At 45.3% G+C, this 71,798-nt stretch overlaps 5 protein-coding genes and 1 pseudogene across 5 annotated transcripts; 5 read left to right on the top strand and 1 right to left on the bottom strand.

Moving 5' to 3' along the window:
• The first annotated feature begins 25,397 nt into the window (after positions 1 to 25,397).
• On the top strand, positions 25,398 to 26,716 carry LOC125515224 (BTB/POZ and MATH domain-containing protein 1-like). The gene has a single exon (XM_048680664.1). The coding sequence runs from the start codon at positions 25,498 to 25,500 to the stop codon at positions 26,569 to 26,571; it is 1,074 nt and encodes a 357-aa protein (XP_048536621.1). The 5' UTR covers positions 25,398 to 25,497; the 3' UTR covers positions 26,572 to 26,716.
• A 272-nt stretch (positions 26,717 to 26,988) lies between these two features.
• Positions 26,989 to 29,746, top strand: LOC125516992 (annotated as a pseudogene).
• Positions 29,747 to 30,666: 920 nt separating this feature from the next.
• On the top strand, positions 30,667 to 31,743 carry LOC125512876 (BTB/POZ and MATH domain-containing protein 1-like). Its single transcript, XM_048677946.1, has one exon. It carries the CDS (start codon positions 30,667 to 30,669, stop codon positions 31,741 to 31,743), a length of 1,077 nt encoding a protein of 358 aa, XP_048533903.1.
• Positions 31,744 to 34,051: 2,308 nt separating this feature from the next.
• On the top strand, positions 34,052 to 35,107 carry LOC125512996 (BTB/POZ and MATH domain-containing protein 1-like). Its single transcript, XM_048678043.1, has one exon. It carries the CDS (start codon positions 34,052 to 34,054, stop codon positions 35,105 to 35,107), a length of 1,056 nt encoding a protein of 351 aa, XP_048534000.1.
• A 6,318-nt stretch (positions 35,108 to 41,425) lies between these two features.
• Positions 41,426 to 44,447, top strand: LOC125515223 (BTB/POZ and MATH domain-containing protein 2-like). The gene has a single exon (XM_048680663.1). The coding sequence runs from the start codon at positions 43,127 to 43,129 to the stop codon at positions 44,180 to 44,182; it is 1,056 nt and encodes a 351-aa protein (XP_048536620.1). The 5' UTR covers positions 41,426 to 43,126; the 3' UTR covers positions 44,183 to 44,447.
• Positions 44,448 to 45,640: 1,193 nt separating this feature from the next.
• On the bottom strand, positions 45,641 to 49,907 carry LOC125515222 (heparanase-like protein 3). Its single transcript, XM_048680662.1, has 9 exons — positions 49,453 to 49,907; positions 48,370 to 48,406; positions 48,066 to 48,249; positions 47,793 to 47,941; positions 47,164 to 47,391; positions 46,885 to 47,074; positions 46,672 to 46,797; positions 46,319 to 46,418; positions 45,641 to 46,218 (listed from the first exon to the last, which is right to left on the bottom strand). Exons 1-9 carry the CDS (start codon positions 49,705 to 49,707, stop codon positions 45,859 to 45,861), a joined length of 1,629 nt encoding a protein of 542 aa, XP_048536619.1. The 5' UTR covers positions 49,708 to 49,907; the 3' UTR covers positions 45,641 to 45,858.
• Positions 49,908 to 71,798: the final 21,891 nt, after the last annotated feature.

Raw genomic sequence — 71,798 nt, 5'->3', positions numbered from 1 at the left:
GAATCCGTCGGAGATCAAATCCCCGCGGATGTCAGCCGCGTAGTTTAAGCTTCGAAACCTGACCTGGTGGCCAGGCGCGTAGCTTTCGATCTGCTCCAGGTGGCCAAGCGAATTGGCCCGCAGTGCGAAGCCGCCGAAGACGAAGATCTGTCCGGGGTGAAAAGTCTCGCCATGGACTTCATCATTATAGTTGATCGGAGGAGCCATCGAGCCCAAAAAGTGACGACACAGAGGAACTCTGAATGAAAGCACCAATGTCTGTGTCAAAACCGGCGGATCTCGGGTAGGGGGTCCCGAACTGTGCGTCTAGGCCGGATGGTAACAGGAGACAAGGGACACGATGTTTTTACCCAAGTTCGGGCCCTCTCGATGGAGGTAAAAACCCTACTCCTGCTTGATTAATATTGATGATATGGGTAGTGCAAGAGTAGATCTACCACGAGATCAAGGAGGCTAAACCCTAGAAGCTAGCCTACGGTATGATTGTTGTATGATGATGTTGTCCTACGGACTAAAACCCTCCGGTTTATATAGACACCGGATAGGGTTAGGGTTACACAGAGTCGGTTACAATGGTAGGAGATCTTGAATATCCGCATCGCCAAGCTTGCCTTCCACGCCAAGGAAAGTCCCATACGGACACGGGACGAAGTCATCAATCTTGTATCTTCATAGTCCTGGAGTCCGGCTGAAGGTATAGTCCGGCTACCCGAACACCCCCTAATCCAGGACTCCCTCAGTAGTAATGATCCTTCTTGACATTCACCATGAGGGACTCTCGTTTGGATATCTTGGTAATGTTCATGTACCATTGATGCAATTCATACATTCTCGTTGGGAGCTTCTTGACCTCGTCTGGCTCGACCAAAGGTTGGCCCCGAACATATTTCCGTTTTATTTCCTCCTCTCTAAGCGGAGACATGGGCTCCATCTCGAGGAGTTGTCCAACAGTGACCTTGAGGATTTCAGCCTGCCTTATATGCTCCTCGGTTATTACCACATCGCCCAGCTGGGGAACGTTAACGGTTTGCCCACAATAATATTGGGCGCATGTACTCTTATGTGTTGTTGGCACAACAAGCGGGGGATTGATTGCACCGCCTGTTCTCCCAGCTGGGGAACGGTTTTACCGCATTTTTGCCAGCTGATTTGCTCGAGCTCAAGCTCGCCTCTTTCTGTAGACGTGCTCGATTTAACTTCCTGAGGTGGCGCTCATAGTCTGTGTCAACAGGCTTGGGAGCTGGTGGTCTAGCCATACGAATGAAGTGGTCAATCTTTTCCTCAGGCACTTTCTCCCTTGGTGGCGGTGGCGGTTTCGGTGCAAAATGGGCTTCCACCTCGGCCTTCTATATGGGTGCGTTTTCCTCCTCGGACTTGTCATAAGGCCTCTGCGGAAGAGGCGCGAGGCTGCTTGGACCATATTAAAATCGCTTGCCTCCGCCTGTACCTCCCGTACTACCTCAACTTGTACTGCTACGCACCATAGCTGCGGCGGCTCTCTTCCTTGATTGCTGAGGCGGCGGAGATGGCTGACGTGGCTGAGTTGGACGAGGAGGAGTGGCCTGAAGCTGTGCTGGACTTGGAGGAGGAGTGGCCTGAAGTTGTGCCGGACTTGGAGGAGGAGTGGTCTGACACTGTGTCGGACTTGGAGTAGGAGTGGCCTAACGCTTTGCCGGACTTGGAGGAGGAGGAGTGGCCTCACGCGTTGGTGGACTTGGAGGAGCGGGAGTCTGCTGACTCGGTGGCGGACTTCGACGAGGAGTCAGGTGACGCGGTGTCGGTGGCCCTCGAAAGACGATGCAATCCTTTCTCCATAGGATGATACGATGTATGGCCTCTCCCAATGTGTGCTCGTCGTCACCTCCAGGAATGTCAAGCTATAGCCCCGAATATGGGTCCACCACCTCATCAACCAAGACACGAGCATAGCCCGCTGGAATCGAGTTGCAATGGAAGGTTGCCTCGGGGGGATTTGTAAAAGCAACGGCGTCCGCCACCTTCATGGATATGTTCTTCATTTTGAAGTGTAGCTCGCAGTTAGTGTTCTCCATGATGTCATCCACGGGGTATCTATCCAACATTGCGTCGCCCGGGGCGGAACCCACGCTGCTTCTCGGCATGGATGGGGCGGTGCTATCCAATGCTGGATCATCCGCTAGCTGCTGCAGCTGCTGAGACCCCCTTTGCTGGCTAAGTGAGTCGATCTGCTCCTGCTGCCGCTGGAATTTGACTACCAAGTCCGCGTGCGCCGATTCTAGGCCTTGAGGGCATTCATAGTCCAGCTTCCTCTGCTCCTCCTCCATCTTCCTCTTCTTCTCCTCCGCAATCTTCTTTCTCGCACGGGTTCTGTAGTCGGCGTTCCAGTCCAAAAACCCCTCATACCACGAAATAGCGCCCTTGCCTCATGTTCTTCCCGGGTGTTCAGGATTTCCCAGGGCAAGTGTAAGCTCGTCGTTCTCTCTGTTGAGCTGGAACACCCCCGATCGAGCCTCTTCTATTGCAACAAGTAGCTTATCTTCGGCTCCGTTCAGACATGCCTTCTTCGAAACTTTGCCTGTCTTCGGGTCCAACTCCCCCCCATGCGCATAGAACCAAGTCCTGCACCTGGGGGGCTAGCTCCTAGTAACCGGAGTGACACCTGCATCCTCCATCTCTTTCTCAGACTTATCCCACTTAGGCATTGCCACCGCATAGCCACCTGGCCCCAGCTTATGGAACTTATCCTTTTTTCGGCATTTTTCTTGTTTATTCTCGACCATTCCTTAGCTAATTCCGAATCCTTGAATTTCACGAAATCGTCCCAATGAGCACTTTACTTATCTAGTGTTCCCTCGAATACTGGAGTCTTCCTTCCTCCCTTGACATACTTGTCCCATACACGATTCTTGTGGTTGTTGAATGCAACCGCCATCTTCCTAAGAGCAGCGTCCTTGACTTTCTCCACATCTGCATCTGTGAAATGATCTGGTAGGGTGAAATGTTCCATGAGAGTTTCCCAAAGCAGACCTTTATGTCTGTCGTTGACAAAAGTAACATCTGGACGTGGCTTTGCTGGCTCTCTCCATGCTTGAAGGGAGATCGGGAGTTGGTCCTTCACAAGAACACCGCACTGACGAATGAACTTGTCCGCAATCTTCTTAAGCGCTAATGGTTCGCCATTAGGTTTGATGGCCTCAATATTGTACTTTACGCCCTCCTTCAACTTTTTGTTCGGGCCTCGTTTCCTGTTGCCTGAAGATTTGCTCGATCCGGATGGCTGAAAGAAGAAAGATCGATTCGTTAATATATCTTCAAGTCATTTAAAACATGTGATGATCACCAGATGCCTGCTTATATAAATATATATACCTCATCGGTCTTTGTTGTTTCAAGATCAACATTTTCTTCGTCATCATCATAATCATAGTTCATGACTTCATCAATTCGGTCGTCGCGATCGAATATCATATCACCCTCCCCGGTGTTGTTTAGAAATTCGGATTCGTCATAATCTTCTTCATTCTGATCATCATCTGGCCCGCGAGGATGGCGTATGATATCGAACAGGGTCTCTTCTCCCTCTCTGCCGGTATTGTCCGCCATAACTTTTATTTAACTAATCCAAAAGAAATATAAAACAATTTAGTATTGAAATTACAATGCGTGGATGCAATCAATTAATAAGGAAAAACTGAATCAATCATAGTACATAATAAGCATAATCGAATATAATCTCGAATACATCGTCTCGAATAATAGATATAATCTTGAATACATCGTCTCGAATAATATATATAATCTCGAATAAGTCATCTATTATATACCGAATATCACTAGCTAGCTAGCTATCTAGCAGCTAATAAAGATCGAATACTAAAGAGTAATCTAGGCCACTCGCGGTTCCTGAGGCGCGGGCGGTGGACAACCAAAGTGAAGGAACCATCACTGGATCATAGCTCGGGTGATCTCCCCAAAGAACCTGCCAGGTATTGGAGAACATGACGTCCATAGCACCCATGTAGCGATGGACATGCTCGTCCTCCTCCCTGACACGACGACGTACCACCTCCGGCGGGGCCGGCTCCCTCCGCACCAAAAGTGGCCCACGCAAACGCCACCAAAGGAGATGAGGGTCGACGACAGGACCCGGGGCTGGGTTCCTCACCAAGCGTCGTGCCCCTGAAGGTAGCACCTCCCAGTGCCAGCCCGATGGAGCCCAGTTCCGGACATGGGTCCTCTGAAGCAGGACGTCGTCGCGAACGGGTCGACGGCGAGGATGCGGGCCGGGCATCGTCGACAACAAATACTATATGCAAATGTAACACTAATTATTCTATCATTGCATATGTCAAAATTCTATATGCTATTTCATACTAATTAAGCATCTAACACTAAAAACAGAAAAAACAACTTCTATACATCCATTAAAAAACAGAAAAACAACATTATATAAAAAAATTCCATACTAATTAAACACTAATTATATCCATCTAACATGCATTCATACATATATACTAGTGAAAAAATAATAATCTAAAAAATCTAAACTAATTAAACATACAAAATACGTATATACTAATTAACTTAAGGAAATGTGTGTGTGTGTGTGTTCATCATGCTTGTGTGTGTGTATGGGCTCGTGGAGGGGCGGCGCCCATGGTGGCCGCCGGGGGCGAGGGAGAGGGGTTAGAGGGGGAGAGCTCACAGCGGGGCGACGGCGATGGTGAGGCGACGGCCGGGGGCGGCGACGGGCCGGAGCGTGACGGGGGCGGTGACGCGGGGACGGCGCGATGGGGACGGGCCCGGGGCGGCGAGGAGACGAGGGCGGCGACGCGGGGACGGCGCGACGGGGACGGGCCCGGGGCGGCGACGGGGACGGGGGCGGCGACCGGGACGGGGGCGGCAACGGGGACGAGGGCGGCGACGTGGATGGGGGTGGCGACGGCAACGGCGCGCGACGGGGACGGGGGCGGCGACGGCGTCGATCGATTGGGGCGGGCGGTGCTTCAATGGGGAAACAGAGGAAGAAACAAAGGGAGAATGAAATTTTTCGAAGTGTTGTATATATAGAAGGCACCTTTAGTATCGGTTGGAGCCACCACCCGGTACTAAAGGCCTGCCCTTCCCGCCGCTTGGCCTGGCCAAAACAGGCCTTTAGTACCGGGTGGTGGCTCCAACCGGTACTAAAGACCCCCCCCCCTTTAGTACCGGTTGATGCCACGACCGGTACTAAAGGGGGTGCGCTGCCAGGCGAGGGGCGCAGAAGTTTAGTCCCACCTCGCTAGCCGAAGGGCGCTCGCACCTGCTTATAAGCCCCGCCGCCGCTGCTATCTCGAGCTCCTCTCTAAAGCAGGCCTTCTGGGCCTACCTCTGCTACTCTGCCCTGTGCGGCCTATTGGGCTTGCGGGCCTGCATCCTAGCCCAACAACAGGTTGGGTTTCTAGTCGTATGCAGGCCGATGTGGTCCTGTAGGTCGGCTTTTTTCATTTAGTTTTTTTTTCTTTTCTGCTTTGTTTATTTTTAGTTGTTTTTTGCTGTATTTAGAGTTTCTTTGTAAATATTTATGATAGTTTTTAGAAACTTTCAGTTAGTGCCGGTAGTTTTTAAATTTGAATAGTTTAAATTTTGAATTATTTGAAATTTGTGTTAATCACTAGTTTGTGAATAACTTAACTTTAAAAATACATTTTCAGTGATTCTTTTTTATTATGTTTAATATTAGTGTGTTTTATCATTATATTCAATTTGGTAATGCTTAGGTTATTTAAAAAATGAAATGCCTTTTTAGCTGAAAAAATTAGTAAAAGCATGAAAGAATTTGTTTGCACATAAAATTTCTTCGCGTTTCAAATGCCAAAACACATAACTACCCTAACTATTACAGAGATTCCCTCCTAGGTGTGAAACACAGAAGAAAGTGATGATAGTGAAGCCGATCACATCCCAGATCTTTGGGTGTGAAACTTTTTCTTCGTGTGTGTTCCTTTGCGCCGTAACCATGGAAAATCTTCATCATTTAACGGGATGCTCGGGTCAATATTCACTGCGAATGGAGCAATTTCATCAAACTTTTCATAATCTCCTGACATGTCTGTCTTGTCATCCACTCCCACGATGTTTCTCTTCCCAGAAAGAACTATGTGCCGCTTTGGCTCATCGTACGATGCATTCGCTTCCTTATCTTTTCTTTTTCTCAGCTTGGTAGACATGTCCTTCACATAGAAAACCTGTGCCACATCATTGGCTAGGACGAATGGTTTGTCTGCATCGCAAGATTGTTGAGATCCACTGTTGTCATTCTGTACTGCGGGTCTTCCGTTACCCCGCCTCGTGTCATATTGACCCATTTGCACCGAAACAAAGGGACCTTCAAACCACGTCGATAGTCAAGTTCCCATATGTCCTGTATATAACCATAATATGTTTCCTTTCCCGTCTTGGTTTCTGCATCAAAGCGGACACCACTGTTTTGGTTGGTGCTCTTCTTATCTTGGGCGATCGTGTAAAATGTATTACCATTTATCTCGTACCCTTTGAAAGTCATTATATTCGAAGATGGTAACTGGGACAGCAAGTACATGTCATCTTCAATAGAGGCGTCATGCATGGTACGTGTCTGCAACCAGCTGGCAAAACTCCTGGTTTGTTCACGTGTAATCCAGTCATCAGACCGCTCCGGATGTTTGGAGCGTAGCAAATTCTTGTGTTCATCCATATACGGAGCCACCAAGGCGGAATTCTGTAGAACTGTGTAGTGTGCTTCAGTGAGAGAATGTCCGTCCATACATATTATGTGTTCCCCTCCTAGCGTGCCTTTTCCATCCAGTCTGCCCTTATGCCGTGATTCAGGAACACCAATCGGCTTAAGGTCAGGAATAAAGTCAATACAAAACTCAATGACCTCCTCATTTTCATGGCCCTTGGAGATGCTTCCTTCTGGCCTAGCACGGTTATGAACATATTTCTTTAAGACTCCCATGAACCTCTCAAAGGGGAACATATTGTGTAGAAATACAGGACCCAAAACATTAATCTCTTCGCATAGGTGAACTAGGACGTGCGTCATGATGTTGAAGAAGGATGGTGGGAACACCAACCCGAAACTAACAAGACATTGCACCAAATCATTCTCTAACCTTGGTATGATTTCTGGATCGATTACCTTCTGAGAGATTGCATTGAGGAATGCACATAGCTTCACAATGGCTAATCGAACGTTTTCCGGTAGAAGCCCCCTCAATGCAACCAGAAGTAGTTGCGTCATAATCACGTGGCAGTCATGAGACTTTAGTTCTGGAACTTTTTCTCTGCCATGTTTATTATTCCCTTTATATTCGACGAGAAGCCAGACGGCACCTTAATACTGAGCAGGCATTCAAAGAAGATTTCCTTCTCTTCTTTGGTAAGAGCGTAGCTTGCATGACCCTGATGTATGTCGTCTTTTCCATGCATACGTTGCTGGTCCTCCCGTGCCTCAGGTGTATCTTTTGTCTTCCCATACACGCCCAAGAAGCCAAGCAGGGTCACACAAAGATTCTTCATCACGTGCATCACGTTGATTGCGGAGCGGACCTCTAGGTCTTTCCAATAGGACAGGTCTCAAAATATAGATTTCTTCTTCCACATGGGTGCGCGTCTGTCAGCGTCATTCGGAACAGGTTGTCCACCAGGACCCTTTCCAAAGACCACCTTCAAATCCTTGACCATATCATGTACATCAGCACCAGTACGGTGGCGAGGCTTCGTCCGGTGATTCGCCTCACCTTTGAAATGCTTGCTTTTCTTTCTTACGGGATGCTTGCTCGGAAGAAATCGACGATGTCCCAGGTACACATTCTTCTTACAATTAGCCAAATATATACTGTCGGTATCGTCCAAACAGTGCGTGCATGCGCGGTATCCCTTGTTTGTCTGTCCTGAAAGGTTACTGAGAGCACGCCAATCATTGATGGTCACGAACAGCAACGCCTTTAGGTCAAATTCTTCCCCCATGTGCTCATCCCATGTACGTACACCTGTTCCATTCCACAGTTGTAAGAGTTCTTCAACTAATGGCCTTAGGTACACATCAATGTCGTTGCCGGGTTGCTTAGGGCCTTGGATGAGCACTGGCATCATAATGAACTTCCACTTCATGCACAACCAAGGAGGAAGGTTATACAAACATAGAGTCACAGGCCAGGTGCTATGGTTGCTGCTCTGCTCCCCAAAAGGATTAATGCCATCTGCGCTTAGACCAAACCATACGTTCCTTGCGTCATCTGCAAACTCCTTCCTGTACTTTCTTTCGATTTTTCTCCACTGCGACCCGTCAGCGGGTACTCTCAACTTTCCGTCTTTCTTACGGTCTTCTCTGTGCCATCGCATCGCCTTGGCATGCTCTTTGTTTTGGAACAAACGTTTCAACTGTGGTATTATAGGAGCATACCACATCACCTTGGCAGGAATCTTCTTCCTGGGGCGCTCGCCCTCGACATCACCAGGGTCATCGCGGCTGATCTTATAGCGCAATGCACCGCATACCGGGCAAGCGTTCAAATCCTCGTACTCACCGTGGTAGAGGATGCAATCATTAGGGCATGCATGTATCTTTTGCACCTCTAACCCTAGAGGGCAGACAGCCTTCTTTGCTTCATACGTACTCTCGGGAAATTTGTTGTCCTTTGGAAGCATATTCTTTATCATTACCAGCAACTTTCCAAATCCCTTGTCAGATACACCATTCTCTGCCTTCCATTGCAGCAATTCCAGTGTGGTGCCCAGCTTTTTCTTGTCACCTACGCAATTCGGGTACAACAATTTTTTGTGATCCTCTAACATGCGCTGCAACTTCTTCTTCTCCAAATCACTTGCGCAGTTTCTCTTTGCATCGGCAATGGCCCGACCTAGATCATCAACGGGCTCATCTGATGCCTCTTCTTCAGCTTCTTCCTGCATTGCCGGCCCAGCTTCTTCCCGCATTACTGGCTCAGCTTCTTCCCCCATTGTTGTATCATCATATTCAGGGAACCCATGGCCAGGATAGCTGTCATCGTCCTCTTCTTCTTCATTGTCTTCCATCATAACCCCTCTTTCTCCGTGCTTGGTCCAAACATTATAGTGGGGCATGAAACCGGACTCAAACAGGTGGACGTGAATGGTTCTTGACGTAGAGTAATTGTGACCATTCTTACAGCCAGCACATGGACAAGGCATAAAACCATCCGCCCGCTTGTTTGCCTCAGCCGCAAGCAGAAAAGTATGCACGCCATTAATGAACTCAGGAGAGCATCGGTCATCATACATCCATTGTCGGCTCATCTTCATTACACAACACCGAAAAGACCAAATTAATACAAGTTCATACATAAAGTTCATACATATATATATAGTTCATACAACACTTAAATGCAACAAACAAATAACTCTCTAACTAAAGCATTTAAATGCAACAACAAATGCGATCAAGATCGCAACTAAGGTAACAATTGATCCAACAGCATAATGATACCAAGCCTAACTATCAATGGCATATTTTCTAATCTTTCTAATCTTCAAGCACATTTTCTCCATCTTGATCTTGTGATCATCAATGACATCGGCAACATGCAACTCCAATTCCATCTTCTCCCCCTCAATTCTTTTCAATTTTTCTTTCAAATACTCGTTTTCTCTTTCAACTAAATTTAACCTCTCGACAATAGGGTCGTTGGAATTTCCGGTTCACATACCTCCTAGATAAAAATATCTATGTCAACTTGATGGGCATAATTTGTCATAAACATGAAATGCAACAAATAGTTTTAAAAGAGAATTTACCACATCCGAATCATAACAAGGACGAGGGCCGACGGGGACGGATATCAAAACCATGGCACTATGTATAACAAACAACGTACGGGTAAGATAATTACACGAGTAACTATATATCCAAATAACACAAACATAAATTTTTTATATGAAATTTCATGAACAAGAGGCTCACCACAAGGTGGTGCCGGCGACGGGATGGTGCGGGCGATCGACGGTGGTTACGACAGAGATTTAGAAGGCACTAAGTAAACCACACCTACATATGCAAACTAAGTGTTATTTTGACCTCAATTTGCATATAAATCAAATACTACCACATATAATTCCTCCCAAATTACTAAAACCCACAATTAATCACTATATAAACCAATGCAAGAGCTAATCTAGCAATGAGAGATGAAAGGACAAAGTTGCTAACCTTTGTGATCATTTGAATGGATGGTGGCCTGCAAATCTTGACAAATTTTGGGCAAAATTTGTGATGAACTCAAGAGGAAGAAGGGAAGAACAGAGGAGAGGGAGAGGGGAAAGGGGGAAGAACAGAGTGCGGGTGGACTAAGGGTTTATATAGGACGACCTTTAGTATCGGTTCGTGCCACGAACCGGTACTAAAGGTGCTGGAGGGGCCCCACTCTGACAACATCCTGCCACCACTTTCTTTAGTACCGGTTCGTGGCACGAACCGGTGCCAAAGGTTCGCCACAAACCGATACTAAAGAGCTCCTCCCGCCTAGCCGTTGGAACCTTCACTAATGGACACATTAGTGTCGGTTCTGTTACAAACCGGGACTAATGTGTTGCACATTTGACCCATTTTCTACTAGTGAAAGCATCAACAATATGTTCGGTAAAGGCTTTATTTTGAATATAAGCATGAGGAGAATTTAGCACGGATTGCAACAAGGAAATACAATCAATTAAAGAGCGACTTTCATAATTAAATTCCTTGAAATCCAATATAGTGGGTTTAGCAACATCTAGGGTTTTATTTCTTTCAATCCCACTTTTATCAATTTCATCATCAAGATCTAAATACTCCGAATTTTTGGAACGCCTTCTAGGTAAAGGAATATCATATTCAGTTTCATCAAGATTCATATTGCAAAACAAAGATTTAATGGGAGACACATCAATAACTTTTAGATCTTCATCTTGATTTTCATAGGAATTGGAAGAATACGCTTTAATAAAAGCATCTTTCGTAGCACGCATCCTAGCAGTTCTTTCCTTGCACTCATCAATGGAAATTCTCATGGCTTTGAGAGACTCATTGATATCATGCTTAGGAGGAATAGATCTAAGATTTAAAGAATCAACCTCAAGAGAAATCTATCAACGTTCCTAGCCAAATCATCAACTTTAAGCAATTTCTCTTCAAGCAAAGCATTAAAATTCTTTTGTGAATTCATAAACTCTTTAACACTACTCTCAAATTAAGAGGGCATCTTATTAAAATTTCCATAAGAGTTGTTGTAGGAATTTCCATAATTATTAGAAGGATTACTAGGATAAGGCCTAGGATTAAAATTCCCTCTATACGCGTTGTTACCAAAATTATTCCTACCAACAAAATTCCATCCATAGATTCATTATTATTATCAATCAAAGTAGACAAAGGCATATCATTAGGATCAGAAGAAACACTCTTAGTAGCAAATAATTTCATAAGTTCATCCATCTTTCCACTCAAAACATTGATTTCTTCTATCGCATGCACTTTTTTATTAGTAGATCTTTCAGTATGCCATTGAGAATAATTAACCATAATATTATCTAAGAGTTTAGTAGCATCTCCTAAAGTGATTTCAATAAAAGTGCCTCCCGCGGACGAATCTAAAAGATTTCTAGAAGCAAAATTCAATCCGGCATAAAATTTTTGTATAATCATCCACAAGTTCAAACCATGAGTAGGGCAATTACGTATCATTAATTTCATTCTCTCCCAAGCTTGTGCAACATGTTCATGATCAAGTTACTTAAAATTCATAATGTCGTTTCTAAGAGAGATGATCTTAGCGGGAGGAAAATACTTAGAGATAAAAGCATCTTTGCACTTGTTCCAAGAATCAATACTATTTTTAGGCAAAGACGAAAACCAAGCTTTAGCACGATCTCTAAGCGAAAAAGGAAATAGCTTCAATTTAACAACGTCATTATCGACGTCTTTCTTCTTTTGCATATCACATAAATCAACGAAGCTATTTAGATGAGTAGCGGCATCTTCACTAGGAAGGCCGAAGAATTGATCTTTCATAACAAGATTCAACAAAGCAGTATTGATTTCACAAGATTCAGTATTGGCAAGAGGAGCAATCGGAGTGCTAAGGAAATCATTATTATTGGTATTGGTGAAGTCACACAATTTGGTAGTATCTTGAGCCATCGCGACAAACAAGCAATCCAACACACGAGCAAACAAAAGGCAAGCGAGGAAAAGGCAAACGGAAAAGGAGAAGGAGAAGGAGATTGGGAAAGAGAGGGCGAATAAAACGGCAAGGGTGAAGTGGGGGAGAGGAAAATGAGAGGCAAATGGCAACTAATGTAATGTGAGAGATAGGGATTGTGATGGGTACTTGGTATATATGTTGACTTTTGTGCAGACTCCCCGGCAACGGCGCCAGAAATTCTTCTTGCTACCTCTTGAGCAAAGCGTTGGATTTCCCCGAAGAGGAGAGGATGATGCAGCAAAGTAGCGTAAGTATTTTCCTCAGTTTTTGAGAACCAAGGTATCAATCCAGTAGGAGGCTACACGCAAGTCCCTCGTACCTACACAAAAACAATAGCTCAACGCAACCAACGCGATTAGGGGTTGTCAATCCCTTTCGGTCACTTACAGAGTGAGATCTGATAGAGATGATAGATAATATTTTTGGTATTTTTGATATAGAGCTGCAAAGTGAAAAGTAAAAGGCAAAGTAGAAAAGAAAAGCAAAAATAAAGTGATGGAGATTGATATGATGAGAATAGACCCAGGGGCCATAGGTTTCACTAGTGGCTTCTCTCAAGAGCATAAGTATTCTACGGTGGGTGAACAAATTACTGTTGAGAAATTAACAGAATTGAGCATAGTTATGAGAATATCTAGGTATGATCATGTATATAGGCATCACGTCCGAGACAAGTAGACCGACTCCTGCCTGCATCTACTACTATTACTCCACTCATCGACCGCTATCCAGCATGCATCTAGAGTATTAAGTTAAAAATAGAGTAACGCCTTAAGCAAGATGACATGATGTAGAGGGATAGATTCATGCAATATGATATAAACCCCATCTTGTTATCCTCGATGGCAACAATACAATACGTGTCTTGCTGCCCCTTCTGTCACTGGGAAAGGACATCGCAAGATTGAACCCAAAGCTAAGCCCTCTCCCCCTTGCTTCCGGTGGCGCCGAAGCGCTGCCGGGGCCATCATCATCACCGCCATCTTCACCAACAACTTCACTGCCATCATCACCAACTCTTCCCCCCTCTATGCAGCGGTGTAACCTCTCTCTTACCCATTGTAATCTCTACTTAAATATGGTGCTCAACGCTATATATTATTTCCCAATGATGTATGGCTATCCTATGATGTTTGAGTAGATCTGTTTTGTCCTAATGGCTATTTGATGATCATGATTGGTTTGAGTTGTATGTTTTATTATTGGTGTTGTCCTATGGTGCTCTCCGTGTCGCACAAGCGTGAGGGATTCCCTCTGTAGGGTTTGCAATATGTTCATGATTTGCTTATGGTGGGTGCCGTGAGTGACAGAAGCACAGACCCGAGTAAGTAGGTTGTTTGCGTATGGGATAAAGGGGACTTGATACTTTAATGCTATGGTTGGGTTTTACCTTAATGAATCTTTAGTAGTTGCGGATGCTTGCTAGAGTTCCAATCATAAGTGCATATGATCCAAGTAGAGAAAGTATGTTAGCTTATGCCTCTCCCTCAAATAAAATTGCAATAATGATTACCGGTCTAGTTATCGATTGCCTAGGGACAAATAACCTTCTTGTTGACAAAAGCTCTTTACTAAAACTAATTTAGTTGTGTCTTTATCTTTGCAGCCCGTAGTCTTTATTTTCTTGCAGGCTTATCCAAAAACACCTACCAAGTACTTCTAGTTTCATACTTGTTTCCGGTAAAGCAAATGTCAAGTGTGGGTAGAGTTGTATCGGTGGTCGATAGAACTTGAGGGAATATTTGTTCTACCTTTAGCTCCTTGTTGGGTTCGACACTCTTACTTATCGAAAGAGGCTACAATTGATCCCCTATACTTGTGGGTTATCAAGACCTTTTTCTAGCACCGTTGCCGGGGAGCAATAGCGTGGGGTGAATTTTCTCGTGTGTGCTTGTTTGCTTTATCACTAAGTAATTTTTATTTGTTGTTCTTAGTTGTTTTCTATCTTTAGTTATGGGTAGGAAATGCAAAATACCAAAAAAATTAGTTGTACCTACTGAACCAATGGTTGAAGAACCACTCAAAATCTATCACACTGCTGAAGCTTATTACTTGGATCATCTTCAATCCCTATGTGCTCGTGCTGAAACCCCAACTAGCTTAGTTGAGGGCAAATCCTTAGATGAGCATGCTTGTTATGTGCGACACCGAATATCTAAAAAAGGGAAAATTCTATTGAGTCAAATTCATCTTTTGTAATGATATGCTTGGAATTTATGTGAAATTTATGATTTTACTTGTTGTTCTGAAAACCCTAAGAAACACCTTCCCTATCAATGTGAGTTTAGTGATAATGGAATTGTATCTTCGTATGCTAAAGGTGTTTATAATTACTATGATATTCAACAAATTGAAGAATTTGTTGCTTTTAAGGGTGCTTATGAAATTGCTTCTTTGATTGAAAAGTATGATGCTACTTTCCACAAATCTGAAAATTTTGCCATACTTGAATATTGTTAAGATAATTATGCTTCTAATGCTTATGTTAAACCATATATTGAGGAATACTCCACTGTCCAAGAAGAGACTAATATTTTGCAGGAGTCTATGGAAGAAGAAATTGATGAAACTGTGAGCTCATTGGATGAAAAAGATGATGAGGAGAGCGAAGAACAAAAGGAGGAAGAGCGGATTAGATACCCATGTCCACCTTCTAATGAGAGTAACTCTTCAACTCATACATTATTTAATTTCCCTTCATGCTTACCGAAGGATGATTGCTATGATGACTATTATGATCCCGTTGATTCTCTTGAAATATCCCTTTTTGATGATGCTTGCTATGCTTGTGGCCAAGATGCCAATATGAATTATGCTTATGGAGTGAACTTGCTATAGTTCCCTATGTTAAACATGAAATTGTTGCTATTGCACCCATGCATGATAGTCCTATTATCTTTTTGAATTCTCCAAACTACACTATATCGGAGAAGTTTGCACTTATTAAGGATTACATTGATGGGTTGCCTTTTACCGTTGCACATGATGATTTTGATAGATATAATATGGATGTGCTTGCTGCTCCTGCTTGCAATTATTATGAGAGAGGAACTATATCTCCACCTCTCTATGTTTCCAACACTATAAAATTGCAAGAAACTGTTTATACTATGCATTGGCCTTTACTATGTGTGCATGAATTGTTCTTTTATGACATGCCGATGCATAGGAAGAGAGTTAGACTTCGTCATTGCTTGATATATGTTACTTTGTGCTCACTACTAAATTATAAATCATTGCTAATTAAAATTGGCTTTGATATACCTTGGGATCCGGGTGGATTCACTACTTGAGCACTAGATGCCTAGCTTAATGGCTTTAAAGAAAGAGCTGCCAGGGAGACAACCCGGAAGTTTTAGAGAGTCATTTATTTCTGTTGAGTGCTTTCATATAGTTTAAAAACAACAAAAATAAAGAGGGGAACCCAAAACTTTTTCAAAAAGAAAAGTGAAAGTGAGAGAGACGAGCATTGTGAAAATGGGGGACGTCCTTGAACTTTGTTCATGCCCATGGGAACTTTGTGAATCTTGATTACAAAAACTTTTCAACAAAAATAATTATCCCCTTGTACAATTCCATTGTATTATAAAAATAATGTGCCAAGGTTTGCCTTTAGGATGTTTACAATGCTTGTTGGTTTCTGCGGTGCAGGACAGAAACTTTTGCTGTAGTGCGTGAATTTTAGTTTTTTACTGGAACGTCAAATGGTTCTGATTCTTTTTGCACTGTCTTTCTGTACAAATTGTTTATTTTTCCTAATTTTGGCAGAAGTTTTCAAGTATCAGAAGTATGGTGAATGTTCAGATTGCTACAGACTGTTCTGTTTTAGACAGATTCTGTTTTTGATGCATAGTTTGCTTGTTTTGATGAAACTATCAATTTATATTAGTGGATTAAGCCATGAAAAAGTTATATTACAGTAGACACAATGCAAAAAAATATGAATTGGTTTGCAACAGTACTTATAGTAGTGATTTGCTTTATTATACTAACGGATCTTACCGAGTTTTCTGTTGAAGTTTTGTGTGGATGAAGTGTTCGATGATCGAGAAGGTCTCGATGTGAGAAGAAGGAAGAGAGGCAAGAGCTCAAGCTTGGGGATGCCCGAGGCACCCCAAGTCAATATTCAAGGAGACTCAAGCGTCTAAGCTTGGGGATGCTGGGGAGGCATCCCCTCTTTCTTCAACAAATATCGGTATGTTTTCAGATTCGTTTCGTTCACGCGATATGTGCAATCTTGGAGCGTATTTTGCTTTAGTTTTCACTTTTTTTATGCACCATGCTGGTATGAGATAGTCCTTGGTTGATTTATAGAATGGTCTTTGCACTTCACTTATATCTTTTGAGTATGGCTTTATAGAATGCTTCATGTGCTTCACTTATATCATTTGAAGTTTGGATTGCCTGTTTCTCTTTACTTAGACAACCGTCATTTGTAGAATGCTCTTTTGCTTCACTTATATTTGTTAGAGCGTGGGAATATCTTTTTGTAGAAAGAATTGAACTCTCTTGCTTCACTTATATCTATTTAGAGAGATGACAGGAACTGGTCATTCACATGGTTAGTCATAAAATCCTACATAAAACTTGTAGATCACTGAATATGATATGTTTGATTCCTTGCAATAGTTTTGCGATATAAAGATGGTGATATTAGGGTCATGCTAGTCAAGTAATTGTGAAATTGAGAAATACTTGTCTTGAGGTTTGCAAGTCCCGTAGCATGCACGTATGGTGAACCGTTATGTAACGAAGTCAGAGCATGAGGTGTTTATTGATTGTCTTCCTTATGAGTGGCAGTCGGGGACGAGCGGTGGTCTTTTCCTACCAATATATCCCCCTAGGAGCATGCGCGTAGTACTTTGTTTCGATGACTAATAGATTTTTGCAATAAGTATGTGAGTTCTTTATGACTAATGTTGAGTCCATGGATTATACGCAATCTCACCCTTCCATCATTGCTAGCCTCTTCGGTACCGTGCATTGCCCTTTCTCACCTCGAGAGTTGGTGCAAACTTCGCCGGTGCATCCAAACCCCATGATATGATACGCTCTGTCACACATAAACCTTCTTATATCTTCCTCAAAACAGCCACCATACCTACCTATCATGGCATTTCCATAGCCATTCCGAGATATATTGCCATGCAACTTCCATCATCATCATATACATGACTTGAGCATTTATTGTCATATTGCTTTGCATGATCGTAAGATAGCTAGCATGATGTTTTCATGGCTTGTCCATTTTTTGATGTCATTGCTACGCTAGATCATTGCACATCCCGGTACACCGCCGGAGGCATTCATATAGAGTCATATCTTTGTTCTAGATATCGAGTTGTAATATTGAGTTGTAAGTAAATAAAAGTGTGATGATCATCATTATTAGAGCATAGCCCAAAAAAAGGAGAGGCCAAAGAAGCCTAAATAAAAAAGGGGCCAAAGAAGCCCGCAAAAAAAAGAAAAAGAAAAGAAAAAGGGGCAATGTTACTATCCTTTTACCACACTTGTGCTTCAAAGTAGCACCATGTTCTTCATATAGAGAGTCTCTTGAGTTATCACTTTCATATACTAGTGGAAATTTTAATTATAGAACTTGGCTTGTATATTCCAACGATGGGATTCCTCAAGTGCCCTAGGTCTTCGTGAGCAAGCAAGTTGGATGCACACCCACTTAGTTTCAGTTTGAGCTTTCATATACTTATAGCTCTAGTGCATCCGTTGCATGGCAATCCCTACTCCTCACATCGATATCTATTGATGGGCATCTCCATAGCCCGTTGATACGCCTAGTTGATGTGAGACTTTCTCCTTTTTGTCTTCTCCACATAACCCCCATCATCATATTCTATTCCACCTATAGTGCTATGTCCATGGCTCACGCTCATGTATTGCATGAAAGTTGAAAAGGTTTGAGAACGTCAAAAGTATGAAACAATTGCTTGGCTTGTCATCGGGGTTGTGCATGATGTGAATATTTTGTGTGGTGAAGATGGAGCATAGCCAGACTATATGATTTTGTAGGGATGAGCTTTCTTTGGCTATGTTATTTCAATAAGACATAATTGCTTGGTTGGTATGCTTGAAGTACTATTGTTTTTATGTCAAAGGATAGATTATTGCTTTGAATCACTCGTGTCTTAATATTCATGCCATGATTAGATACATGATCAAGATTATGCTAGGTAGCATTCCACATCAAAAATTATCTTTTTTATCATTTACCTACTCGAGGACGAGCAGGAATTAAGCTTGGGGATGCTGATACGTCTCCGTCGTATCTATAATTTTTAATTGTTCCATGCCAATATTCTACAACTTCCATATATTTTTTGGCAACTTTTTATACTATTTTTGAGACTAACATATTGATCCAGTGCCCAGTGCCAATTCCTGTTTGTTGCATGTTTTTTGTTTCGCAGAAACCCAATATCAAACGGAGTCCAAACGGGATAAAAACGGACGGAGAATTGTTTTGGAATATTTATGATTTTTGGGAAGTAAAATCAACGCGAGACGGTGTCCGAGGGGGGCACGAGGTAGGGGGCGCGCCCCAGGGTGTCAGGCGCGCCCCTGACCCTCGTGACCACCCCGAAAGGCGGTTGACGCTCTTCTTTTGCCGCAAGAAAGATAAGTTTACGAGAAAGATCTGAGTGAAAGATTCACCCCAATCGGAGTTACGGATCTCCGGATATTTAAGAAACGGTGAAGGTCCAGAAAACAGAACGCAGAAACAGAGAGAGACAGAGAGATAGATCCAATCTCGGAGGGGCTCTTGCCCCTCCCACGCCATGGGAGCCAAGGACCAGAGGGGAAACCCTTCTCCCACCTAGGGAGGAGGTCAAGGAAGAAGAAGAAGAAGGGGGCCCTCTCCCCCTTGCTTCCGGTGGCGCCGGAGCGCTGCCGGGGCCATCACCATCACCGCCATCTTCACCAACAACTTCACCGCCATCATCACCAACTCTTCCCCCCTCTATGCAGCGGTGTAACCTCTCTCTTACCGCTGTAACCTCTACTTAAACATGGTGCTCAACGCTATATATTATTTCCCAATGATATATAGCTATCCTATGATGTTTGAGTAGATCTGTTTTGTCCTAATGGCTTTTTGATGATCATGGTTGGTTTGAGTTGTATGTTTTATTATTGGTGCTGTCCTATGGTGCTCTCCGTGTCGCGCAAGCGTGAGGGATTCCCGTTGTAGGGTTTGCAATATGTTCATGATTTTCTTATGGTGGGTGGCGTGAGTGACAGAAGCACAGACCCGAGTAAGTAGGTTGTTTGCGTATGGGATAAAGGGGACTTGATACTTTAATGCTATGGTTGGGTTTTACCTTAATGAATCTTTAGTAGTTGCGGATGCTTGCTAGAGTTCCAATAATAAGTGCATATGATCCAAGTAGAGAAAGTATGTTAGCTTATGCCTCTCCCTCAAATAAAATTGCAATAATGATTACCGGTCTAGTTATCGATTGCCTAGGGACAAATAACCTTCATGTTGACAAAAGGTCTTTACTAAAACTAATTTAGTTGTGTCTTTATCTTAGCAGCCCCTAGTCTTTATTTTCGTGCTCTTTATTTTCTTGCAAGCTTATCCAAAAACACCTACCAAGTACTTCTAGTTTCATACTTGTTTCCGGTAAAGCGAACGTCAAGTGTGCGTAGAGTTGTATCGGTGGGCGATAGAACTTGAGGGAATATTTGTTCTACCTTTAGCTCCTCGTTGGGTTCGACACTCTTACTTATCGAAAGAGGCTACAATTGATCCCCTATACTTGTGGGTTATCAGGCCCTCTCCGGCGGAGCTCCGGAACAGGCCCCAAGATGGGATCTCGTGGATACAGAAAGTTGTGGCGGTGGAATTAGGTTTTTGGCTCCTGTTCTGATCGTTTGGGGGTACGTAGGTATATATAGGAGGAAGGAGTACGTCGGTGGAGCTCCGAGGGGCCCACGAGGCAGGGGGCACGCCCCCCACCCTCGTGACCGCCTCTTGGACTCCTTGGAGTAGGGTCCAAGTCTCCTGGATCACGTTCGGCGAGAAAATCACGTTCCCGAAGGTTTCATTTCGTTTGGACTCCGTTTGATATTCTGTTTCTCCGAAATACTGAAATAGGCAAAAAACAGCAATTATGGGCTGGGCCTCCGGTTAATAGGTTAGTCCCAAAAATAATATAAAAGTGGAAAATAAAGCCCAATATAGTCCAAAACAATAGATAATATAGCATGGAGCAATCAAAAATTATAGATACGTTGGAGACGTATAACCTTAGCGCGTCGTTCATCCATCTCGGCGGGTGTGGGGTTGGAGGAGTCCGGCAAGGCCGGAGTAGGTGCAGCCATGAGGCGGAGTGGACGACTGGGCCGGCCCGGAGTGGTCGCGGTGCTGGTGACAGTATTGAGGTGCTCAAAAGAGATTGCTAAGTCCATAGCTGCGTCCAAAGTCGCCGGTTTCAGCATCTCGACCTGAGTTTTCATTGGCTCGCCCAAGTTGTTGGTGAAGATATCCCGCTCATCGTCGTCAGCAATGGGGCGCACCCGAGAGAGATTCTCTAGAAAGCGCTTGGAGTATTCTGCCACGATGCCAGAGCGGCGGGTGGAGATCAGCTCGCCAAAGGGGTTGGCGTGGGTCGGCGGTCTGAAGTGGTTGGCGATCAGTTTTTGAAACTCGGTCCAGGACGGCCGCTGGCCCAGCTTAGTCTCGAGGTGGCCATACCATAATGCGGCGACATCGGTGAGGTGGTTGGCGAGCCAAGTCTTATCCGACTCCGGCGTTCGCTGCCCGAGGAAGAAGAGATTGCAACGTGTTAGCCATGGCCGTGGATCGCTGGCCCCGTCAAAGAGGGGAAAATCAATCTTGTAGAGGCGCGGAGCCCTATCCCCTGGATCGGCCGGGGCCCCGGTGTGGGATGGCGCATCTGGGGGCCGCAGGAGCCCGGTACCACCCAATTGAGGCGTGCCCTTGCCTTCCAGCCGAATGAGGGCCAGGTTCTGCGCGCGCTGCTGCTGTGACGTGTCTGCCAGCTAGTCCTGGAGGGTTTTGAGTGTCGTGGCGATGGACTGGCGGGTGGTGCGGTCCTCGGCGCACTCTGTCCAAGTAGTGTGGTTCTCCTCCGAGAGGCTGTTCAAAGTGGCGACCACGGCCTCATGATCCTCGTGCTGTTTGGTCGCGAGGTCTGCTAGGGTTTGCAGTAGAGGCGCCGGCTGCGGTGGCGGAGACATGGCCGCTGGGATCAACGAGGAAGCTGATACCAAGTTGTCACGGCCCGGCTGATTGCCGCGCAGGTTGTAGTCGTGGTTGGTAGGAGGACGAGGGCGAGGCCCTCGCTTGCCTATGGTTGGAGAAGGGGGTGAGGAGGGGCACCGTGGTGCGGGAGCAAGGGAGGAGAGGTTGTAGGATATTCTGCTTGCGTTTATTGATCCAAGGGCTGGCTATATATTGCCTAATTACAAGACCAGACTAAGACTCCTATTACAATTGGGTGTTGGCAGGGTAACCTTCTTCGGAACTAAACCTTTCCAACTAATACCCAGACTCCTAATCTAAAAAGACTGTAATTAAACTAGGACATATCTTTAGGCAGGTGCAGGGCCGGCCCGTGCAGGTCCCTTACGCCTATAGGGCTGGCCCCACATGACAGCAACAGATGTGACCATTTCCTTATTACCTCCCCAAATAATTGGCATCCCTCTGTCTCTGTGATAAACACATCAAGCGAAGTTCCATAGCACCTCTAGACTGTTGTTGCCCTCTATTCTATACTGCTGGAGCCCATACGTAAAGTTGACTGTATATTGCCAGTGTATGGCTCTCTGTTCCTATACCATACTTTGGACTAATTTATAAACTATCTTGTGATGTGGTTTCAAATCCTCGAGCACCTCATCCTGAAGATGGAGGTGGAAGTACCCAATGACTACTGGAAAACAAATGCCTGGGCTCAAAAGATGAGGATGCAAACCTGCCAGTTTTTCCCCATAGCCAATAGAACGTGAAAAAGAATAGAGTGGCCTCATAGGAGAGCAGCGCTATAGCGGAGTAAAATGGGCCGGAGGGAGTACGACTGATAGTTTCGATGAAAAATATTTGGGCTTACCAGTTCTAGAATGAAGAATGAAGGCGGAAAGTTTCAATCGACCAAAGACAAAGATCTGAAAAGGCTTTCTGCAATGGGAATCTTTAAGTTTCTGGCCCATTTGATGGGGAGATGAAGGGAACAAATGAAAAACCCATTGGCTAGCTTGGGATAGATTGACAAGACCGAAAGGAGCAGGAGGTATGGGTTTTCGTGATCTTAGACTTTTTAATCAGGCTTTACTGGCTAACAAGCTCAATGATTCTTGATAAATCCGGAGTCACTTTGCGCAAAGCCGATGAAAGCAAAGTATTAACCTCAAGGACATTTTCTTGATATGGTTTTCTGCAGTCAACTTCGGCAACTTGGCAAGGTATAATGCATGGTTTTGATCTTCTAAAAAAAGAGGTTATCTAGAGAGTTTTTTATGGATCTAGTATAATATTTAGATTGGAGAGACAACTGGCTACCTAGGATGTCTAGACTTAAAACTTCAGCTAAAATGAATAGAATCAGGATAAAATGGGTGTCGAAATTCTTCTTCTCCGGATCGAGGAGATGGGATGTGAACTTAGTCGATCACTTGTTTTTCCCCATGACGCCGATGAGATTCTAAAGTTGCATATCCAGTCCTAGGGTGAGGGTGATTTTATTGCTTGGCACTATGAGAAGAGTGGTTTTTTCTCCGTAAAAAGCGCATATAATCTGGCACTTACTCTCAAGGAGGGGAAGTTGGAGTGTGGGCAATCTAATGGAGCTGTCAATGGGGACAGGAAGCTTTGGAATGTCATCTGCAAAGCCAATATCCCTCAAAAGATCAGAATTTTTGCGTGGTGGGCGGCGTCTAATAGCCTAGTGGTACAGATTAATAGAGTTATGCACCATCAGCCTACTCCGGGGTTGTGCTCTATTTGTGGTATGGAGGATGAAAGTACGTTTCATGCTTTGGTGACCTGTCCTAAAGAGAGAGTTCTATGTATGGAGTTGAGGGGTGTGTGGAATATTCTCAGGGAAGAAGTGTTCAAGTGCTTAGGGCCTGATTGGATGCTTATCTTGTTGGACAATTTAACCCCTATTGTTCGTGAGCAAATCTTATTCATGTATTGGAGAGCTTGGCACTTACACAATGATCTTATTTTTGCTAAAGAGAAAAAATATGTTTCAAACTCGGCTAATTTTGTGGATAACTATTGGGCGTCGTTCTTGTCTTGCCATCATGCAAAAATCATCACAGGAGTCAAAGGTAAGGGAGCATGAGGTCTTCTTGCAGTTCCATACTACTCCATCGAGTATCTGTGAGGTATGGCGCCCCTTCCTTTTGATTATATTAAGATCAATGTGGATGCCAGTTTTCTGGGGAGCATTTGTGCTACGAGTGTGGGGTTGTCGTCATGAATTTGGCTGGTGACGTTGTCGTTTCCTCCTGGGATTATATTGGCTCATGTACCAGTGTTGATGAAGCGGAAATCCGGCAGTGTCTAGCGGGGCTATATATCGTTATCACTCTCCATACGCCTGTTATTTTGAAACCATATTGCTCTTTGTGGTTTCTCTTCTTGCGCATGATAATCTTGATAGATCTTCTCTTGTGGATCTCAAGAAGGAAGCCTTAGCCCTTACCAAGCTTCTTCCAAACTTTAAGCTAGCGAAGATCAGAAGATGGGGCAAACGAGGTGGCTCATCAGATAGCTTAGTTTAGTTTTGATAATAGGCCAGATGGCCTTCTATGTAATAGTTTTCTCCCCTGCGTGGTGAATGTTGTAATGAACACTTGTATTCAACTTTTTAATTAATTAATACATTTTTCCGTCAAAAAACATACACACATGTCACCTCATCAAAGACCCATCATAACATGCATGATTTTTTTTACATTATTACTTGATTCCATGCACACATCCCACCACACCACATATGCCACCTCATCAAAGGTCCACTCAACATGCATGAAAAAAATCCCTTATATTATGCCACTTATATTCAGTAAATATTTTTAACTCAATAATCAAATATAATAAATATGTATTTTTAGTTTTAGTTCATATATCATTAATTAGAAAAATCATGTTTCATACAATCAGATCACTCAAAACATATGCAACTGATTCCCGCAGCAACACGTGGGGTGTCCTCTAGTTCTCAATATGTGGCATCCTAATCCTATGTTTTTCTATTCCTATGTTTGTAATTTCATCAATCCAAATTGGAACTAAAATGGTTGTGGGGAGTGTCAATAAAATTTATACGAAAAATCATAATATTGTCTTCTTTTGTGGAAAAGACATTCGTTACCAAAGTATAAAACACCCTAACATAATAAAAAATTACATAAAGTCCCTGGACTACCAAACAACCACTGGCGCCGGCTGAATGGGCCCCTGATGCACCACTATTGCTGTTACCATCCCGAATCCGACCTGACCTTATCAATGATATCTGAGAAGTCTTCGTATGCATGCCCTAAAAGACCGGTGCCCCGAATCAGTGGTCGTCGTCGTTGAACTTTTGAATTGATTAGAAGAACTTGGCACCAAATCTCGCCACCGCCTATGTGCGATGAAAAGCACTAACCTTGTCGTACCGAGGAGTTGACAGAAATCTATGTCGGAGCTCCGTCAAAGTTGTCGCGACGAACAGACTTGAGGTGGATCAAAGCCTCTAAGACCTACTCAAAGACGAAGCGTCGCCATCCATTTGAGTGCCGCTCATGCGAGGACTAAAATCCTAACATCTCTACTGGTCGGGGTCGAACAGGTATTTTTCTTTAGCTTGGCGAGAATTCATATCTGCAATTAGAAAAAAAACCTAAGAAAAACCATGAATGACAACACACACACTTGTGAATTTTGGAAAAGGTACATGATCCGTTTTTGGTCCGTGCTTATAGTAATGTAAATTTCAAATCTTTTGCAGCTACTTCCATTTTTCGCTTCTCAGTTCGAAAATGGTCATATTTATGGTTGTTTGATTTTTTTTAGGGAGTTTGAAATTTATTTGAAACTCAGATGCAAAATTCGTTTCACCCATTACAGAGGATGGGCCCAGCCCGGTGGGGATTTGGGCCTTGGGCCCTTGGGGGGAAGCTTCCTCTAGAAGCCATCAGTCTCGTCTCCTTCCTCCGTTCCTCCCCCTTTCGCCGCCACCGCCGCCGCCGCGAGAGCTGCGAGTGCTGCGAGTGGCCGATTCCGTGGAGCAGGTCGGCAATGGCGTCCTCCGGAGCCGGCGGGAAGCCGTCTAGGTCCGCTATCGTGGCCGACACGGCCAGCGGGCACCACTTTCTCACCATCCACGGCTACTCCTGCACCAAGGACCTTCCCACCGGAGAGAAGATCAGTTCCCGGCCGTTCAAAGTTGGCGGCCACCGCTGGCGCATCGACTACTACCCCAACGGCATAACCTCGGCGGTCGCGGATTACGTCTCCCTCTCCCTAATCCTCGACGAAGATGTCGCGGCGGCGGTGAAGGCGAAGCACTGCTTCTGCCTCTCTGGGGAGGCAGAGAAAATTCAAGCGACGCGGCTGGCGTCGGCGCCGGTGGTCACATTCTCGTCCAGGAGGTCTTGCTTCCTCAACTGGTACTCGACCTTCATCAGAAGGGAGGACCTGCAGAAGTCCAAGAATCTAGAGAACGACTCGTTCACCATCCGGTGTGATATCCTCGTCGTCCATGGTTACCGCGCCCAGGACGCGGCAGCTGCGGCTTTCGTCTCCGTGCCCCCGTGCGACCTGCGGGGGGACCTTGGCAAGCTCCTCGAGACCGAGAAAGGTGCTGATGTGGTGTTCGATGTCGGCGGCGAGACCGTGGCTGCGCACCGGTGCGTGCTTGCAGCCCGCTCATCGGTTTTTGCAGCCGAGCTCTTCGGACCAATGAAGGAGGGCAAGGCTGACGATGGCATCGTGCGTGTGGAAGACATGGAGGTGGAGGTGTTCAAGGCGATGCTCCATTTTGCATACACTGGCTCATTGCCCGAGATGCGCAAAGAAGAGGAAGACGTCACCTGCCAGCATCTGCTTGTCGCTGCAGACAGGTTCGACATGGGGCGGTTGAAGCTGATTTGCGAGGAGAAGCTGTGCGAGTACATTGACATTGGCACGGCGGCGAACATCCTGGCACTGGCCGAGCAACACTGCTGTGAGGGCCTGAAGAAGGCATGCTTTGATTTTCTCGCTGCTCCAGAAAATCTGAGGGCCGTCGCAGCCACTGACGGCTTCCAGCATCTCAGCGTGAGCTGCCCTTCTCTTATGGTCGAGCTCGTGGCCATGTCCCCAGTGCATTAGCTGAGTGATGGATGATGCTTTTCAGTGTTCCACTGTTCTAGCAACGGTGAATCGTGGTTTCTAGACTAATGTAGTAATCAGGTAGCCGTCTTTGTGTATCGCTGCATCTATCCGAGTTAACAACCGAGATGCAAAATTAGCCTCATTTTGCCCTGTTTTGTCGGTTCATTGCATCTCTGCAACCATGCCAATTAACCAGGAATTGCGTTGGAATCAGAAGGCATAGAATGCTCAAGTTTTTAGATAATGATAGCTTGTGGTTTAGCATGGGGCGCTTCATGCTTTCTGAACTTTATTTAAACTTATATTATTATCACTTGGTTTTCGTGGTACATGATTTCAGCTACCATATCTTTCTACGGAGATGCAGAGCAGTATCAGACTGTTTCAGCAATGACACCCTTTCATTTATAATGGATGGCTATTTTTCAGGTAGATCTGCTGATTGAACCTCCACCGGGCAACTACAGTATTAGTTATCTGGTTAGATCTGGTCATATTATTTCCTATGCATACAGATGAATGCTACACTTGTGCCGAGTGAACCTTCACTGCACAACTGTTAGTTATCTGGTTATATTATTTCTTAAGGAGATGTCAACATATTCTCTTATCTACTCTGCCTGTTAATCAAACAGTGCTTTCTTATCAGATATCTTGATCATTGCATCTTTGCTGGTCCTGTTATTTTCTCCCCTTCTCCTTCTCCTTATACGAGTAAAAAAAAAGGGTTGACACTAGTAGGAAATGAAGAAAAAGATCCAGGAATTCTGCAGGTAACGATCAATACCCATACCCTTGAGAATTTGGTGATTTGGGAACAAAGGCGTCATTGAAATTCTCTGTCAAATCATGAAATCCAGTTTGCCTCTAGGATTGCCGTTGTTGGTATGTTTTAAGTACATGTTAAGCAAAACAATTTTGGTTATGTTCATCAGAAAAGGTATCACGTTATTTAAGGCCAGCCTCATTACAAGAAATTGGCATGGGGGTCATGGGATGCTATCTCAGCTCAGAAATTAAAACATCCAGCATTTTCTTTTCTTGTTTTTGATGCGGCCCAGGTTGCCTGTGAAATTGTAAGTCGATCTTCTGGGAGCAGCAAAGCCATTTCCTATCTTATATTGAAAGCAACACAAGTGTGTTGTGTTGGTGATCGGTAGTGTCAACAGAAACACAAGACTTTGTTCTACGATTACCAGAATTAATTGATGTGGTGTTGCCATTTTTTCCATTTGAACTGAAGTCTCTCAGCAGGTACGAGCGGTTCTGCCAGCTCGACCGTAGCGCCAAGGGCTTCGTCTCCATCCCCGAGTTCTCCACCAATCCGCTCTCCCAGGTCCGCAGAGTTTTGGCTGCTTTGCCCTTTTTGTACGAACTGATCAACTACATGCCAATAGTGATCTTGGTTTTATGTACTGTCCTTGGATTATGCTGTTGCTACACTAGTTAGCTGTGCAGCCTGTGGTGACCCTCTAGGTTTAGTGCAGAGTTTTGCAGCCAAGAGAGGTATTGATTTACATAACCCTTAGTGTTGCTCTGTAAATTGTGGGGAAAAGTGAATTAGGACTCCATCTAGGATGTGTATTTGAGGATTTTAGATTGTTTTTTCAGACAAATAGCCCCAAGACAAAGACCCAACATTACCGTCAAGCATGTCAGATGTGCTGCTGTGACATTGAGTGTCAGATACCCCAAAAATTCTGGAAATAACCATCTTGATCAATCAACTGATAGTCACCTAGTAGTAAGTAGTAGCTATAGCCAGATAACTGAAGCTGATCCATTGTAGTGATATGCCGACCTGTTCAATGCAAATCAGTTGGTGAATACCTTCTTGTTGATGATCATGGTCTATCTCAATGCTATGAAAGGATTAGCATAAGAACTTTTTTCACAGTTTGTGTTTAAGTCATGTGGAACCTGAAAATTTATTTCATTAACATCACTATGAATGAAAGCATCTTCCACATCTTGTTGGAAAAACGCTCCAGCTTAGGTTAGCTTCAGTAGATGCGAATGTCATCATAGTCTTCAGGATAGGACCTATGATTTAGCAGCAATCTTCATTCCAGTAAAAGGTAATATCAGTAGTCCATCAAAGTTCAGTGGCCCATATAATTATTTTGCCAAAATGCATGCTGTAGAAGATCGGCTGCTCGTTTTCTTTCCCTAGAAGATCGGCTGCTCGTTTTCTTTCCCTGTAAAACTTAGTACTATCTCATATGCCATATCTCATGCAGTTCCACAAGAGAAAAAATGATTGTTGATTCTTGTTGTTCTATGTTTGACTGTCAAAGCTATACTTTGGAGATTCAGCAATGTCAATTATAGGCATGGGTGTGGTTTTTTGAGCTTTCATTTCTCTGCTTTTGTGCAGAGGTTGCTACGTATGGTTGATAATTTGAACTTTAAAGATTTTGTTTCCTTCCCCTCTACTTGAACGCAAGGGCCAGCCTTCAGAAAAAGATCAAGTGTAATTCTTAATCGTGTTTGAATTTATTGTTTTCTTTCCTTTTGATTTTTGAAACGAGTATATGTTGAGATGGACTCTTTGGTCCTCATGATAACTCATTTGCTGGTATCGATTTGGTTTTATGCTTCATGGAACAGTGATGCTTAAGGTGTATGATATCGATGGGCAAAGGGAAAGCAACCTTCAAGGATCCGGCAGAGGTTTTACCGGACCTAACAGGATCATCAATGTCAGCGCGACAAAGTGAGGTTTTCACTTCTTAACAAACATGTATTTCATTGCATAGTACATTCACTTGCAAAACAAGAGATGTGACGTCAAGAGAGGTTCCATAGCATGTATGGACTTCATGTCGCCCTCTGCTCTGTACTGCTAGCAGTATATTGCCGGGACCTGTTCTGTATTGCCTTCTGTTCTTATACCATACTCTGGACTCATCTGCAACTTATTTTCTGATGTGGTTTCAGATCATCGACCAGCCTGTCCTGAAGAAGTGAAGATGGATGTGGAAGTACCAATCCACTAGTGAAAAACAATTGGGTTCGGCAGATGAGGATGCAAGCTCTGTCTGTCTGTCGAAAACAATTTGTCCATACCCTGTAGAACTTGAAAGAAAACAGAGTGGCACTCACAGTTGCTTTCTTGTGTACCTGTACACATATGGCCAAATCTTGCTTGTAGTTAGTTTGTTATGGATCCTCAAAAAAAAAGTTAGTACTCGTTCCTTGAAATGGTTGTAAGAATGTCCGTAAAATTTAGGCTACCTTTGGCATCCTCGTTTTTGTTTTTGAGTTTTAAGAGAATAGTGTGGGCTTTTAAAAAAGCCATGGTTTTCAAATACAACAGATGAGGTCTAGACCTCTTTTTTTTATAAATCAAACTGAGCAAAACTGCTGCTTTATAAGACCGAGGTATTCATTTCCTAGGCATTGGAATACTAATATGGTTACGAATTACTACGGTTTTAGAGAAAAAACGTGCTGCCAAACTATGCAGAAAATCATAACCTCATCTTGGATTCATATGTGGTGCCGGAGGTTGAGCCACTTGCCATGTTAGGTCGGAGAGAATTCATATCGCAGAATTTTAGGACATGTGAGAAAAATCATGCATGACACCACATACATGTGAAATTTGGAAAAGAGTGTGATCGTTTTGTCGTCCATGCTCACTAGTATATAGTATTTTAAAACTTTTGATACCTCCATTTTCATCTTCTCAGTTTGAAAGTACATGGTCTTATTTATGATTGTTTTGACAATTACTCCCTCCGTCCGGAAATACTTGTCTTAGAAATGGTTGTATCTAGACTTATTTTAGTTATAGATACATTCATTTTCAACCATTTTTAGGACAAGTATTTTCGGACGGAGGGAGTATTTGAAACGCACATGCTTTCGTAATCAGAAAATTCGTTTCAGCCATTACGGGCGATGACGTGCGGGCCCGGCCCGGTGGGGATTTGGGCGAACCTTCCAGCCCACCGGTCTCGCGCGTTTCCTTCCCCGCTCCTCCTTTATAGCCGCGGCGCTAAACCCTCGCCGCCCGAAGCAGTAGCGCAAGCCCATCCCCCCACGAGAGCTAAGATCGAGCGCCCAATTCCGCGGAGCGCATCGGCAATGGCGGCCGCCGTAGCCGACGGAGAGCTGTCGAGGTCCGCCATCGTGTCCGACAGGGCGAGAGGGCGCCATCTTCTCACGATCCACGGCTACTCCGATACCAGAATCACCGCTCCCACCGGAAAGTGCGTCAAATCCAGACCCTTCACCATCGGCGGCCATCGCTGGCGCATCGGGTACTACCCCAACGGCCTCAGCTCGGCGGTCGAGGATTACGTATCCCTCTCGCTGGTGCTAGACGAGGATGTCGCGGCGGCTGTGAAGGCCCAGTTCTCTTTCTGCCTCGCCGGCGACAGGGACGAGTGCGAGGAGGAGTTGTGGCAGGAGTTGAGCCTCACATGGTCACCGGTGAAGGACTTCGCTTCCTGGAGCGGCTGGGAGCACCCGAAGTTAATCAAAAGTTGGGACCTGCAGAGCTCCGAGCATCTAAACGTTTCCTTCACCATCCGGTGCGACATCATTGTCTTTCATGATTGCCGCGCGGTGGATGACGCGGCGGCCTTCGTCTCCGTGCCCCCATGCGACCTGCGCCAGCACCTCAGCGAGCTCCTCGAGAGCGACAACGGCGCTGACGTGGTGTTTGAGGTCGGCAGTAAGATCGTCTGTGCACACCGGTGCGTGCTCGCTGCCCGCTCTCCGGTGTTTGCTGCCGAGCTCTTCGGACCCATGAAGAAGGGCAATGTCGAAGGTGTCATTCGCGTAGAAGACATTGAGCCAGATCTGTTCAAGGCTTTGCTTCATTTCGCATACCCCGGCTCATTGCCAGAGATGAGCAATAAGGAAGACGAAGAAGCCGTGTACCAGCACCTACTCGTCGCGGCGGACAGATACGACATGAGGCGGCTGAAGTTGATCTGCGAGGAGAAGTTGTGCAAGTACATCGAGGTCGGCACTGTGGCGACCATCTTGGCGCTAGCCGAGCAGCACCGCTGTGAGGGGCTCAAGAAGGCATGCCTAGAATTTCTCACTGCTCCAAATAATGTGAGGGCTCTCGTGGCCACGGACGGCTTCAAGCATCTGAGCACGAGCTGCCCTTCTATTATGGTTGCGCTCATGGCCATGTTGCGCATTAGTTGAGTAGTTCATGCCGAGTGGTAATTACTCAGCTAGCTGTCTTTGACTCTTATAGTATATCGCTGCATCCCCGCAATTCTGCCAGTTAACCTGGAATGCATTGGAATTAAAGGGAATAAAATGCTCAGGCTTTGGGTACTAATACTGGTAGCCCATGGGTTTTAGGTCTTTGACATGATATATTGCTTCTGTTTTAGCAATGGGTACTCTATGGTCTCTGAACCTTATTGACTTATGTTATTAAACTTATTTTTGTGGTCTATGAATTCATCTGCACTAACTGTGGGGTAGCTAGTATCACCTTGTTTCAGCAATGGCACCCTTGTCAATTTATCATGGACGATACTTTTCAGGTAGCTCTGCTGATTTAATTTCGACTGGGCAACTCTCAGTTTTCTGGTTATATTATTTCACCTGCCTATATAGAACGCTTTGCATGAGTAATGCAACACACTTGTGCTTTCTTTTTTTCCGAGGAGATTGTTACCAGATAGCTTGATCATTGCATCCACGTTGCTTCTGTAAATTTCTCCCTTTTGCTTTCTTGGGTCAAAACTCAGGGTTGACATGTGACACTAGTTGGAAACAATGAAAAAGAAGAGATCTTGTTGCCAAGGAATTGTGCAGGGTACATATAACAACCAATATCCATACCTTTGAGGATGTGCTGATTTAGGAATCGGATGCATCATGAAAATTCTGTACAAATCATGAAAATCAGTTTGCTTCTAGAATTTTCATTGCCGCCTTGTTGGCAATATGTCTGCCTTTTACTGCAAAAAAGGTACCTCTTTATTCATCACTTAACACTGTTACATCATAAACCAACAGATGTACGGTTGGCTGCTTCTGTTTACCACTAGAGGTGCCATGTTGGTTAAGGGCTATCAGAAAACAAGGAATTCAGATGAGGATCATGAGATGCCATCACAGTTTAGAGAATTAAAACATCCAACAATCATTTCTTCATACCCTGCATATGGTCAATGCTGCCTGTGAAATTACAATTTAATCGTCAGTGGCCAGCAGTAAGCCACTTTTTTTTTCAATAACAGTGTTTTTTGCTGATGGTTTCATATCACAGAAATGTAAAAGCAATTCTGGGCACTACTGTACAGTTTTTTTTTCCTATCTTAAATTGAAAAGGAACATGTGTCAGGTATCGATTGGAGATGATATGCAGTGTCAGCAAAAGCACAACATTTTTTCCTTTTATTACCATAATTTTCGTCTAATTTATGTTGGGATGTTGTTTTTACCCAACTGAATTGAAGTCTCACAGCAGGAGAGATAACGCTTCTTCTGCCAGCTGAACCAAGGGGTTCATCTCGGAGGATGATTTCCTCTCCATCCCAGACTTCTCCACGAACCCACTCTCCCAGGTTCGCAGAATTTTGGCTGTTTTTTTTTTCCTTTTTGTACCAACTGATAGACTGCATGTGCTGATAAAGTGATCTTAGTATTTCTTTGTAGTGTCCTTGCATTACATGTTGTCGCTACAGTTCTGCAACTAAGAGAGGCACTGACGTACATAACTCTTACCTTTCCTCTGTCAATAGAGGTGTATTTGAGGATTTTACACTATTTTCTCACAGACATGTAGCCAGATAAAGACCCGACAAAACTCTCAGACATGTCAGGAATAACTATGCCAAAATCCACTGATAGTCACTTAGCATTACGTAGTAGTAATGGCCAGCTAACTGAAGCTGATTCATTGTAGTGATATACCAACCTCTTGAATGCAAATCAGTCCGTAAATACCTTCTTGTTGAAGCATGGTCTATCTCAATGCTAGTCTCTTGGATCTTTATGCTATGAAAGGATCAGCATAAGAACTTTTCACGGTTTGTGTTCAAGTCATGTGCAGCCTGAAAATGTATTTCCTGGATATCACTATGAACGAAAGCATCTTCGACATTGTTAGGAAATATGCAACTTGTATTTCCAGGTGGCCATAGGCCAGTATATATACATGTACAGGTGAGAAATATATGCAGGAAACCCCTTATACATGTACCGTCATGTTCATCAAAATCGTTTCAGCCACAATTGACGTGTGGAGATTTGGGCGAAATCTTCCAAAGGATCTCCCTCCTCCTTTCGTCTCCCCTAAGCGTACGGGACAATAATTTCAATCCACAATCTCACCTTAGTACGATGTATCACATGCACCGTTGGATTGCATCATCTTTTTAATCTGTGCGGCTTGCAGTGCAGCAGCGTCGTATATATCAAAATCGAACTTAAGAAACCATCCTACGCACAGTTGTTTCGTTCACCGCCGCCAATGTCGAGGAGTAGGCCGGCAATGTCGCCGTCGAGGTCTGCATCCGCCATCGTCGCCGACAAAACGGAAGGGTACCACTTTCTCACAATCCACGACTACTCCCAAACCAAGGGCGTCCCCACCGGTGAGGGGATCGGTTCACAGCCCTTCACAGTCGGCGGCCACCGTTGGTGCATCTACTATTACCCCAACGGTGATCGCTCGGAGGCTGCGGACTATGTGTCCTTCTCCCTGGAACTAGAAGAAGAAGATGGCGCGACGGCGGTGAAGGCCCAGTTCAGATTCTGTTTCGCGGGCGAGGAGGAGGAGGCGAAGCAGGCGGCGTTGCTGGCGTTGGCATCGGTGGACGAATTCACCTCCAGGGGCCGCTGGGTGTGTACGAAGTTCATCAACAGGAAGGTCCTGGAGAACTCCAAGCATCTAAAGAACAACTCGTTCATGGTCCGGTGCGACATCCTTGTCATACACAGGTACCGTTCCACGGACAACGCTGTGGCCTACGTCTCCGTGCCCCCATGCGATTCGTCCCAGGACTTTGGTGAGCTCCTCGAGACTGAGAAGGGCGCCGACGTGGTGTTCGAGGTTGGCGATGAGACCGTCGCCGCACACCGTTGCGTGCTCGCGGCCCGCTCGCCGGTCTTCGCAGCTGAGCTCTTCGGACCAATGAAGGAGGGCAATGTTGCCGCTGCTGGCGTCGTGCGCTTGGAAGACATGGAGATGGAGGTGTTCAAGGCGCTGCTCCGTTACGCGTACACGAGCTCACTGTCACTGCAGGGGATGGCGAACGACCACATCACGTGCCGGAAAATTCTCGTCGCGGCAGACAGGTATGGCATGGGGCGGCTGAAGCTAATCTGTGAGGAGTGGATCTGTGAGTGCATTAACGTGGACACGGTCGTGACCATCCTGGCGCTAGCCGAGCAGCACCATTGTGAGGGACCAAAGCAGGCGTGCTTCGATTTTCTTGCAGATCCGACGAAGCTCAGGGCGGTCATGGTCACCAGCGGCTTCCAGCATCTGTGGGAAAGCTGCCCTTCTCTTATGATGGAGCTCATGGACATGTGCTTGCCGCATTAGGTGAGTGATGGATGATGTCCATGAGTGTTCCAGCAATGGTGAATCTGGGTTTCTAGACTAATGCAGTAATCAGGCAGCTGTTTTAGTTTATCCGTGACATTTCCTATAGCTTGTTAAAGATCGAGATGAAAAATTAGCCTCGTTTTGCCGACGTTTTGTCCGTTCATTGCATCTCCACAATGTACTGTGCCAGTTAACCATGACGTGCGTCAGAATCAGAGGGCATAGAAAATGCTCAAGTTTTTTGGCAATGGTAGCTCGTGGTCTTATATTGAACTTGCTTAAGCATTCGGTGCTCCATAGTTTCTGAATCGTGTTTACTTATATGTTGTTATTATATTTTTATTACTTCTTGTGGTACATGATTTCATCTACCTATCTTTCTAAGGAGATACAAAGTAGAAATCACTTTGTTTGAGAAATGACATACTTGCCAATTTATCATCGATGACTATTTTTTAGATAGATATGCTGATTGAACATCCATTGTGCAACGTTTTTTTATTAATCCGCGCATCTACAAACACATGCGGCAACATCTAGAGAAACTAGAAATCGACAGATGTCCTGAAAACTATGCAGAGAGGATCCAAGAGCTCGTCGGTCACGGATTACGTATCCCTGATACTAGACAAAGACGTTGTTGTGACGGCAAAGGTCCGATTAGATATCTGTCTCGCCAGCTTGGAGGCTGAGGCAGGACAAGCAGCATCGATGGCGTTGGAGTCAGTTGGCGAATTCACCTCTATGAGGGGCGGTGCTACCCCATGTTCATCAGATAATAGGACATGGAGAGCCCCAACGCCGCTCGGTAGAAATTAGTTCAGGACGTGAAGCTTTATTATATTTCCCTTTATCAAAGAACTACATGGTTCATCGAACACCTAAAGTACTTATATCACGCAAAGCCGTCCCACACCATCTGACAGTAGTGATGCGGGCTGGTTAAGTGTCGTCACATGATAGCATTATGAAATTATGAGAATTAACTTCTTCACACCCTCAGCATAAAAAAAGAAGAAGCAACCGTCAAGTCCATCTTGTTTAGCTTCACAAATCCTTGTGTTTAGACTGAGGATTTCCTCAACATTTGTTATTTCTCAATGTCACCAACATGCACAAGAGCCTGATGCTTCCACACGTTTATACAAAATAGGAATCAAATGCATAAATTTCTCAAATGTCTTATCAAAGCTACTCAAAACAAGTAACAAGCTAAAGACCAAAAATGGAGTTCATGTTGGGCAAAACCAGTAACAAGCGTGACTTGGCTTAACAATGATGCTCATGATCCACCCAACGCTGAAACATGACAGAACAAAAAAAACAACTAATCCTTGGGCTGACCTTTTTGTGCGTAAACTCGACTTACATACATGCACCTACCACTTCCGGAGCCGGGAAACAAATAGCGCCAACCAGTCCATCTCGAACAGCACGACCTTCCGACGGTTAAGCCCATCAAAACCGCCAGGCAACTCAGACTTCTCCATCTCTCCTGTCTCAACGTCAGCAATGTAAATGTGTCTCTGACTATCCTTGAGTAGCATCGTTCCACTCTTCTCTCCTAACAATCTCAGGTATATTTTCTCTGGCCTTCTTTTAATCGGACTAGGTGGTTTCAACTCGACAGTGCGCGTGGTGAGCCACGTGGCCTTGACAACAGCACCATTCTCGCTCTTTCTTCCATCTTGCCGCGTGCAGACCTTTAGTTGGAGGCCTGGTCTTGACAGAAGTAACACCAAGGGTGTCCCTTCAGCGGTGACCGCAAGTTGTGGGTCTTGTTGGTTTCCGAGTAAGTTATCCTGTCCATGATCATTGTCTGAGAGATGTGCAACGTCTCCATGTTCATGTTAAGAGAGTAGTAAGGATACCAATTCCGGACGCTCCAATGCACCTTACCGCGGGACACAATGGCATCGGGATGCTTACAGTCACGGATTCCTCCAGCAGTGTCAAAAGTTATTTTTATAGGCTTACTCCACCTTGACTCACTGGATGAGAACCTATAAAGGCTGGGCGGGCCGAATTTCATCGGGGCGATGATTAGCACTTTAAAGAAGGTCGAGTAGCCTGGTTGCAAAGACTGTTGCTCTGCGCTCGACGAGTAGTCTGCACTAGTTAGGATGGTGTAGCTGCTCTCACGGAAGTCCAAATGTCCGCATAGTGGGGGAAGCACTTCGCACACGCCGGCAAGCAGATTGCACACGGCCAGATGAACAACAGACTTGCCATACTTATAGCCAGCAGCTACGTTCGGGGAGAGGCGCACGAGATGGAGGCCGCGGCGCGCAGTGAGCGGCTCCGCGCAGTCGAGGTTGCACGCGTCGGCGTTGGGGAAAAAGGAGCTGAGGGAGCGGCGGGAGAACACCGACCGTGGCGTCGGGACAAAAAACGTCGCAAACATGGGCTCCCCTGTCCGGAAGTCGGGGTCCGTACGGTCGAGCCGTTTCGGGGCCAAGAACCCGGCGAGGAAGCGGCTCGCCCCATGATCATCCGGCCAGCGACGACGAAGGAAGGAGGCGTCGGCTACGAGGCGGCTCCAGCTCTTGCACGTCACGGCGCAGCGGAAGAGAGTGGCCGTGCCTTCCACGCGGACGAGGATCTCACGGATGGCGTCGTCCGGGAGCGACACCGCCTCGGGCAGCGGCGCGGCCGTCTCATCCATCTTTGATCTCTAGCTTGATCTCGTCGCAGACGTCTGTGTAGCTGGACGAGGATCGAGAGTATTTGCAAGGTTATGTACGTGATGTCAATCAAACTAAGTTGCGTCCCGATGGATCCAGCTATAAATTGTGGTTTCCTGCTAAAAATTGGCCGGTCCAGCATGTTGGACGGCTTGTGCCCGTCGCGTTGTTCACCGTCCATACTCGCGGACCAATTTTTAGTACGAAACCACAATTAGTTTTTTTTTGGAGGGAACCACAATTAGTTCACCGGCTTTGTGCTCGCAGAGTATATGGCACGAGCCTTCCGCCTCGTACGTAGATAGATGTTGGCGACACAATCCTACCCAAACACGATCGAGAAGCCACCTCTCAAATCCGACCCGGTTTCTCCCTGCGCACCCATCATCGATCCCATAAAAATACCTGCTCAGACACAGATCGGCAACACGCACAAATCAGATCTACCCCTCGGCCGAGAACAATGACTGGATCAGATACCAGGGTCGCGGCCTGCTTGAACCCGCCCACCATAACAGAGCTGAACGCCTCCCAAGGCCTCCCGCCATGGATCAGCCTCGACACAAGGGTCTACCTTGCCGACCGCCACAACTCCACCACGGCGGCAGCCGAGACAAGCAAAGGCCACGCCGTCCAGGTCTCCATCTGCTTCGCGCACCCGCCGGCCCTCTCCTACGTGTGCATCCACTGCCCCGGCCTCCAGCATGCCAACTTCGCCGGCGAGCCACGCGTTGTCCGCTCGGAGAAGCAGTTCCTTCTCCTGCACCTGCCGCTCAACTGGTCCACCAGACTCGTGCGGCGGTCCAGTGAGTACTACATGTACCAGGCCGTTCCAGGTAGACCACCGACGCTCTCCCGGATTCCGGACCCACCGGGTCGTAGCTTCCTCGTGGCACGCGATCTTGGCATTCACTGTTGCGGCGACGGCGGGGAGTACATCCTGGCTGGTCTGTGCCCGAGCCGTGATGATGCTCAAGGAGGATATGAACTTCACCTGTACTCGTCGGTGTCGAGAGCATGGACCAAGAAACCTGCTTATCTGGAGAAACCACCGATTGAGGAGCAGCTTCTTGTTGCATCGCACAAGGTAATCCCCCTTGGAGGGAGCCTGCTAGGCTGGGTCGATCTTTGGAGGGGTATTATGGTGTGCGACGTGCTCTCTGATGAGACTTATGCATGCGTGTGGTTTGTCCCACTTCCTGGCCTGATGCCTGGGAACGAGGCTGATTGTCATTTGTGCCCATGGGTCATTCGAGACATCACTTGCATCAATGGATCGCTCAAGTTAGTCGAGATCGAACTTATTTCTTTACCCCCAAAAAACAAAGATGAAGAAGGCATTGCGGCGGCATATCTTCTGGATAAAACTTGTGATGATCCATCCTTTGTGAAACAGAACAATGATTTGGACTCCATGGAGCCTCACAAGTTAATTGGTTGGAGGTCCGTCATATGGAAAAGACTCCTTTCGGACGATGGTTGGCGCAGGGGGTGCCGTGTTCATGGTGATGACATATTGGTTGTGAACCAAGACCATTCTGCTTTGTTGGCTGGGCTTGGGGACAACACTGCTGGTAACTCATCAATAATGAACTTGCTACCATCTTTCCCCACCCTGAGCATCAATGGTGATGATGTTGTCCACATGAATTGCTTGGTGAGGTTGGACATCAAGAAGGCGCAAATGATCTCTATTGACATGGGAAATAAAATACTGAAGACAATGGTACCCTGCCCTGCTGCTGAATTGGATGACCACTGCTCCCACTTCCCCTGTGTGTTATCAAAGTATCTGAGCAACACTCCAACTTTGTGACTGATTTTACGAGCAAGCAGCTCTGGAACTGTAACCGAAAATCAACAACTCAGGTCTTGTCCTAAAAATGTAATTGATATGCCAAATCAAGATCTAGATGCTTACCCCCAAAGCGTACAGGCAAGCCACTCCGTAAATGTGACTAGAAATCGATGCCCGAGTTCTCATGCCCAGGAAGTGGTTATTGCGCTAAATCGAGCTCAGAATGGTGGGTCAAACTTGACATCCCATCAAAGCTTTGGCTTCTTGGATACATTAACTACTAGGTACAGTGGGAGTCATGTTGGGTATGTTGATTGTACACGCTCAGACTATGTCAACTACCAGCAGGCATTGCCATTGCAGCATCAACCAACCTTCCAACCTAACTCGGTACATCTTGCCGGTTGGATCTCATCAGGTCCAATGAACGCCCATCCAGCATACCCCATGGTTAACACAGCTGCCCTTGGACGAATTATGCATCAGTTTCCGCTGAATAACTACCGCCCGTTTCAGCCTCCATCACAGGCTCCTGAGCTGCCAATGCCCAACAAACTTTCAATACCTACTGCAGTGGGCGACCACTTTGTTCATGGCAGCAGGCGCCCAAGGACTCATCGAAACTCACCGTATGAAAGGCCGCCAAATTATTTCGCAAGCCAATGAGGGCTTTTACTAGGTGGTGCACCTATGAAGACCTTTACTAGGTTGTGTAACCACATTGTTACAACAAGACCATATCATGTGTTGATATTTAAAATTTCTTGTTACAAGCATTACAACAACCATTCCTTATTCACCCCTCCTTTAAAAAAAATCTACCAATATAAGGGCTAGGAGGCAAAAAAATAACCGGGGTTCACTGGTTTAATGGCGTCGACGTCCTTCGCCCCTCCCGTTTCCCACCACCTGTGTGCTTTTCCTTAACCTTGTTCCCCTTTTCCTGTTAGAAAGCCCCGGGTCTCCACGTCATTCACCTCCGCCTTCCCTTCACTTGTCTCCTCCCCTTCATTATTTTGATCTTCCGCTCTGGCACACCTGGCTGTCATGATGGTCACCGACGGCTTCCAGCATCTGACCTCGAGTTGCCCTTCTATCTTGGTCGAGCTCATAAGCGTTCTAGCCAGGATTAGTGAGTGGGTGAATCATTGTTGTTTCTAGGCTAGGCTAATGTAATCAGAGTATTTGTATTACTAATTTAATTTTACTATCATTTCATATTTTTCTTTTTGCGACAACTATCCTTGCATAATATATCCTACTGGCTGCAAAAAAATCACCTTATTTTGTCTTCCTTGATTGGCTGACTAGAAGTAGTGCTAAATGCTAAAGGGATGAAAATACTTATCGCTGAGCATAATCACCTGTTGCGCCACGCTTGTGGACAAGTCAAGAACACGGTGACGCGCGGTTGGTTGCAACCGTCATGTGGTAGCATGTCGTTTGAGTTCATTCTATTTATTTTCTCTTCATGGTGCAGTTGTGAAAATTAACTTGGGGTGTTTAACTTCTCTCACACTCGAGGCCTGAAAAAAATAAAACCAATCATCAAGTCCATATTCACAAATCCTTGCTTTCACAGTGATGATTTCCTCAACATTTATTACTTCTCAGTGTCACCCACATGCACAAAGAGTATGATTCTTCCACACGATTTACATAAAAAATATCAGGATTTTTAAAGGGAATTTAGCACTCCAAATCCATTTAAAATCACAGCCAACAAGGTTCATTCCATTATGTTCATAAAAGTATTTAGTAGTAAAAATCTTTTTGTAGCCAAGGGACCAAACTACTTGGTCAGCCTTAGTTGCAAGGCTGGGGGGGGGGGGGGGGGGGGGGGGGGGTAAAGAAGGTACTCACGTTTATTGAGTAACATTTATCAACTATAGTGTCTTGCATATTACAGCTACTAAGAAACTGAGGGGATTCGATGTATAAAGGAAGGTTATCTCCAATAGGACCTTTCCAAAGTCTGGAAATATAGACTATTGCCGGCATTGATCCTTTCTTCCAGCCATATAGTGATCTTTAACTTGTAGCTTCCCAAATAAGGGAGTCACTAAACTTTTCTTCACAGTTGCAAATAGTATCTATTTTTCAGGTACTTGGCAAAAATGATATCCTTCCAAAGCCCTTTTTGATTGTCAAGTTTCCACCATCATTTAACAAGGAGACTGGTCTTTTGCTTAAGTAAATCTTTGATCCCAAAGCCAGCTTTGCATTTAAATTTACAAACTTGAGACCATTTGACAAGATAGTATCATTTTCTCCCACTCCCCCCGCCAGAAGAAAGCGCCTCCTATGTTTATCAAATCTTTCAATGAAAGTTTTAGATAACACAACATCGACATATAATAATAGGCAATACTGGACATGGAAGTGTTGAGAAGGATAAGTCTACCACCTGAAGAGGCTGCATTTCTAATCCAGGATTCACACCTCCGACTTCGGGTTATTATGAATTGTGTATCCTTTTATATTAACTTGTGTATCTTTTTTAGTACGTTAGCTTGTGATTTACCTGTCAATAATAATGCGATTCTGTAAATAAATGTTCATCAAATTCTGCCCATGAATTACCTTGTATTTTGATTAGAAGCTTGGTAAGTAAATAAAAGTGAAATTGATTCTGGAGGTACGTAAATTAAGGTGATTGATTATTATACATGAAAGGTTGGATGAAGGGATGGTGGATAGAAAGGTGAAATGGAAAGCTTGCGTTCTTTTTAAGTATACAGATATATCTGATAATTTATATTCTTACACATACTGACCTAGGGTTATTATGTTCAGGGAAATATAGGTTGAAGATATAGCTTTTCATACCCTACTTGCTCTGCAAGAATCTGGAAACATATGGATGGGGAAAATGCACAGATGCAAAACAAATCAATAAAAAACACGAAATTATGTACATTTACTTGCTTGGTTTACATGGATAAGAAAAATACGACAATACCGATAAGCACGGTCAAATCAAAGTCGAACCACATAAAAGAGTGTAGTTAGGATTTTACGATGCCACTAAAAACTCCACTTACACTGCGCGTAGAAATTCTAAAAAGAGGTCTGCGTGGATTGTAAAATCACTTCATATTTTTTGAGCTCAAAAAAATCACTTCATATTTTTTCTTCAATAGTGACATAATATAATTTCTTTACCACATTTTATTTGCTCCATACCTTTGAACCAAACAAATGAAACAAAAGGAAACAAAAAATATCTGTTTCTGTAATTTTCCTCTGTTTTTTCTATAAACCAAACTATCTCTTCAAACCTATATATCTAGAGGATCCGGTAGGTTGATGAGTCCATCTAGGAATGGTGTGTGATCAATCCTACCCAACACAGAGAGGGCTACTCGAAGATATTGGTTTGCTTACAGACCATGACACGTGGGGACCCGGTGAGCTCCAGCCCAAGCTTGCAATGCTCTGCTTCCTCTGTTCCCCATTCACCGCGGGCCCGCGGCGCGGCGCAAAAACCCTCACCCACAGCAGCGGCGACCAAATCCGCCGAGCAGGCCGGCAATGCCGTCCGGCGGCAAGCCGCGGAGGTCCGCGTCCGCCATCGTCGCCGACACGGCGAGCGGGCACCACCTCCTCACGGTCCACGGCTACTCCCGCACCAAGGGCGTTCCCACCGGGGAGTGCGTCAAGTCCCGCCCCTTCGACATCGGCGGCCACCGCTGGCGCATCGACTACTACCCCAACGGCGTGCGCGCGGAGGTCGCCGACTACGTGTCCCTCTCCCTGATGCTCGACGAGGACGAGGGCGTCGCGGCGGCGCCGGCGGTGAAGGCCCAGTACGACATCCGCCTCGCCGGCGAGGCGGAGGAGGAGGAGGAGGAGGGGGCGGCGCTGGCGTCGGCGTCGGTGGACGACTTCACCCCCGGGAGGGGCTGGGTGTACACGACGTTCGTCTCCAGGGAGGAGCTGGAGGGCTCCGAGCATCTCAGGAACGACTCCTTCACCGTCCGGTGCGACATCGTCGTCGTCCGCGACTACCGCGCCGAGGACGCGGCGGCGGGCTTCGTGTCCGTGCCCGCGTGCGACCTGCGGCGGGACCTCGCCGGGCTCCTCGAGACCGAGAAGGGCGCCGACGTGGTGTTCGAGGTCGGCGGCGAGACCGTCGCCGCGCACCGGTGCGTGCTCGCGGCCCGCTCCTCGGTCTTCGCCGCCGAGCTCTTCGGGCCGATGAAGGAGGGCAAGGAGGACATGAAGCCGGAGGTGTTCAAGGCTCTGCTCCGCTTCGCATACACGGGCTTGTTGCCGGAGACGCGCAAGGAGGACCAAGACGTCACCTGCCAGCACCTCCTCGTCGCCGCGGACAGGTACGGCATGAGGCGGCTGAAGCTGATCTGCGAGGAGAAGCTCTGCGAGTGCATAAATGTGGGCTCGGCGGCCATCGTCTTGGCGCTGGCCGAGCAGCACCGTTGCGAGGGGCTGAAGAAGGCGTGCTTCGATTTCCTCGCCGCGCCGGCGAACCTGAGGGCGGTCGTGGCCACCGAAGGCTTCCAGCATCTGAGCAGGAGCTGCCCTTCACTCATGGCCGAGGTGATCACCATGTCCTTGGGCATTAGCTGAGTGATGGATCATGGATGCCGAAGTGTCCTGCCAGGTGAATAATTATTGTTTCGAGACTAATGTAGGGGAAATATGTATGTAATCAGGTAGCTGACTTAGTAGACTCTAATTGATGATCGAGATGCCGAAAAAATGCCTCATTTTGCCCCTTTTCTGTCAGTACGTAGTATCTCTGCAACTGTGAAAAATAACCAGGAAGTGCATTTTAATCAGAGGGCATGGAATGCTCTGGTTTTTAGGCAAATACTAGCAACTTGTGGTTTCAGATCCTTGTCATGGGATATTGCGCTTGTTTTAGCATTGGGTGCTCCATTTTGTTTCTGAACGACTGAACCTTATTGACTTGTGTTATTATTATCACTTAGTTATTGTGGTACATGATTTCATCATATGCCCAAACTTTCTAAGGAGATGCAGAGTAGTATGACACTGTTTCAGCCATCGGCACCCTTGCCAATTTATCATGGATGACTATTTTCAGGTAGTTGTGCTGATTAAACCTCCACTTCGAACTGTTAGTTATCTGGTTTCATTATTTCCCATGCACATCTAGAATGCTTTCTGTTTTTCAAGATGCCAAAACAGTCTCTTATCTACTCTGCCTGTTAATCAACAAGTACTCTGTTTTCAGATAGCTTGATCATTGCATGTACAATAGTCATGTATTTTTCTCCCCTTTGCCTTCTCCTTGTGTATGAAATCTCAGGGTTTACACTAGTTGGAAATGAAGAAAAAGAAGAGATGTTGAAACGAATGAATGCTGCATGATATGTTATAACAATCAGTACCCATACCTTTGAGGATGTGGTGATTTGGAACAGGGGAATCTTGAAAAACAATTTGCTTCTAGGACTGACATTGTCAGTAATATGTGTGAACTGTACCTGCTAGGAACAACATTTTTCTTCTGTTTACCAGTAGAGGTTCTATGTTGGTAAAGGCAACTGTAATACAAGGAATTTATATCTGGATCATGGGATGCTGTCTCAGTTTAGAAAATTAAAACATTCACCATTTGCTTTCCATTTTCTGCACGTGGTCCAGGGCTGCCTGTGAAACTGCAGGTCGATCTTCAGGGAGCAGCGAAGCCAGTTAATTTTTGTCAATAGCCATGTTTTTACCTGATTTGCACTCAGTTTTATATGACAGAAAATGCACAGGAGAATCTGGCTACTACTATATACTCCGTCCGTTCCTAAATATAAGTCCTTGTAGAGATTTCATTATAGACTATATACAGAGTAAAATGAGTGAACCTATGTTTAAAAGGCGTCTATATACATCCGAATGTAGTCTGTATAGTGGAATCTCTAAAAGGACGTATATTTAGGAACGGAGGGCGTAGTTTTAAATTTTCCTATCATATACTGAAAGCAGCTTAAATGCTGCATTTGTAACAAAAAGGAGCATGTGTTTGGTGTTCATAATAGTGTCAATAAAAACAGAACAACAGCGGTATGAACAGAATGTCGAAATCATTTTCCCCATTTCATTTCCTTTCATGTGCACGCACAAACTTTCTTGACATTTCGTTTCATGAAAACAATGATGAATCACAAACATTGCAGCCTTACAGCTTACTTCATTTGCAGGTGAGCATGCTTTGCTTCTCACCCACCAGCACTTCCTCTAACCTACGATAACGGAATAATTTCCCACAAAAACCAATCAACAATTTACCTACATGCAGGAGCATAAAAGCCTGGAATATGAGCAAAGACAATGGAGTAAGGGGCCACGGTTATGGGCTCTGTTCCCTCAACCTGCACAGGCTCCAGCTTGGGGATGGCTCCATTGGCACCAGTTGCCAGCACATTGCCATTGAGCAGCATATGTTGGCTCTGCAGGTTCCCATCTTTGGCGGTGAGGTGGTATTCCTGCCTTGTGAGCCCAGCTGTTTCGCCGAGCTTCGGAATGGACCTTCTGTGCTCCTTTGCGCCATGGGGATGCGCGAACTCTTGGGCGCCCTCGCTGTTCACATAGATGTGGTTTGTGTTGTTGCCACTGAGGTTGATCAGGAGTAGGGTGATCCCTTCCTGGAAAATTCAGAGGGAGAAATTTTAGTACAGGTCAGTTGGTTAATGCAGTGGCGGTTGCCGAAATGGAAGGGGGGCGTGGATCGCCCGTGCTCGTTACCGAATCTTTTGAGCAATGTGTATAAGCACGGATCTTGTTTGTGCCGTTGAATGTCGTGGAGAGAACCTTGGTTCCCATGAGGCGATGCCATAGCAGAGCACTGCAGAAGAAGGAAGGAATAAGTTGCATGAAGATGGCAAGTTTGGCATCATGTTTCAGTGCACAGGATGTATGGAACCAATACTTAACTTGGAAACTAAGTATGTGGTGCCACATTCTAATAAGTGGAATGATTTTAGACATGCATCAACTGGTATGTAATCATGATTTATGGTGTTCAAGGCCTTGGAATAAAAACATTATAGTTTTTCCTGTAGCGGAACTTTTCAAGAAATTCAGGCATGGCAGCTTACCTGTAGTAATCAGGATTTGGTTCAAATGTTGTTGTGTTGAGCAGGCCGTAATTCCCTCCAACCAAGGTTTGCCTGCAATAACTCTTTGTGTCGTACTTGGCGGACATCCCGAGTTGATCCAGGTACCTGAAACATCAACATGTCGTGGTTGATAAATACTATACTTCAGAATTCAGATAGTAACTTCAACTGCTGATCATTTTCTTGGCTTACCAGAAACTGAACACAAATGCATCAGTTACAAGGTGGTGGCCACTGTTGTAAGCCCCTCCAGCTTCGCCGACCCACGCGGTGGTGGATGTCCCTGCGGACTTCAGTATCCCCTGAAGGTTACTGAACGTGCTTACCATATTATCAAGGTAAGAGGGGTTGAGAATTTTCTCAACGAGATGCGTGTCGACACCTGATACAGCCAAAAAATTATATCCATTTATGCAGGTTCCATGTTTCCAGTTCAAGTGCCGAATCGACGGTGAGTCATGGCGAGCATACCGGGGCCTAAATTGTAGATATGGTGAGTTATCACATCCATCTGGTTCGGCTTTGTTTTGGCTACCAGCTCGGTGAACCAACCCGCGTCGAAGAAGCCTCCCGGCGCGATCACCAGCGGTTTTGATCCTTGGTATGCTTTGTCAACGACTTGGTTCAGGTTGATCACATCCACGGCATACTGATCTGCACCGACCCGAGTCCCAACTCCACTGCCACTGAGTTCGTTTCCTGCAATGGAAGCACGGTAAGTTCCTAAACACCTGTACAAAAGGTACTGATTTACAATGTTTGTATTTTAAGCAACATTTTGGAAAGACAAGTTCAGGGTATTTCCTAAAAGTGTCCCTTTTTGTACATTGAGTAACGCGTGAAAAAGCAAAGGAGAGCATCATTTAGTGATATTTCCCCTTGTTCTTTACAAGTGATGATAGCTCAGCATCACCTAATCGACGCCGACATACTTGTCTGGGATTTCTTTTGCTCAAACCTATCAGGATCTCTCTTGATCATACTTATCAGGATTTCTTTCGTACCGTAAAGTAACTTGATAATAGTATTATAGCAAAAGAAAAAGAAGCTGTTTTTTGTGACTATATTTGTTTAAAGATCATGTTGATCAGCATACATACCAAGCTCCCAGCCATAGATATCATATCCCTTGCTGACAGTGTAGTGGATGAAAGAGGCAGCATTGGTGTAATCCCATGGCCCTCCCATGGAGCCATCAGGCATTGGGACCCGGCCATTCAGCGCATTCAGCCCAAAGACAATCTGTGCACTGCAATCATCACCAAAAGGAAAACAAGCCAATAAAGTCACATTATCATTATCATTTTTTATTTACTTATAGGTGTTTTTTTACAGCTACAGAGTTGGGGTTACTGATTACTGCGAAAATTTACCCGGATTTCTGGAAGAAGGCGTTGAGCTCATCCCACCGGTGCATGGGCAGGCAGCCCTGCGTGAACCCGAACATGGCCGACGTGTTCTTGGTGAAGGGAGAGCAGGGCGCACCGGTGTCGCCGGTGCCGTAGACCACCAGGTCCTGCAGGGAGCCGCCGAGCCGTAGCCGGAGAGGGGAGAAGGCTGCAAGAAGGAAAAGAATCGCCGGGGTTGGTACCGTGGAGCTCACTCAATGGAGAGATGCCATGATCGGCACCAGCATGGCAGCATTCATGAAAGCGAAAGGTGATGAGCGTGCCTTACCTTTCACGGCGTTCTGCAGGATCTTGCTGGACAGGTCCTGCAAGGAGGGAGACAATCATGGCTTGCGTCAGGAGTTTCAGGATAAATTTGAAGGGAATTTTGCACAAATTAACCCGGGATAAACGGTGGCGCGCGCAAAAATAATGACTGAGTTTAGTTGTTGTTTCTTTTCAAATAAAAATATTAAATTGTGGGTTGTTCTATTGATTGGAATGTAACCAATTTTTTTGTTTGAAGGATGACATCACAGGGTTAGTGGTAGTAGTTTTGGAGTGGCCAGTAGGCACTAGTCTTTTGCATCAGCACATGATTGGAGGGACAAAAACGGAAATGGTCCGAGAGAATTACACTCCATGTAATCTCTTACCCATTCTCTCTCACAAAAGACCCCTACCGTTGCCGACACACGAAAAACAATCAACGAAAATACCTAAAAAAAACACTGCTCGTGCTCTACATAGAGTATCTCACATGTTTTTAACCATACTATTTGGGATGCAGGAATTTCACAAAGACCTCAAGACTTTTTTCTTTTCCATAATACAGAAGGCCTCATTTCCCGCCGAAACAGGAAAAATGGCGACGGCGCCAAAAGTGACCAAATTACTTACCTGAAAATTAATAAATTCCGTTGATACAACTGGTATGAGTTCTGAAATTTTGTCATTCTTATGATTGAAATCCAATCTGTTTGGAGTGCAAGTACTAGTGCTCTTATTAAGAAGGTTGGTGGGCAGTGGGCTTTTGCATCTGCACATGATTGGCAGGGACGGAATTGGAAATGGTCCGACAGAATTGATTATAGGTCCGTGTAATCTCCTCCCTAGGCTGTCAAAATTCCTATCCATTCCAGCACAACGCGCCTCCCAAAAGATCCATGGCGCTGCCGACACCCGAAAAACAACCAAACAGAAACATATATCCTCGGAAACGATGCCCGCGTTCTAAAGAATTCATACTGTACTATGCAGAGCTCAAACAAACAATTTTTTAAATTTTTGCAGAGATTTCAAGCGTCTCAAGAAACAAATTTGAGAGTGAGACAGAGGACAGAAGCAGAGAGGGTGTGCGACGTGGGGTTACCAGGTTGAGGAGGCCGGCGCGGCCCCAGGCGCAGGTGCCGTAGTCGCACTTCTCCGGCGGCCACCAGTCCAATGTCGCGCACACGAACGCCGAGTCCGTCTCCGCCACGGCGGCCCGCGCGTCCACCACCACCGCCTCGCTGACCGCGCTCGTGCCGTTCACGGCGGCCGAGGAGCCGGCGAGCGAGAGGACGGCGACGGCCCAGACGCAGAAGCAGAGCCTGGCCGCCTGCGGCAGCAGCAATCCCGCCGCCATGCCGACCAAGAACTACAGTAGCTGGCCGGAGGAAAGAGCAGCAATGCCGCTCTTGCAGGTGAGGGAAGCTAGCTTCTTCTTGCCGCGGCCTTATGCCATGGAGAGAGGGAGAGGAGGAGGGAGAGCGGCGGGGCGTGGTGGTTTTCCGGTGGGGAGATGGGAAGCCCGGCCGCCTTTAATGGCTTTGTGTGTTTGGTGGGAGAAGCTTGGAATCTTTATATGGGGAAGGAGGGAGGTCAGGGGAGGGAGGGAGGCAGAGCAAGTTGGCAGAAGAGAGAAAGCATACCATGTCATTGGGGATTTAGGGGGGCAACAGTATTGATTATTTTGGCCAATGGAAAATAGATGCCCCTTTGTGCTTTTACATTTGGTTTCTTTGGAAAATGCTCATCTCTCTCTCTCTCTCTCTGAATTTCGCTCAGCTTTATAAATAAAGCAATAACCGAACAAAAGTACACGGCCGACGGATGCAAGGTGATGAGGTAGCTCGCATACAACACCAATCCCGTGATAACCAGAACATGTAGGATGAAACGCCGATCTTTGGAAAATGCTCGTCTCATACGCACACATGGTCCATACAGGATTTAACCCCAAAAACACATTTTTGTAAATTGCAAAGAATGGATATTATGTATTGTACGCGCAAATTTTCTAACCAAAATATGAACATATGTGACCTGTTACAAATGAAAAAGTGTGGTTTAATGTGATTAGTGGAAGATTTATTTTTGTTTGACTTTGGCAACCTGTTGTTGGTGCCTCTGGTGGGTTGCTTATGGGTGAGGAAGGATATTTTTTGAAGCTGACTCCTGCATAGCTAGTAGGTTTATGATAAGAATGGTTCTTATGGACAAAAGGACTGGGTTCAAGTGGAAATGTGGAACCCGTTCAATGTTAATGGGGCTGTTCATTCATTGGATAAGGACGTGTACATGTTGATTTGGTTTAGATGCTAGGTTTTAATAACTTTCCCTGTGCAATTGGCGGTGACCTTAATATTCTTAGAAGAGGTAGAGAGAAAAATAAATGCAAGAAGCTCTCAAAGTGGTCCTTTTTCTTTAGTTCTGTTATTGGACATTGGGGTCTGAAAGAGCTTGAACTCTATGGTAGAAACTTTACATGGTATAGTAATCGAGTTGATCCACTTTTATGTTAAAACATAATAGAATTTTGGTTGCCCTCTTTGGGATCAACATTTTTCATTAGTTACCGTCTAGACACTTGTAAGCGTAGTTTTAAAAATGGGACCAGTGATTGAAACGTTGTGGCTCTTGGTTTAGGTGTTCACCGTTCGGACTATCGGTTCACCGGTTCGATGCCCGGTTTTTAAAGGCATAAAATAATTATAATTAGCGATAAATACACCAATCAATAATTAACAATATGTGCAACATAATGCCAGAGTAATTATTTTTAGCATCTCAATGAATAATATGGCACTGTGGCTTATACAACCACACAGTAATACAAGTATGTAACTGGATACAAGTCCGCAACCAACATGACCACCACAAAAGTAATATTTTGACAACTAATATACCAATCAAATAGCAACTAGCAATCAACACAATGAACAGAAGAACATACACAAAATCTTTAGTTCTCTTCTCTAATCTCTTTTTTGTATAGATACAGACGGTTGTAGGTTTATTAAGTATACCATATATAAGGATGAGTTTCTTATTGGTTTGGTTTAGAGGCTAGGTATTTAATAACTTCCAGTGTGTAATTCGTGGTGACCTTAATATGTTATTAGAAGAAGTAAACAGGGAAACAAATCTAAGAACCTCTCAAGGTGGTCATTTTTCATTAATTCTATTACTGAACATAGGGGTCTAAAAGAGCTTGAACTCTGTGGTAGAATCTTTACATTGTCTAATAATAGACTGATGCACTTTATGTTAAACTAGATAGAATTTTCGACATCCCTTCTTGAGAGCAACAATTTCCATTAGTTATTGTGAGGACACTTTTAAGTTGTATAAGGGCATCTCCAATGTTGATCCTTAAACCGCCCACATCCGTCCCATATCAAGCTATCCGGACGTGTTTTGTCATCCAACGCGGCACCCAATCCGTCCCCGGGCTGTCCGGATGTCCGTTTTCCCACAAACCAGAAGCAAAACGGGGGAGGCTATGCGGGCTTCCGGACCGCACGCGTCCTGCAACCCGGTCCCACCCGGAACCCCCCCGACTTCTAAAACCCTCCTATGCGAAGCGGTTGGCGCGCATTTATGCCGGTTAGCGTCACTTCAGAGGGGACTTGACAAGCCATAATTGATGTTGGTCAAAGCGACGCGACCGGGCGAGCGGACGGTGCCGCTTCATGCAGACGCGACAACCGAGAAACCTACTCCGGTCGTTGCCCCGCATTGAAGTCGGCTTCTAATCTCTTCGCCTGGCCGTCGCGCCTATGCATGTAAGCACACCTCTGGCACCGTCCACACCGCACCACTCTCCAGCCCTCTCCGATCCTCACTACTCTAGCGCCAGTGACAACACCGCCTCCACACCATGCCGATGTCGTAGTTCTCCACGCGCACACAGCGACGGTTCCGGATCTCCCACCGGATCATGGCGCCACCATGGTCGCCGGCTCCTCCGACTAGGAGGAGATTATCAACTCCCGGGAGATGAGAAGGACCATGCACCACCATAGTAGTCGCGCCTCCTCTCAGAGCCCACATCCTCGGACAAGGAGTTGCTCTGGCAGATCGAGCTGCTGATGGAGCAATAGCTCCAGAACATGATCTGGCATCACACGCGCCGCCGTGGGCCATCTGAAGAAGGACCCACACTCCACCGCGCTACCACGTCAAGCAGGAGGCGGCGTCGCCTCTCCGCCGTGCTAAGGTGGAGTCCTCCCCCCCCACACACACACACAACCACGATGTCCAAATCGGGCACGGCGTAAAGGGCGAGTCAACGTCGCCAATGCGTAGCCGCTACGCCCGGATCGACGGGCCTGGGTCACTGTCGCGACGCAACTGGCGCGGCCAGGTCCTCCACTTCATCGATGGCCGTGGTGACGGCGGTTCCTCATCATCGCGGGTCATCATGTCGGTCGAGCATTCGCGCTCGCCAAGTCGGACGAGGCGCCAGCCTGCGTCTGCAATGACCTCTGGCTGACGGCGGCCTGGGTCCTCGACCAGTCCGTCACCACCATGGAGACGGCATCGTGGCACCACCACCGCCTAAACGGGGAGCTCGCCAAGATTGGCAAGGAATGGTTGCTAAGTGACACCTCTACCAATGTCAGCAGGGGCAAGACCCCCGCCAGGCCTCCACGGCCGGGGTCGACAATGGTTGCGGCGGCCCTCCGCATGGTGCAAGAGGAAGCGGAGCAGCTCCTACGCGAGTGCCAGGTGGCTGCCAAACAAGGTTGTCGCGACCCCGCGCCCTTCCGCCGCTGGAAGGACTACCACGACAACGACAACGACACGGACAATGAAGGTGGTGCGGTCGGCCAGGGTGGCTATGCGTACGAGGTCAAAGTCCGCTACAAATTAGCCTCCTAGTTTCTTTTAGCTTTTATTTAAACGGACAAAATATCATACGTTTTATGTCAATTATGTCCAATTATGTATGAACTTTGCTTAATCCGGTCGTGTGTGATGAATTGTTTCCAATTTGTTAAAATTTGCTTTCAAATGTATGCGGACACGGTTGGATGGTCAGCTCCCGCATCATTGTCCGTGGACTGATCCTAACCGGTTTGCTGATGGATACCATGTCCGATTTGGAGGTCGGCGTTGGAGATGCCCAAAGGAGTGTCTCTAATCATGTGGCGTTACTTATGCACACTAGAGTTAAGGAAGTAGTGAGAGAGGACCTCCCCTTCCTTTATACTTTCTAATGTTTGGCACACTATTTTGCGGGGTAAAAATAGCATCGACATGTGGATGCAAAAGAACGGGCTTTGGACCATTAAGGTGTAGTATATGCAACAACTAATAGGCTTTGGTGCTTTCTACCCACAAAAGAGCAAAGTTTTGGTGATTGATCGTACCAGTAGTTAAATGCAAAAACCACAGATAATCAAGGAAGCTTCCTTTTTGGTGTGTACATGCAAGTGGTGTAGTATCTTGGAGGGAGGGAGGGAGCTCTTTTGGTTTGATCGAAGCTGGCTTTGCCGATCGCAGAGCTGGAAAGCTCGTCTCATGGCGGCCGTGAGTATGGACACTGGACAGGACAAAGCTAGCAGGAAAGGTTCCATTGTTTGCTGTACAGCTGGGTGCGTGCATGCATGCATGCATCTGCAACCTCTGCGGCTTAATCGTAATCTATGCCGGGAAAAGACACTGCCATGATCGTCGGCACGCCGTCCAGGAACGAATCGGGTTCCGGTCATGGTCAGCGAGAACAAAAATGCGCCGACTCATCCACCAACCAAAACAGTGAGGCGAGCCGGGCCAGTGTCATTTTCTTCTGTTTCACGGACTGTGTCACATTGGCGCGCATGCCAGCGTCGTTTTCTTCTGTTTCAGAACGTGCGTTACATTGGTCAGTGACCAGGGCCCTGCCTCGCTGCATGCAGCATGAGGCATACATACACATCGGCGTGTTTGGTTGCCAATCAGGTCCGCGCGAAAAAAAAGGCTGTTATCTGTATTCACTGTTTCGCCTGCATTGCGCGATGATTAAAGCATCTTTCAATCAGGCCCGCTAGGAATCATCGAATCGGCAGTTTTTCCACAGCCATCTCTTCACTCTCCAACTCTCACACCGGCGGCGACGATCAACGGACGGAGAGCAGCAAGGCGACCACCAGCCTCCATCACCGGCATCAGCAACATCACCCGCATCACTTCGGCAATGGCGGTAAGCCCTATTTCCACCTCCTCGCTTACTATTTCGTATTCGATCCGCGTTTAGATTCGGTCTGCGTAATCCATCCGCATTCTAGGGGAATGGAGAATCGGGGTAAATAGCCATAGGATTGATCAAAACTTCTTCATGATTACTAACTAGCGATGGATTTTGGGGTTCCGATCAGGATTGAGTATAAGGGAAATGGGGATTCAAGGTTAATCTTACATAGTAGCTTTAAATCCTAGCCGCGGCGACCCTGGAGGCGCTTGGAGCGGTGGGGCCCTTGGCCTTGTTGTTGTCCTCCGGCTGAACCATAGCATGCATCGTCTCGTCATCCTTGTCGTCGTCTAGATCGATTGGCATAGTACGGTGGCCTGGCTCGGCGCCCTGACCACCACCTTCACCGCTTCTTCTTCCTCCCCCGCTTCCAGCACGATGACCTCCGGCGCCACCAACGTCCTAGTCCAGAACGTTGCGGCACGTTGGTCTTGAGGAGCCATGTACTCCCAATAGTTGGCCCATCTCGCCCGATGTCCAGCATCCCCGGCGTCGGCCTGATTCATGACCCAACGTAGGATGTCCACTGACATAGCGCCCTTCATTGGGTCAGGAATTAGCGTCTTCAACTCCTCCGTCGTCGCCTTATTCATCACATTGTTTGCCTCCTTATGCATGTCTTGGATGCTGGTGAAGTTTGAGCACACTTCCATGGTATTCTCGAACTTGGTGCGGTCATCGAGCGAGCACATGAGGAAGAAAGCCCTCCATTCAATGCCCCAAGGGAAGGGGCTGGGGTTGGAGTTCATGGAGACGGAGAGGTGGAAGAGGATTGAAGATAGAAAGGATTAATTGAGTGCGGTGGTGAGTAAGTAGTGAGCGTTTGGGTAGGTAAATATAGGGGCTTTGGACGATAGGATTTAAAGTCGATCAACCTTTTAACTTTGTGTTGTTCATAATGCAAAAGTTTGTCTGTTCATAATTGCTACTTGCGATAGGCATTGGGATTTCCTCGAAGAGGAAGGGTGATGTATTATAGTAGCAGATAGTATTTTCCTCAATTAAGAACCAAGGTTATCGAACCAGTAGGAGACACACACAAACAAATGTAAAGGAGATAGCACCCTCTCTCCTGAGTGATTTGAGTTTAATATCCACCGAGAGAAACCCCAGAGCCGAAAAATTAGATAGTGGTTTAGCATCACTCAAATCTAAGTCCAGTAAGCCCTGCCTATTCCTCTTGAGAGCTGCGAACTCTCTAGACGGTTAGGTGCCACGTTCTTCAGAGACCAAGAGTAATTCTGGTTCTTGAAGAAGAAGTCTGTCACCTCAAGTATCTACCATGACTGATCGACACTGATTGACGAATTAATTGTCGAGGAGAATAGGGCGAAGAGAGTTTATCTTCTGTGCTCAATCACAACCCCTCCAACCAGACGTAGTCCTTTTGCAGAAGGGCGAACTGGTCTACCAAGTCATTTGTCGCCATCGAGCAGCACTGGTTACGTCCCTCCTTATTTACATTAGCCCCGTGATGCATGTTAAGTCTCGACCATGTAATTCCTTTCAATCCATGCTTTAGTTCTCATTCGGTAGTTCTTCTTCGTTCACTATACTCTGTTTTCATTCACTCCGTTGCTGGGCTCCGAGAGATTTGAAGTTTTCGGAAGAAATTTTGAATCTCCCATTCACCCCCCCCCCTCCACGGTAGACATACTTCGTTCCTACAGTTAGGATCACTTGGAATCCTTCCATGCGCGAAGTAGCAAAGAAGTTTGTGAAAGGCCACATGATCATCTACTGATTAATGAAGATCACCCCGTGTGTTTCTTCACAGATTTGGCGTCCAGGCCAATGAGGAATGGAGGGCTCTGTGGGCGAGACCTTGGTAGTCTTAGTACTTTGTGATCGAACCTCATCCAACATGGGTGTATGATAAAGCCAACAATTTGAACCTTGGGATAAATCTTGTGTGTGTGATTCATCTCATTACTCCCTTAATTTCTTGCAAGTTAAATTCCTTATTTTTACTCCATAAACTTGGTTGCTAGGGTGTTTTTGTCAACATAGAATTAGCAATTGCTAAAACTATTCAACTAACATTTGAATCATCTATTTACCCCTCCCCCCACTCTAGATGCTATGTCTTAAACTTAGGCTTTGCTTTGTTACTTCAGTTTAGACTCGTATATTGTGTATTTTGGTTTTTGATTAAAAAGGCATACAACGAATTAGATTTAATTTTCAACTGATGATTTTTTTAGAAGTATAATTGGAGAAAATAATGACGATGGTCGAGTATGCGGATACACATTCCGGATTTATATGTTATCTGTCGTTATGAATTTCAAGTCGCTAATCTCTCAATATTCATATGCTACGAGTTACCTATCAAAATTAAAATCACAACATCAAGCACAACGTGGAATAACACTACTAGCTAGCAGACAGTGGATACAATTTGTTTGTACTTTGTTTCTCAAGAAAAAAGTATGATAACAAAATATATATCTAGAATTTTTTAACTACGCAATTAAGCAAACTGAAGGGGAGCCTTAGCGCAGGGGTGAAGTTGTTGCCTTGTCACAGGTTCGAGTCCTGAAAATAGCCTCTTACAAAAATGTGGGGAAAGTCTGTGTATTATAGACTCAAAGTATTGGACCCTTCCCCGGACCCTGAGCAAGTGAGAGCTACGTGCACCGGGTTGTGCTTTTTAAAATTTAAGCGGACTATAGAACAGACACATGATCGAGACAATCCTGTTGTAAGTCAAATTTCATGCACTGTATTCTATTGTCGAATTTCAAATCAAACACTTGTAACAATATCTAAACATCATATAAAATATATTTGCACGTATCTATTATGAACTTTTTTGCTGCAGAACATAACCGGATTTCCTATCCCTTGAACACACACCAAAATGGCAGTGGAAGCTGAATTTGTTGGGAGCTTTTGTAAAGATTGGTACATTCTTGTGTTTCAAAAAGAAAAAAGGATTGGTACTATATTCTTTCCTGGAGAATGTCAGGTGCCAACCCTGCGTGCAAGCCTCGAATGTGTGTGAGTTGTTAACTTGTTGTGCATATCCACTACCGGCCTTCATAGCCGGGCCACCACGACTCCACTGGACACCTGCTCCGTGCCAACAGACAACGTTGGTGCACCTGCATGGATCGTCCGTCCTCGATTTGCCATAATAAAACTCACAATCTGCGGCGCCGGGTCACCCAAACCGCCCCGGAATAATCTCCAAAATGTAAGACATTTTTTAGGCTTACACTAAGTCTAAAAACGTCTTACATTTTAGGACGAAGGGAGTACTTTATTATTACACGCCCTTGTCAGGCTGTCAATTTCCTCTGCGCTACGAGACCATGACCAAATCTTCTCCATGTCTTGACTCTAGAGTGAGAGAAGAAGTGGATAAACAGAGACGACAGAACGGAGAGACACGTGCAAATCCAGTGGCTCTTTTTACCCCGAAGCTGCCATGTACATCCACAATCTTAATCACCGTGGCGTGCCCGTCGCCGGCCCACGTTACTACTCGCTGTCATCTTGCTGCGACCAATAATGATTCAGCAAGTGAAACATTCAAAAGATAACTACTAGTTCAGCGGTCTCATCATAGCTCGTAGGACTACGCTGAGTTGTTGCAAAGTTGAAACACATGACCCTTCATCCGGCATGGCCTTTCATTTCTTTGGAAAGCATGGGCGTAACTATCAGCAAGTGTGAGAGCATGTGTCGGCAATAATGGGCACGTGATGTTTTGGTGTGTGGCGTAGGGTTAGATGAGATCAGATCCGAGGAGGGGACATGGGCATGCGCTTTATGCTATGCTATGCATGCGTATTATTGGGCTTGGATAGTGTATGGTAGGCCGGAAGAGGATTTGTAGCACCAGTGTGTGCTCCACCCCTTGTATGAACATTAAGTAAAAAAAAACCGAAAAAATTGGGGAAAAAATCTGGAATTTTGGGATATCAAACTTCAGTGTTGAATCTACATTCATGTGAAATTTCATGAAAAAATACCAGAAAACGTATCCGTGGCAAAAACACGAAAAAAAAATCCTATGTGTAAAAAACGGTGATGAATTTTAGTTTGGACTGTATTTCCTTTAGCTGGCCAACATTCGCTGGAAGGGGGTGAGATTTCGAACAATTTCGCTCACAGTTTTGGTTTGTGAAGGAATGATAACTTCTCCAAAACAATATGACAGTTTCTTCATAAGAAGACATTTTCATTTAAAAACCATCACCGTTTGATCTCGCGGAACAACTAAGACCGTCAGTAAAAATCACTCGCTTGCCACCTCTTTCGCAGCTAATGTTCGGCAACTAACATTATTTTTGCGAGAAACATGCAAATCAAACAGTGCGAGACTCGGTCATTTGAGCTTGTGCAATAGTAGTATTACTGCTTCCACGCATGTGCATCCTTCTCTTTAGAGATTTTTTTTCTACACATGTATGCATCGATCCCTAGGTTTTCTCTGGCCTTCACTCTTGAAACGACACACCATCTGCAAAGTAGATAGATGGATATTTGTGTTGTGCACGTAGAGGAGATCATTAACAGAGGGGGGCATCCAGAAGATTGATGGCTCTGCCGACTGCCTTTGCTATGTTCATCTGCTTTTGCCTTGCTTGGCTTGTGGTCGGGACAAGGTCGATGAGGCAGCCCTATAGTCTATGGACGATGGTAGTAGCCCCATGCATAACCGAACCAAGTGATGAGCAAGACAGTACTCTTCTAGATAGGGTTTGGTTTGGTTGGTTGGTTCGCTCGCTCGTTTGCAAGGGGGACGCCATGGCGAAATTGACGCCGTACCTAACTGAACTGAACGTCTCGCATTGGGCCGGTGTAATAGCTTCCTTTAATTTGGGCTGTACTTCCATGTTCCATCCCCCCAAAAAAAAAGGCTCTATCCTGGCTGTATGCTAGCTACGTGTACTGTATGCACGTACCTGTCGACCGGCCGAACAATCAAGAAGAGTACGTAGCGGGCATAGTAAGCAACGCAGGCAAAAAATTCAAGAGGAAATTGAGGAGCCCTGGATGGAAGCGTACGTACAGCCGGCTTGTGTGTGGTGAAGCACCGAAGCAACACGTACGTACGTATATACCTGGGGTGATCGTATCTTTCAAGTCGTTCACATGTGGTGCACGTTCACGTACCGGCCGGATGTGTCAGAATCATGTTTGCTTGCCTCGGCATATGCCGGCAGGTTGTTCGACCGGCTAGATTAGCATTAAGAGTCCCTTAGGGAAAAAAATATTAGCATTAAGAATCGCGTACGTGGGATGTTGTCCAGGCATACAAGACACGGTATATTTAATTAGCGTTGATGTAACGTCATTACTGGGGGTTTCTCTCCTTGGTCGACCAAAGCAGCAGAGCACGAGGCCGCGCCGTTGGTGAAAACGAAATTCAGTTTGTGGGAATATCGCCTTCAGCATGCACCACGGTCAGCAAAGTGTGTTCCCGGCCGCAACAGCAGAGAAAGATTAGCAAAGTGTGGCGCAACAAAGCGTATATGCATGGCAAGTAACTATCTCAACAACACTAAGATGGGAAAGTGGCACTGTTGTGTCGTGGTCCAGCACAGGATCAAAAGTTTTGACATGTTAAACTGAAAACCGACCTTACGGTTGGACCACGTACAAATGCGTTGAAAATTGGAGATGTTGTACTACAATCTTTGGTCCATAAGCACTCTACTTTACTGACTATACATTGTTGTCCACTCCAAAAAAAGTAATTGCTACATTTTTTTTGCTAATGAAGCATTACTTACTACAACCTTGATAGTACGTTCTTGTCCACAAAAGTCCATACATTTTATTTCCTTTTTCTGGAAAGAGGGCTAAAAGCCCCGACACAAGTCCATGCATGTATCCAACAACAGCGAACTTGTGTCATTACTTTGTTGAAGGCGTTGTCTATTTGTTATGTGTTCAATCTTATTAGCTGGTCTCGACAACGATGATGAAAACCCTTGTCCAAACCGTCTCCGATCGGACGTGCCGACGAGGGCGCAAAGACGTTTATGTCTTTTTGAAGATGTTGCTAGAAAAGAAGTAGACTTAGTCGTAGGTGTGATTTTCATATCTTGGAATGGTTTGATCGGAATTGTCTTTGTTATATATTTTACTTAATAATTAATAAAAATAATTATGTGCATCATAATGATGTAGTGGCCGGAGGTTTTGATCTCCTTTCAGAAAATAATCAGACCCAACTTGTAAGCAAAGAGGAACACAGGTGTGCTAATTTGAGTCAAAGCCAACTAAAAATGCATCAGCTAGTAGTACGTCTGTCTGAATAAAACATGAGCCATCGTGTCAATCTTGTTGGTCCGACTACTCTCTATTGGTCATTAGCGACATATCCGCACGATTAGTTCCTACGTGATCGTTATTTTCCCACGCTCGCTTTTCACTGATTTTTTTCCATCTTTCAAAAACCGTGGTAAATTGCTAGTGGTTTTTTCTGGTTTTTCACCGCATAATATGAAAATAAAATAAAGAAGTAGACTTAGTCGTAGGTGTGATTTTCATATCTTGGAATGGTTTGATCGGAATTGTCTTTGTTATATATTTTACTTAATAATTAATAAAAATAATTATGTGCATCATAATGATGTAGTGGCCGGAGGTTTTGATCTCCTTTCAGAAAATAATCAGACCCAACTTGTAAGCAAAGAGGAACACAGGTGTGCTAATTTGAGTCAAAGCCAACTAAAAATGCATCAGCTAGTAGTACGTCTGTCTGAATAAAACATGAGCCATCGTGTCAATCTTGTTGGTCCGACTACTCTCTATTGGTCATTAGCGACAGATCCGCACGATTAGTTCCTACGTGATCGCTATTTTCCCACGCTCGCTTTTCACTGATTTTTTTCCATCTTTCAAAAACCGTGGTAAATTGCTAGTGGTTTTTTCTGGTTTTTCACCGCATAATATGAAAATAAAATAAAAGTGCTTGAAAGAGGATTCGAACCTAGGTCTATGCAATACCTATTGAACCTAATAACCAACTAAGCCACCTTTTGTTGTTGTCTATTGTAGGTAAACAATGTTATTTGAACCTTTCTTATTTCTGCCATATCAGAAAAAAAATAAAGTTTGGCTTGGTAACTTTGGCATGACCAGCATGATAATTAGGGTATGAGCAACATGATAACTATACCATGATAAGGCTGATAACTACAGTACGAGAAGGTTAAGGCATGAGGAAGTATGATAATTTAACACATAAATTATCGATGAAAATGTTTAAAAAACTTTTTTCCCTTGGATGAAAGATACCATGGTGTTTAAAACGTAAGATATTAGTTATCAAATCTGTGATGTATACATTATCATGCTTTTTACATAGAAATTACTGGGTGCATATTTTTCAATAATAAAAATTCAGGTCAAAAATTATAATGGCGTTTGTATGTGAGTTATCAGCTTAGTATGTGTCTATTAACAAGCTATTTACATATAAATTACCGGGGTTGCCCCCCCCCCCCACCCCTCGCCACAGTCGCCACATTTACCAGGGTCGCGTACATAAATTATCAAGTCTGCGATGTGTGAGTTATCATGTTATTTGCAGAAGAGTTATCGTGGTATAATTCAACAACTCCTCCCACCCTACCCCCGCCGATAAAGTTATCAGGATTGGGTACATAATTTATCATTTCTACGATGTGTGACTTATCATGTTATTTGCATAGAAGTTATCGTGGTATGTTTCAGTGACTCCCCCCCCAACCCCAACCCCACCGACAAAGTTACCAGGACTGGGTACATAATTTATCATTTCTACGATGTGTGACTTATCATGTTATTTGCATAAAAGTTATCGTGGTATGTTTCAGTGACTCCCCCCCCCCAACCCCAACCCCACCGACAAAGTTACCAGGACTGGGTACATAATTTAATGTCTATGATGTGTGAGTTATCATATTATTTGCATAGAAGTTATCGTGGTATGTTTCTGTTGGGGAACGTAGCAGAAATTCAAAATTTTCCTACGTGTCACCAAGATCTATCTATGGAGAAACCAGCAACGAGGGGAAGGAGAGTGCATCTACATACCCTTGTAGATCGCTAAGCGGAAGCGTTCAAGTGAACGGGGTTGATGGAGTCGTACTCGTCGTGATTCAAATCACCGATGATCCTAGCGTCGAACGGACGGCACCTCCGCGTTCAACACACGTACGGAACGGAGACGTCTTCCATGCCTTGATCCAGCAAGGAGGAGGGAGAGGTTGATGGAGATCCAGCAGCACGACGGCGTGGTGGAAGTAGCGGGATTCCAACAGGGCTTCGCTAAGCCGCTGCGGGAGGAGGGAGATGTGTCACGGGAGGGAGAGGGAGGCGCCAGGCCTTAGATTGGTTTGCTCCTCCTTTTCCCCACTATATATAGGGCCAAGGGAGAGGGGGAGGCGCAGCCCTTGCCCCTTCCTCCAAGGAAGGGTGCGGCCAAGGGGGGAGGAGTCCATCCTCCCCAAGGCACCTCGGAGGTGCCTTCCCCCTTTAGGACTCTCCCTTTTCTCTCTCGCATGGGCCTCTTGGGGCTGGTGCCCTTGGCCCATATAGGCCAAGGCACACCCCTACAGCCCATGTGGCCCCCCGGGGCAGGTGGCCCCACCCGGTGGACCCCCGGGACCCTTCCGGTGGTCCCGGTACAATACCGATGACCCCGAAACTTGTCCCGATGGCCGAAATAGCACTTCCTATATATAACTTCACCTCCGGACCATTCCGGAACTCCTCGTGACGTCCGGGATCTCATCCGGGACTCCGAACAACATTCGTTACATATATACCTAGCGTCACCGAACCTTAAGTGTGTAGACCCTACGGGTTCGGGAGACATGCAGACATGACCGAGACGTTCTCCGGTCAATAACCAACAGCGGGATCTGGATACCCATGATGGCTCCCACATGTTCCACGATGATCTCATCGGATGAACCACGATGTCAAGGACTTAATCAATCCCGTATACAATTCCCTTTGTCTAGCGTATGTACTTGCCCGAGATTCGATCGTCGGTATCCTATACCTTGTTCAATCTCGTTACCGGCAAGTCTCTTTACTCGTTCCGTAACACATCATCCCGTGATCAACTCCTTGGTCACATTGCGCATATTGATGATGTCCTACCGAGTGGGCCCAGAGATACCTCTCCGTTTACACGGAGTGACAAATCCCAGTCTCGATTCGTGCCAACCCAACAGACACTTTCGGAGATACCCGTAGTGTACCTTTATAGCCACCCAGTTACGTTGTGACGTTTGGTACACCCAAAGCACTCCTACGGTATCCGGGAGTTGCACAATCTCATGGTCTAAGGAAATGACACTTGACATTAGAAAAGCTTTAGCATACGAACTGTACGATCTTTGTGCTAGGCTTAGGATTGGGTCCCGTTATCAACGACATCCAATGTCCATGGTTAGGAAACCGTAACCATCTATTGATCAACGAGCTAGTCAACTAGAGGCTTACTAGGGACATATTATGGTCTATGTATTCACACGTGTATTACGATTTCCGGATAATACAGTTATAGCATGAATAAAGACAATTATCATGAACAAGGAAATATAATAATAACTAATTTATTATTGCCTCTAGGGCATATTTCCAACAGTCTCCCACTTGCACTAGAGTCAATAATCTAGTTCACATCGCCATGTGATTAACACTCACAGGTCACATCGCCATGTGACTAACACCCAAGAGTTTACTAGAGTCAGTAGTCTAGTTCACATCACTATGTGATTAACACTCAATGAGTTTTAGGTTTGATCATGTTGCTTGTGAGAGAGGTTTTAGTCAACGGGTCCGAACCTTTCAGATCCGTGTGTGCTTTACAAATCTCTATGTCATCTCCTAGATGTAGCTACCACGCTCTATTTGGAGCTATTCCAAATAACTGTTCTACTTGGAGCTATTCTAAATTGTTGCTCCATTATATGCATCCGGTATCTCTACTTAGAGCTATCCGGATAGGTGTTAAGCTTGCATCGACGTAACTCTTTACGACGAACTCTTTTACCACCTCCATAATCGAGAAACTTTCCTTAGTCCACTAGTTACTAAGGATAACTTTGACCGCTGTCCTGTGATCCATTCTTGGATCACTCTTGTACCCCTTGACTGACTCATGGCAAGGCACACTTCAGGTGCGGTACACATCATAGCATACTGTAGAGCCTATGTCTTAAGCATAGGGGACGACCTTCGTCCTTTCTCTCTATTCTGCCGTGGTCGAGCTTTAAGTCTTAACTTCATACCTTACAACTCAGGCAAGAACTCCTTCTTTGACTGATTCATCTTGAACACCTTCAAGATCATGTCAAGGAATGTGCTCATTTGAAAGTACCATTAAGCGTTTTGATCTATCCTTATAGATCTTGATGCTCAATGTTCAAGTAGCTTAATCCAGGTTTTACATTGAAAAACACCTTTCAAATAACCCTATATGCTTTCCAAAAATTCTACATCATTTCTCATCAACAATATGTCAACAACATACACTCATCAGAAATTCTATAGTGCTCCCACTCACTTCTTTGGAAATACAAGTTTCTCATAAACTTTGTATAAACCCAAAATCTTTGATCATCTTATCAAAGCATACATTCCAACTCCGAGATGCTCACTCCAGTCCTCAGAAGGATTGCTGGAGCTTTGCATCCTTATTAGCATCTTTTCAGGATTGACAAAACCTTCCGGTTGTATCACATACAAACTTTCCTCAAGAAAAACGTCGAGGAAACAATGTTTTGACATCCTTTCTGCAAGATTTCATAAATAATGCAGTAATTGCTAATATAATTCCAATAGACTCTTAGCATCGCTACGAGTGAGAAAGTCTCATCGTAGTCAACTCCTTGAACTTGTCAGAAAACATCTTAACGACAAGTCGAGCTTTCTTAATGGTGACATTTACCATCATTGTCTGTCTTCCTTTTAAAATCCATCTACACTCAACAGCCTTACGACCATCAAGTAGTTCTTCCAAAGTCTACACTTTGTTTTCATACATGGATCCTCTCTCGGATTATATGGCCTCGAGCCATTTATCGGAATCCAGGCCCACCATCGCTTCTCCATAGCTCGTGGGTTCATTGTTGTCCAGCAACATGACTTCCAAGACAGGATTACGTACCACTCTGAAGTAGTACGCATCCTTGTCATCCCACGAGGTTTGGGAGTGACTTGATCCGAAGTCTCATGATCAATATCATAAGCTTCCACTTCAATTGGTGTAGGTACCATAGGAACAACTCATTGTGCCCTGCTATACACTAGTTGAAGTGACGGTTCAATAACCTCATCAAGCCTCCACCATCCTCCCACTCAATTCTTTCGAGAGAAACTTTTCCTCGAGAAAGGACCTGATTCTAGAAACAATCCCTTATTGCTTTCGAATCTGAGACAGGAGGTATACCCAACTGTTTTGGGTGTCCTATGAAGATGCATTTATCCGCTTTGGGTTCGAGCTTATCAGCCTGAAACTTTTTCACATAAGCGTTGCAGCCCCAAACTTTTAAGAAATGACAGCTTAGATTTCTCTAAACCATAGTTCATACGATGTCATCTCATCGGAATTACGTGGTGCCCTATTTAAAGTGAATGTGGTTGTCTCTAATGCCTAACCCATAAACTATTGTGGTAATTTGATAAGAGACATCATGGTATGCATCATATCCAATAGGGTGCAGTTATGATGTTCGGACACACCATCACACTATGGTGTTCCAGGCTGTATCAGTTGTGAAACAATTTCCACAATGTCTCAATTTTGTGCCAAACTCGTAATTCAGATATTCATCTCTATGATCATATCATAGATATTTTATCCTCTTGTCACGACGATCTTTCGACTTCACCCTGAAATTACTTGAACCTTTCAATAATTCAGACTCGTGATTCATCAAGCAAATATACTCAACATCTACTCAAATCATCTGTGAAGTAAGAACATAACGATATCCACTACATGCCTCAGCACTCATTGGACTGCACACATCAAAATGTATTACTTCCAACAATTTGCTTTCTAGTTCCATTTTACTGAAACCGAGGCTTTCAGTTATCTTGCCCATGTGGTATGATTTGCATGTCTCAAGTGATTCAAAATCAAGTGAGTCCAAACGGTCCGTTTGCATGGAGTTTCTTCATGCATATACACCAACAGACATGGTTCGCATGTCTCAAACTTTTCAAAAATGAGTGAGTCCAAAGATCCATCTACATGGAGCTTCTTCATGCGTTTTATACCGATATGACTTAAGTGGCAGTGCCACAAGTAGGTGGTACTATCATTACTATCTTTTGGCATGAACATGTGTATCACTACGATCGAGATTCAATAAACCATTCATTTTAGGTGCAAGACCATTGAAGGTATTATTCAAATAAACAGAGTAACCATTATTCTCCTTAAATGAATAACCGTATTGCGATAGACATAATCCAATCATGTCTATGCTCAACACAAACACCAATCTCGATGGTAGAAGGAGCATACGATATTTGATTATATCAACATTGGAAACACTTCCAACACATATCATCAGCTCACCTTTAGCTAGTCTCCGTTTATTCCATAGCTTTTATTTCGAGTTACTAACACTTAGCAACCGAACCGGTATCTAATACCCTGGTGCTACTAGGAGTACTATTAAAGTACACATCAACACAATGTATATCCAATATACTTCTATCGACCTTGCCAGCCTTCTCATCTACCAAGTATCTAGGGTAATTCTGCTCCAATGGCTGTTCCCTTTATTACAGAAGCACTTAGTCTCGGGTTTGGGTTCAACCTTGGGTTTCTTCACTAGAGCAGCAGCTGAATTGCCGTTTCATGAAGTATCCCTTCTTGCCCTTGCCCTTCTTGAAACTAGTGGTTTCACTAACCATCAACAATTGATGCTCCTTCTTGATTTCTACTTTCGCGGTGTCATACATCACGAACAACTCAAGGATCATCATATATGTCCTTGATATATTATAGTTCATCACGAAGCTCTAGCAGCTTGGTGGTAATGACTTCGGAGAAACATCACTATTTCATCTGGAAGATCAACTCCCACTCGATTCAAATGATTGTTGTACTCAGACAATCTGAGCACAAGTTCAACAATTGAGCTTTTCTCCCTTAGTTTGCAGGCTAAGAAAATCGTCGGAGGTCTTATACCTCTTGACGTGGGCACGAGCCTGAAATCCCAATTTCAGTCCTTGGAACATCTCATATGTTCTGCGATGTTTCAAAAACGTCTTTGGTGCCTCAATTCTAAACCATTTAGCATTACGCACTGAACTATCATGTAGTCATAAAAACGTGTATGTCAGATGTTCGCAACATCCACAGACGACGTTCGAGGTTCAGCACACTGAGCGGTGCATTAAGGACATAAGCCTTCTATGAAGCAATGAGGACAATCCTCAGTTTACGGACCTAGTCCGCATAATTGCTACTATCAACTTTCAACTAAATTTTCTCTAGGAACATATCTAAACAGTAGAACTGAAGCGCGAGCTACGACATAATTTGCAAAATCCTTTTGACTATGTTCAGGATAATTAAGTTCATCTTATGAACTCCCACTCAGATAGACATCCCTCTAGTCATCTAAGTGATTACATGATCCGAGTCAACTAGGCCGTGTCCGATCATCACGTGAGACGGACTAGTCATCATCGGTGAACATCTTCATGTTGATCGTATCTACCATACGACTCATGCTCGACCTTTCGGTCTTCTGTGTTCCGAGGCCATGTCTATGCACATGCTAGGCTCGTCAAGTTAACGCTAAGTGTTTTTGCTGTGTAAATCTGTCTTACACCCGTTGTATGTGAACGTAAGGATCTATCACACCCGATCATCACGTGGTGCTTCGAAACGACGAACTGTAGCAACGGTGCACAGTTAGGGGAGAACACTTCTTGAAATTTTAATGAGGGATCATCTTATTTACTACCGTCTACTAAGAAAATAAGATGTATAAATATGATAAACATCATATGCAATCAAATAATAGTGACATGATATGGCCAATATCATATAGCTCCTTTGATCTCCATCTTGGGGCTCCATGATCATCATCGTCACCGGCATGACACCATGGTCTCCATCATCATGATCTCCATCATCTTGTCTTCTTGAAGTTGTCACGCCAACTATTACTTCTACTACTATGGCTAACGGTTAGCAATAAAGTAAAGTAATTACATGACGTTTAAGTTGACACGCAGGTCATAAATAAATAAAGACAACTCCTATGGCTCCTGCCGGTTGTCATACTCATCGACATGTAAGCCGTGATTCCTATTACAAGAACATGATCAATCTCATACATCACATATATCATTCATCACATCCTTTGGCCATATCACATCACATAGCATACCCAGCAAAAACAAGTTAGACGTCCTCTAATTGTTGTTGCATGTTTTACGTGGCTGCTATGGGTTTCTAGCAAGAACGTTTCTTACCTACGCAAAGACCACAACGTGATATGCCAATTGCTATTTACCCTTCATAAGGACCCTGTTCATCGAATCCGATCCGACTAAAGTGGGAGAGACAGACACCCGCCAGCCACCTTATGCAACTAGTGCATGTTTGTCGGTGGAACCGGTCTCACGTAAGAGTACGTGTAAGGTTGGTCTGGGCCGCTTCATCCCACGATGCCGCCGAATCAAGATAAGACCAGTAACGGCAAACATATTGAACAAAATCAACGCCCACAACTACTTTGTGTTCTACTCGTGCATAGAATCTACGCATAGACCTAGCTCATGATGCCACTGTTGGGGAACGTAGCAGAAATTCAAAATTTTCCTACGTGTCACCAAGATCTATCTATGGAGAAACCAGCAACGAGGGGAAGGAGAGTGCATCTACATACCCTTGTAGATCGCTAAGCGGAAGCGTTCAAGTGAACGGGGTTGATGGAGTCGTACTCGTCGTGATTCAAATCACCGATGATCCTAGCGCCGAACGGACGGCACCTCCGCGTTCAACACACGTACGGAACGGAGACGTCTCCCATGCCTTGATCCAGCAAGGAGTAGGGAGAGGTTGATGGAGATCCAGCAGCACGACGGCGTGGTGGAAGTAGCGGGATTCCAACAGGGCTTCGCTAAGCGCTGCGGGAGGAGGGAGATGTGTCACGGGAGGGAGAGGGAGGCGCCAGGCCTTAGATTGGTTTGCTCCTCCTTTTCCCCACTATATATAGGGCCAAGGGAGAGGGGGAGGCGCAGCCCTTTCCCCTTCCTCCAAGGAAGGGAGCGGCCAAGGGTGGGGAGGAGTCCATCCTTCCCAAGGCACCTCGGAGGTGCCTTCCCCCTTTAGGACTCTCCCCTTTTTCTCTTCTCTTGGCGCATGGGCCTCTTGGGGCTGGTGCCCTTGGCCCATATAGGCCAAGGCACAACCCCTACAGCCCATGTGGCCCCCCGGGGCAGGTGGCCCCACCCGGTGGGCCCCCGGGACCCTTCCGGTGGTCCCGGTACAATACCGATGACCCCGAAACTTGTCCCGATGGCCGAAATAGCACTTCCTATATATAATTCTTCACCTCCGGACCATTCCGGAACTCCTCGTGACGTCCGGGATCTCATCCGGGACTCCGAACAACATTCGGGTTACCGCATACTAATATCTCTACAACCCTAGCGTCACCGAACCTTAAGTGTGTAGACCCTACGGGTTCGGGAGACATGCAGACATGACCGAGACGTTCTCTGGTCAATAACCAACAGCGGGATCTGGATACCCATGATGGCTCCCACATGTTCCACGATGATCTCATCGGATGAACCACGATGTCAAGGATTCAATCAATCCCGTATACAATTCCCTTTGTCTAGCGGTATTGTACTTGCCCGAGATTCGATCGTCGGCATCCCTATACCTTGTTCAATCTCGTTACCGGCAAGTCTCTTTACTCGTTCCGTAACACATCATCCCGTGATCAACTCATTGGTCACATTGCGCATATGATGATGTCCTACCGAGTGGGCCCAGAGATACCTCTCCGCTTACACGGAGTGACAAATCCCAGTCTCGATTCGTGCCAACCCAGCAGACACTTTCGGAGATACCCGTAGTGTACCTTTATAGCCACCCAGTTACGTTGTGACGTTTGATACACCCAAAGCACTCCTACGGTATCCGGGAGTTGCACAATCTCATGGTCTAAGGAAATGACACTTGACATTAGAAAAGCTTTAGCATACGAACTGTACGATCTTTGTGCTAGGCTTAGGATTGGGTCTTTTCCATCACATCATTCTCCTAATGATGTGATCCCGTTATCAACGACATCCAATGTCCATGGTTAGGAACCCGTAACCATCTATTGATCAACGAGCTAGTCAACTAGAGGCTTACTAGGGACATATTATGGTCTATGTATTCACACGTGTATTACGATTTCCGGATAATACAGTTATAGCATGAATAAAGACAATTATCATGAACAAGGAAATATAATAATAACTAATTTATTATTGCCTCTAGGGCATATTTCCAACAGTTTCAGCGACTCCCCCACTCCGACCCCTCCGACAAAGTTACCAGGACTGGTACATAATTTATCATGTTTACGGTGTGTGAGTTATCATGTTATTTGCATAGAAGTTACCGTCGTACGTTTCAACGACACCCCCACCCCCACCCCTCCGACAAAGTTATCAGGTCTACCATGTATGAGTTATCATGTTATTTGCACAGAAGTTACCGTGGCATGTTTCAGCGACTTGCCCCACCCCCATCCTCGCCGACCAAGTTATCAGGACCGGGGTACATAAGTTATCAGGTCCGCCATGTATTGAGTTATCATGTTATTTGCATAGAAGTGACCATGGCATGTTTCAGCGACTTGCCCCACCCCCACCCTCGCCGACCAAGTTATCAGGACTGGAGTACATAAGTTATCAGGTCCGGCATGTTTGAGTTATCATGTTATTTGCACAGAAGTTACTGTGGTATGTTTCAACAACTCCCCCACCCTCACCCTCGCCGACAAAGTTTTTAGGACCGGGGTACATAAGTTATCAGGTCTATGAAATATGAGTTACCATGTTATTCACACGAAAGTTAGCAGGAACGGGGTACCTAAGCGCGGAAAAAATCGAACACTAAATTAACTCGTTTTTATGCATATGTAGTAGAGGAGACATGTTAAATAGCCCATTTACTTTATTTTGTTCAAGAAAGGGATCGTAGGTCAGGTGGTAGGCTAGTT

The sequence above is a fragment of the Triticum urartu genome, chromosome 6, assembly GCF_003073215.2.
Source record: "Triticum urartu cultivar G1812 chromosome 6, Tu2.1, whole genome shotgun sequence".
Lineage (NCBI taxonomy): Eukaryota > Viridiplantae > Streptophyta > Magnoliopsida > Poales > Poaceae > Triticum > Triticum urartu.
This window is presented reverse-complemented; position numbering and strand designations above follow the sequence as displayed.

What these genes read in the sequence shown, in the direction of transcription:
- LOC125515224 (XM_048680664.1), top strand. Translation starts at nt 25,498, where the DNA reads ATGGCGTCCTCCGGAGCCGGCGGGAAGCCGTCTAGGTCCGCTATCGTG.
- LOC125512876 (XM_048677946.1), top strand. Translation starts at nt 30,667, where the DNA reads ATGGCGGCCGCCGTAGCCGACGGAGAGCTGTCGAGGTCCGCCATCGTG.
- LOC125512996 (XM_048678043.1), top strand. Translation starts at nt 34,052, where the DNA reads ATGTCGCCGTCGAGGTCTGCATCCGCCATCGTCGCCGACAAAACGGAA.
- LOC125515223 (XM_048680663.1), top strand. Translation starts at nt 43,127, where the DNA reads ATGCCGTCCGGCGGCAAGCCGCGGAGGTCCGCGTCCGCCATCGTCGCC.
- LOC125515222 (XM_048680662.1), bottom strand. Translation starts at nt 49,707, where the DNA reads ATGGCGGCGGGATTGCTGCTGCCGCAGGCGGCCAGGCTCTGCTTCTGC. An exon ending in TATCTATGGCTGGGAGCTTG is followed by an intron (nt 47,392 to 47,792) that starts GTATGTATGCTG and finishes CTTCCATTGCAG; the next exon opens with GAAACGAACTCAGTGGCAGT. An exon ending in TATCTACAATTTAGGCCCCG is followed by an intron (nt 47,075 to 47,163) that starts GTATGCTCGCCA and finishes TGGCTGTATCAG; the next exon opens with GTGTCGACACGCATCTCGTT.